The sequence below is a fragment of the Bombina bombina genome, chromosome 3 (assembly GCF_027579735.1).
Source record: "Bombina bombina isolate aBomBom1 chromosome 3, aBomBom1.pri, whole genome shotgun sequence".
In the NCBI taxonomy this organism is placed as follows: Eukaryota; Metazoa; Chordata; class Amphibia; order Anura; family Bombinatoridae; genus Bombina; species Bombina bombina.
In genome coordinates this window covers 289,220,150-289,281,097 of record NC_069501.1, presented here as the reverse complement: position 1 = coordinate 289,281,097, position 60,948 = coordinate 289,220,150, and the positions used below count along the sequence as shown (strand labels likewise).

The 60,948-nt window shown below is 36.8% G+C and overlaps 1 protein-coding gene and 1 long non-coding RNA gene across 2 annotated transcripts; both read right to left on the bottom strand.

The window, feature by feature from the left end:
* Positions 1–228: 228 nt before the first annotated feature.
* Positions 229–9,077, bottom strand: LOC128651603 (uncharacterized). Its single transcript, XR_008401135.1, has 3 exons — positions 9,000–9,077; positions 4,600–4,664; positions 229–549 (listed from the first exon to the last, which is right to left on the bottom strand). It is a non-coding gene; the product is annotated as an uncharacterized LOC128651603 (long non-coding RNA).
* A 2,773-nt stretch (positions 9,078–11,850) lies between these two features.
* SUPT4H1 (SPT4 homolog, DSIF elongation factor subunit) lies at positions 11,851–29,485 on the bottom strand. Its single transcript, XM_053704614.1, has 5 exons — positions 29,343–29,485; positions 25,980–26,086; positions 19,771–19,826; positions 15,651–15,704; positions 11,851–12,166 (listed from the first exon to the last, which is right to left on the bottom strand). The coding sequence occupies exons 1-5, from the start codon at positions 29,409–29,411 to the stop codon at positions 12,099–12,101; spliced, it is 354 nt and encodes a 117-aa protein (XP_053560589.1). The 5' UTR covers positions 29,412–29,485; the 3' UTR covers positions 11,851–12,098.
* Positions 29,486–60,948: the final 31,463 nt, after the last annotated feature.

The following is a 60,948-nucleotide window of genomic DNA, read 5'->3' as shown; positions in this document are numbered from 1 at the left end:
TCTCTAAGGGGTTCCAGCAAGTTAAAATAAAAAAAATTCTAAAATGTTATATATTTGTTGGTAAACTTTATGCCTTCAAGTTTTATAAAGCAATGTTATTAAACCACTGTAAACCATAAATGGCAGACTCATTAGTTCAAAATTATAAGTTTAAGAGTATTTGTTGAGTTGAATTACTTTAAAAAGTTGTTATTTGCCAAACCATACAAATAAAGGAATTCAGGGAGATCAAATGACAATGAAGTTTATTAATTACAGAGCAGAGTAAGAAAATATTCATTTTTGTCAGACATGCAAATTAATTCCTCATACAGGCATCTTCTTGCTGCAGAGCTAGGATTCTTCAGGCGGTGATGTCTTGTAGAGCCCAGTACACTCGTCCATAAAGTAGGAAACACTACAGCGTTCAGGCCTGTCTAGTAGTGCTTTCTACTTTATGGGTGGCTGCACTGTATTTCATATGGCGTCTTCTCATACGGCCGGCCATTTTGTCGCTTTACTTTTTCATTCTTAATGCAAATTAGTATCACTTGCTATTAGAACTAGGAACTAAAGACAAATCCTAATTACATAAAAAATACACAATTAGAGATTAACATTTGCATTAAATACTAAAAGAATAAAAAACTTACAAAGTATAAAAAAAAGTGTGCTTATTACATAGCGATTGCATCATTTTACATAAGAGACAAAACTAAAATGCACTGGGGGTCTTCTTTCATCAAATATAGTTGTAGTCCTGTAGCGCACAGTACAGTCATCCATAAAGTAGGAAACACTACAGCGTTCAGGCCTGTCTAGTAGTGCTTTCTACTTTATGGGTGGCTGCACTGTATTTCAGTTCTTTTCCCAGCAGGCCCTACAACAGTCGACAAGCTACTTCCATCTTTATCATGATGATGAATCAGTAATTTAACCGAATCCCCCCCCCCCAAAAAAAACCCACTATAAATAATAAAACTATATTTGCAATTAAACCTTCAAATGCATGTGGTTTGCAATCAAATACATTTTTAACACAAGATAAAAACAGGATGATATTAAAAAGGGACATAAAACCCAAATTTTTAAATTTTGTGATTTAAATAAATGGACTTCTATTATCTATTTTTTTTCAGTCTCTTGATATCATTTGTTGAAAAGCATATCTAAATAGGCTCAGTAGCTGCTGATTGATGGCTGCACATAGATGCCTTGTGCGATTGGCTCACCCCTGTGCATTGCTATTTCTTCAACAAAAGATATCTGAATAACTAAGCAAATTGGAATGTTGTTTAAAATTGTATTCTTTCTGAATCATGAAGAATATTTTTCGGTTTCATGTACCTTTAAGACTTTAGTTACTAAAGTTCATGTCCCTTTAAGACTTTAGTTACTAAAGTTTAGTAGTTAGTATGTCACTTGGCAACATGTAAAGTCTTATTAACCTTTTTTAATCAGTTTAAAAGCTACATCATGCAATTTTCTCTCTCCTGTATAAGAAAAAGCAATAAAATGTTAAAATACTTTTTGCCATGAAAATGGTTCATTAAAAGCTGTTTAAAATGTAAAATGAATGCATCAGAAGTGCAATACCCAGGTATCTATTGTTCACTGGTTGAAAAGGACTAATGCCATAGAAAAAGTTGGTTTAGTCAGCACATGCATTACAAAAGCACTGGAATATGATGTAAAATACTCTTTTAGATGGTGGAAATCAAATTTAAAGTATTATGTACCTTTAAAGGGACAGTCTATTCTAATTTTTGCTTCCCTTTAAGGTGTGTTAAATTGTTTACAAATAGCTCCTTTACAATTAATTTTCTAAATTTAAAAAACAGCTGATTTTGCCTATTGTATCACCGTCTATACTAAACATGTCTATACTTAGGGACATGAAACCCATATTTTTATTTCTATATTCAGATAGAGCATGCCATTTTAAACAACTTTTAATTTACTTTAAATGTACTACTATTTAATTTGTTTTGTTCTCTTGGCATCCTTTGTTAAAGAGCATACCTAGGTAGGCTCAAGAGCTGCTGATTGGTGGACACATGTATGCTTCATGTTATTGACTCACCCATGTTCATTGCTGTTTCTTCAACAAAGGATACAAAAAGAATGAAGCAAATTAAGTAATTGGAAAGTTGTTTAAAATTATATTAGCTATCTGAAAAATGTTTGAGTTTAATCTCTCTTTAAGCACAGGTTAGAAAAAGCATGTAAACAAGAAAGTTTAGATTAAATAATGCACCCAATGGGGGGCTGTGACAGAGAGGTAGTAAAATGTTAATTTACTATTGTTCTCCCAAGTATTTGAATAAATATTATCAAAAAAATAAAATAAAGGACCTTGTGTAAATAATTAGATAATAAATTAGGTATTATCTCCCTACAAGAACAGCCATTTGCATTGGGTTGTGGTTCAGTTAGCAGAAACAGCTATTTCATACACACAAAAAAAAAAAAAAAAAAAAGCAGCAATATCCCATACATTTTAAATTCGGCAACTGGTATAAAAAGATCTATAAAGTTCCCATGGGAATAGGACCCTCAATTCCCCCTGTATTTGTCTGTACAATTTTGTCTTTTATTGTATTGTTTCTCCGTTGTACTTTTATCCTTGTACCCATTGGCGGCGCTGTGGAATCTGTTGGCGCTTTATAAATAATAATTTGAAACACATTAAGGGGAAAACACTGTCCCTTTAAAGGGTTATGAAACCCAATTTTTTTCTTTCATGATTCAGATAGTGCATGTGATTTTAAACAACTTTCCTTTTTATTTCTATTATCTAATTTGTTTAGTTGTCTTGGTATCCCTTGTTGAAAAGGATACCTAGGTAGGCTCCGGAGCTGCTAATTGATGGCTGCACATATATGCCTCATCTTATTGGCTCACACAATGAGATAACCAACCCCCTTTGCTTTTTCAACAAAGAATACCAAAAGAATGAAGCAAATTAGAAAGTTGTTTAAAATTGTATGGTGTATCTGAATCAAGAAATAAAATTTGGGGTTTCATGTCCCTTTAAGTTTGATTTTTAATAAGCTGTTTTGTGGTGAGAATCGGTAGCAGTTTATTGCAATACAAATAAAATTGTATACTAGGTTAAACTTATCAAATATTGAACTTTTGTACGGAATATTACAATATTGTTACGTTTGTCCAATTCATTTTTTTTCCCCCCTTCATTTTTTTTTTTTTTTTTTAAATGTGGTGCGAATGACCAGTTAGATCAATTATAGGGTAGGGAGATCTTCTTACTAGCCATAGTGAAGCCACTCAATGAGTGATCTCGCTAAGACAGGGAGCCTAAATTTAGTAGTTTAAGAAATGCTTTGCACTCAGATCCTCAGAACCTTAAAGGGATATGAAACCCAATTTTTTTCCTTTCGTTATTCAGATAGATGGGTTTCATATTCCTTTAACAGAACTAATTTGTAGGATATCTATCATTTTCTATCATGATTCAGACATAGGGTGCAATTTTAACAACTTTCCAATTTACTTCTATAATCAAAATTTTTATTTTGTTCTTATGTTATCCATTGCTGAAAAGCAAGAAGGTAAGCTCAGGCACATGCACGTGTCTGCAGCAATTTTGCAAGAGAACTAGATGGCAGCACTTTTTTCCCTGCTATGTAGTGTTCCAGACATGCACAATACCTTACCTAGGTATCTCTTCAACAAAGAATACTGAGCAAATTTGATAATGCAAGCAAATTGGAAACTTTAAAAAGTTGAATACTCTTTCTGAATCACAAAATATTTCTTTTGTGTTTTATGTCCCTTTTAAAGAACCACTAAGTACAGTATAATTTAATAATTGACAAATACAAAATAAAAATACAATAGCACTTACTTTGAAATATAATATTTCCTGGCAAATTTCAAAGTTAGTCCAATTTTCCCTCACGCTGTATCATGTGACAGCCATCAGCCAATCATGAAATTCATATGCAGTAGGAGCTAAAGCCTCAAAAAGTGTGCATATAAAAAGGAATGTGCAACTTTTCATAACGAAAGTCTTTTTAATTTGCTTGATTTATCTGAATCAATACATTTTGTGGTCCTTTAAGTCATACACAGAGATATAATGAAATCCTGGTCTGTTTTTAATTCTTACATTAAGAGATTAGAGCTCATAGTTGCAGAGATCATTTATAGACATGATAAATAATAGGTTGAGTAGCAGGAATAGGTTTGGATGTAGCTTAATGTGACACAGAACTTTATCACTTACCTATGGGTGGATTTCACATTAGCAGAAGCCACTCATTCTTGGCAATACTGAGATATTTGGTTACAACTTCAGTTAATATATGTTTACATTTGTTACAGAACTCTTACAAGAATCTATTATAGTCCAAAAATCCCCAAACAGCTGGGGGGGGGGGGGGGGTTGTCTACACCACTCTTAATTTGCAAATACAGTTCATCTTCTGAAATTAAGTTATTATCAACCTAAACAAACATTTCTAAATGATAATCCTATGTTAGTACCAGTGAGCTCAATATATTCTGAAAAAGAATTAGATGTGGTGAATTGAAACAATGATTGTTGTTAAGCAATATATTAACAGAGCTAATAAAATCAGCATTATTAACACTTACCGTATGACCAAGATTTCCTTATCTTGCAAAAGTGCTGTTGCCAGGCACAGTGTCAGCATATTCTACTACAGAATGAAAATAAAATACTTATAAGCTAAATCTACAAAAAAGTCTCCATGTTTAATCATTTGATCAAATGCATTCACATGAGTTCAGTCACAAAGAGATCAGTAGTAGGAACGAACTAATAAACTAAATAACCCATGTGTTGCACATTTTACTCTAAATTAGGCCTAAGCTGTAAGTCATGGTATGGTCTGCGGGGAATATAAATTATGTGTAACTGAACTAAAGGGGCAGTTTAACTGAAATAAAGGGGCAGTTTGCAGAGGCTTAGATACAAGATAATCACAGAGGTTAAAAGTATATTATTATAACTGTATTGGTTATGCAAAACTGGGGAATGGGTAATAAAGGTATTATCTATCTGTTAAAACAATAAAAAATTCTGGTGTAGACTGTCCCTTTAAATAGAGTTTTAAAAATAAGTAATGCCGGTGAATATACATTTTATGTGCACTCAATGAATTACATGGTGTGTGTATGTATATATATATATATATATATATATATATATATATATATATATAAAAAAATATATATTATTGTCAATATCTTTAGGTAGATTGGTTTTTAGTTCTTGATTGTTACTTATAATTTAAAGGGACAGTCTAGTCCAAAATAAACTTTCATGATTCAGATAGGGCATGTAATTTTAAACAATTTCCAATTTACTTTTATCACCAATTTTGCTTTGTTCTCTTGGTATTCTTAGTTGAAAGCTTAACCTAGGAAGTTCATATGCTAATTTCTTACACTTTGAAGGCCACCTATTTTCAGAATGCATTTTAACAGTTTTTCACCACTAGTGGGTGTTAGTTCATGTTTTTCATATAGATAACACTGTGCTCGTGCACGTGAAGTTACCTGGGAGCCAGCACTGATTGGCTAAACTGCAAGAGGCTTAGATACAAGATAATCACAGAAGTAAAAAGTATATAAATATAACTGTGTTGGTTATGCAAAACTAGGGAATGGGTAATAAAGGGATTATCTATCTTTTAAAACAATAAAAATTCTGGTGTAGACTGTCCCTTTAAGGTTACCCTGATTTGTACACACTGCAAGTGATAACCAGGTGCTGAACCAAAAATGGGCCGGCTCCTAAGCTTTTTCATTCCTGCCTTTTCAAATAAAGAGAACAAAGAAAAATTGATAATAGAAGTAAATTAGAAAGTTGCTTAAAATTGCATGTTCTATCTGAATTGTAAAAGAAAAAAAAATGGGTTTCATATCCCTTTAACCCTTCACAATAGGTATTGCAAATTGACTACATGGATATCTGTGGAAGTTCTTCTGAAAAAAATGACTTATAAGTTCGTATATTACTAAGATGGTACCTTTGTGACAAAGCAAAAAAGGTTGGACATGCCGCTTACTACGTTTACTTATTTTTTTCTACAGATGTTATATGTGCCACATTTTATATTTACCTCTTCAGTCAGTAGTGAGAACATAATTATAGTCTTAGCATTTTTTTCTCAGAATTAACTTGGTAGTAGTGAATGTTTTATAATGCAGCACAACAAAGATTATTTTAATGTTTTTTAACTTTAAAAACAAATTTAAAAATATAAATAAATAATAAAAATTATAACCCAGGAAAAATGAATTAGCTAATCATACATCATTGTTTCTTATTGAGACGCTCTAGGCTGGGCTGCACAATATAAAATACACAGCAGAGTGTGGGGTGGCCTATAACCTAGTTAGCAGTTTTGTCATCAGTCTACCTGGGCTCCAGCTGTGTATTGTATGGCGTAAAGACATAAAATGTCAGTGTAAACTCAGTCAAAATCCTAATATTTGTTAACTAATTACAATGAGCAAAAGTATAATTGTGTGGGAATGCTAATGATTTTATTTACAATTACTTTTTTTATTAATTAGAATATGTATTTATATACTGAGGGGGAACAAAAGTAAAAAAAATAAGCTCCAAAAGAAAAAGGAACTCCTAAGATACCAGAGAATGTAACCCTGTGGCAGACGAGAATTAAACCGTTGAAATCATGTTCCCAGCTGTGCGTGGCATTAATATGGAAGCCTCTGCATGCCAGGTGCCATCCATAACGGTTCTAGACTTCCTGCGCAGCTGAATTCCTCACTGGTTAAGGGCACCCATCGTTACTCTTGTAATGTCTGTTAGTCCCTATATCAGAAGCCTGATCAGCTCCTCCCGCCAAACTGCTTTCACTTCTGCTTTTTTTTTATTTAAGTCTTAACTTTTAAACCATTGCATTTATGGCTGAAAAAAATAATAGTTTCCAAATAAACATACATAATGTGGCATAAAGAAAGTAAAACAAAAAGTTTTTTTTTAACAAAACAATTATGCTCCTTAACAAGTTGTGACTTATTATGTAACTTACTGAGAATGAAAGTGCATCAAATATTTTGAAATTATATTGACCAACATCTGGTTTGGTTGTATCGGCAAATGTGAAAATGAAGCACTATTGATTATAAAATATTGTGTTGATTTAGAGGAATCACTGGATAAAATAATGTTTGCTGCATAGACAGAAATAAAAGGCTGAATTCAAGTTTGTACTAAAACACAGCTTTTTAGTCATGTAGAAAAAAGGCAATATTTTAGATTTTATATCTAGTTAAATCCTTATGCCATAATACACAACTGACAAAAATCCAGAATACTGTTTTATTTTTTTATTCCTGATCAGTATAATGACTTAAGTGTGGATATGCTCTGGTCCTATGCATTACCTATCAAATATGCAGACCTAGTCATAGATATAATACATATAATTCTGTTTATCTATGGAGAAAAAGGTTATGCTAATCCCAGTGTATTTACAATACATATTTTATGTTACAGTTACAAGCACTGACCTAATTGCACACCCCAGAGATAGAACAACAGATTTACATGTGGATAATCTATATTGTATGTGCTTACATAGTGTAAGTGCATAAAGACCCAAGGGCCCGGTCATTTCACAGACGCACCTGAACTAACTCTCTTACTCTACACAGGCAGGTGCATGGGAACTACCTTTATTAGTGCAAATCACTCCCATGTATGTTTTGGTATCAAAACTGGATTGCAACAGAAATTGGAGTTACTGCTTGGTGATTGACTCCCAAAAGTGAAAAAATCCTGTTGCAAAATGGCCTAGGAGCTTTTCAAGTTTTCAGCAAATAATTCCTCCTTTTCAGATAAAATATAGTGAATCAATATATAAAAATAAACTAGGGGTTTTATAATATATTTTTTAGGCTAACAATGCGCATTGAGTCTTTTCCTATTACTTGAATTTCCAGTTTTATATTTATATATATAAAAAAAACAGCAGCAAGCCTGTATATTTGTATTGAAATGCTCCAGTAGTATATATACTATATAGTAGTATAGTTATGTTTATGACTAAGTCAGAGCTGGTGCTGCAGTAAAACTAATAAGTATGGAAGAGAATAGGCCAATAACAGCTTTTGCACAACAGCTATTAGGATTGGAAATAATTTTAAAAGGATGAAGCAGGTCATATTGCTAGCAGGACCAGCTCAATGGACCCAGGCAGTAATATCTTGAGCCAGCCCTGATTACCAGTTTAATATTTTACCAAACTATAAAAAAAAATAGTTGTTTGCTTCTTATGGTTTGCATGAACATCCTTCTAGTTTGGTTTACAAATATATTCTCCTCTAAGGTAGTTCTAAAAATCTGTTCAGTTAGCAGGTGCAGAAGAATGGAGGTAGGAAATTGTGTTCTATGACCTAAAATCAATAAATTTCAAACCTTATTTTAAAAAATAAAAAAAAAAACCCCTATGTTTCAATGCTAAATGTTTTAGATATAAAAAAGCCTTATGGCCTATTATTACATTGAAAAAGTACTTTTGTAAGGCCCCACTGGTGGAAAAGGGGTTTCAAAGGCAGTTAAAAAAAAAATAGAATTCCGCCACAGGAGAATTAATAGCCTGGTCCTAATCGTCAATGCCTAAATATCTTTAGAGATAAACATTTAACATTTTCTACAGATAAATGAGCTACGCAGTGAACTTTTTATTTAATTTATGGTCACTTTTGTATCATGTTCAAATAATTTAAAGCTCGTCCGCTGAAATTTTGAAAGGTAGACAACATCGGCCTAAGCTACTTGAATGTCTACACCATTATTTATTTATTTTGCTGTTACAGCTACTAAAGTGATAGATTTATGAAATGTTTTTTCGTTATTCTGCATATATGTATACTCTTCCATGTAAAATGTTTGTCTGGTTTCTGTGTTAACCCCACTCCCCAATTATTTTATCACAAGACTAATGGTTATGTTGTAGTAAAAATGTTGCCAATTTATGTGCGCACCATTCACTTACTGTACACGTTCCCGACGTTGCCGTTTTTTCCCCTTCCATTTTGCTTTCATTTCTTGGCACATTTTTGCAGTGTCTTCCACTAGAGGCAATGGGTAAAAAGGATCCCAGCCAGGCCAGCCTTCCTTTTTAACCCTCCTAAAGGCTAAACGTCACAAACCACAGAGAGAGGAACTAGAAACAGACCCACCCAGAATTCAGATATCGACATACTGTGTCTACAGAGATCACTATGTGTCGCAAGTCATGTTGCAGAAAAAAAAAAAATGACAGTCAGACATTATGGGGGGAGAAAGAAGTAGAGAGATAGCAGAAGATTCACTGAGATGTAAAAGTAAATGATCAGGAAGTGGCATATAAACCTTCCTTAAATGGTGGATAAACTGCATATTTTTCATCAATACTGCAGATACTATTATATGTTACTAACACTTAAAGAATAGATCAGAGCTAAATAAAATAGACTAACAAGAAAAAGCTTAATGTAAAACTTCCCCAGACATAAGAAAACTGTATCTTACAAGATACAAATAGGGCAAAACAGTATAGACACACAACCTACACAAATGTCTTTGGCATTCATTAGCTATGAATACTACCAACCATTATTGTTCTACATTAAAATATGTATATTGTAACACGACTCCTTGATCCTAATTGATTTAGATAACCATGGCTATCTTCCACCAGACTTGGTTTAAGATCTGATTTCACAACCTTGTCAAGAAAAAACATCTGGTGATCAGGATGCAGGTGGTCTTACTTAATACTTGTATGTGACTGGGAACAATATTGCACAGCAAGTCAGATAGAATAGATAAGAATTTCTTCAGCTTGAACTGGTGTTCTGTCAATTTGTTCATCATTCTTATGTCATGTCTGAAAACATTAGCAATGTTAAAATGAAGTATAGAGGACTTTAGATATATAAAAGTAGTGTTACACAATGTGTTAATACGTTTACTTACAATAAGGTGCATAACAAGGAGAGGTGTATTGTCAGTAAGCAACTTTGTGTGGGAGCTGCTACAGATATTACACACCTTATCTTCACTAGCAGCTTCTTCCCCAACATGCTGTGGTTAGCATTTGCTTGCTATAGCAGACTTGAGGGGGTTGGGTGCTCGACTCACATTTAGGATCCTGCAATATCCAGGGCTTTACTTTTTTTTTTTTTTTTAAATGTGTTTACATTTAAACACACACACATCTATATATATATATATAATTGCATGAAAGAAAAATGTTGGGTTGCATGTCCCTTTAAAGGGACAGGAAACACCATCATTTTCTTTCATTATTCAAATAGAACATATAATTTCAAACAGCTTTCCAATTTACTTCTATTATCAAATTTGCTTCATTCTCTTGTTATCCTTTCCTCACAGAACAGCATCGCACTACTGGCAGCTGGCTGAACACATCTACTTAGCCAACCACAAGAAACAAATGTGTGCAGGCACCAATCAACAGCTAGCTCCCACTAGTGTAGGATATGTGCGTATTCTTTTTCAACAAGGTATACCAAGAGAACAAAGCACATTATAAAAAAGAATTTGAATTTAAGCGTTTTAAAACTACATGCTCTATCTGAATCATGCAAGCTTAATTTTGACTTTCCTATCCCTTTATACTGAATGAACTAGTAACTTTCTTTCCTTGACTGTAAAACTGTGTGTTTGTTTTTTACAAATGTCTCTCTCTCTCTCTCTCTATATATATATATATAGTTTGTGGAAATCTCTCATTTTACCAGCCTAATTTCTTTTTCATCTAATCCCATTTCTTTCTATACCAGGACTAGTGTTATTTTCTAGCCCTGAACAAATATAGATTACCAGTCAGGAGGACAACATTACTAGTCCACTCAATTTTAAATACAAGGGAAAAAAAAATAAAAATACTTTTCTTTACTAATCTGAGACTAGTCTAAAATTTCCAATCCTGTGTATATTTTATAATCAGATTAGAAACACTGTGCACAATCAGAATAGTTAACACTAAAATCTGTAAAATACTGAATACATTTATTTTAAAAAAATGTTGAGTAGATGGTTAGTTGAGGCTTGGTAAAATACGTTTCCTACACCCTTCCCCCACTTCTCTTTCTGACTCTCGCCTGCGTTCACCACACAGGAAGTGACAAAGCTCATTTCAACTCGCCGGTTAAAAGCAACCAGATCAAATGAAGCAGAGTTGTGCCCATATATGGTAATGCACGGCGCATGCGATTTTAACTCTTTCACCCCAACTACCGCCTATTGATTCGTGGCTGGCATGCTGACCTTTTCTAAAGTTTATTGGTATTGACCAGTGTTATATAATAATCTTGAGAAGCATGAACTGTACTAGCTATAAAATCATACATAAGTATTTTTATTTATTTTTTTCGTTTATAAATGTACTTGGAGTCATCAAAATGTGTAGCTATCTAATTATGTTCCTTACAATATGAAATCACTGTTGTGGATACTCTTCTTTAACAAAAACTTAATTCAGTAAAGAACCACCCAGCATGTAATCTACCTGCTATATTATATGACTTGCTAGTATACATGTCAGTCATGCAACATCAGTGAGTATGAGATAATTACAAAATATGCTCTTCATGGCTGAAACGGAAAACAGTGCACGCTTTCTGTAACACCTTTCTTTGTCAGTTGCTTTGAGTTTTGCTCTGTTAACCACTTCCTTTCTACTGTGCTTATAGACTAGGATGACGTCTATGTGGTAGAGAAAAAGTTAACATCCTGAGGTGCATTTTCAGAACTAAACTTGCTTCTTATAGGCACGTAGCCTTGGCCTACTGATCAGTGTATGTGTACCAATAATTCATAAAACAAACACAAGTAGCAGAGGTTTATGGTGTTTATTTTGTACACGAAGAACCCCACACACACACACACACACACTTTTAGTCCCTCCTCTTCAAGTGTCTGTATGATGGGAAGGCAAATAAAAGTCTGTTTTTGGCCGCTCAGTGCCAACACCCTCCCTCATTAGCATGGAAACCACAGCTTTAGCAACAAAACAGGAAAATAAAACCAACGGAAGAGAAGACGTAGATATAGACCCAATCTCGGCTACACCCCCCTCCGACATTCACGTCTTGATGGCAGTATCTCTAGATTTATACACCACTCCACGACTCTTCAGCTCACGTACAATGCCTGCAATAGTAAAATACATGAGTTCATTTGCAATGTTACAGGGAATTAGATACAGGAAGCTCAAATATACTTTTCTACTTAAGGGGACACAGTTTAAAATCTGATCTTATTTTATTAAAAGGGACATGAAACCTAAAAATGTACAGTACTTTCAATATTCAGATAGAACATACAATTTTAACAAACTTTCCAATTTACTTCTATCTCATTTGCTTAGTTCTCTTGGCACCCTTTGTTAAAAAGCACACCTAGGTATTCTCATGAGCTGGGAGATAGTTCCTGATTGGTGGTTGCACATATATGTCTCTTCATTGGCTTACCAATGTGTTCAGCTAGCCCCCAGTAGTGCATTGCTGCTCCTTCAACAAAGAATACCAATAGAATGAAGTAAAATGGATAGAAGAAAATTGGAAAGTTATTTAAAAGTATATCCTCTCAGTTTTCAAACCTGACATCAGACCTCCCAAACAGGCCAGAATTTCTGAATATCTGAACTGGAGCACAGGTAAAATAATCAGCTGATTAGTACAGATTATCATAAACCTGCTCTCACCCAAGAAAATCTGGCATGTTAGGGAGGCCTGAGGACAGGTTTGAACGCCAGTGCTCTATCCGAATCATGGGTTTCATGTCCCTTTAAGTAAATTTGCACTACAGATTAGAAAAAAACCCAAAATACCAAATGTTGGATTTTATACCAACTCCATTTCGTGTATACAACTGCTGGCTGATGTGTATACACCATGATTATCAGACAAGTGTGTGCACTGTATGCATTTGCCCTATTAGGTGTTCCATACAGTTTTTTTCAAACCCTTTAAAACACCTCCAAGCACAAGGAGAGAAAAGCAGGAGTATTAGCTCATATGACAAAGCAGACATGGTGCTAGGACCAACATATCAGGAGGTTTAAAGCTTTATCATAGTTTGGCCATATGATGTAACAAAAATACCATTTTTAAATTTAAAGTATATTGCAGTAATGTTTAAAAGGGACACTCAAGTTAAAATTAAACTTTCATTATTCAGATAGAGCAGCAATTTTAAACAACTTCCATTAACAAAAATGTGCACAGTATTTTTATATTTACACACTGAGTCACCAGCTGCTACTGAGCATGTGCAAGAATTCACAGAATAAATGTATATGCATTTGTGATTGGATGATGGCCGTCACATGATGCAGTGGGAGTGAAAATAGACAATACTTTGTATTTGTCAGAAAAAAATAAATCTAATTTGAAGTTCAGACTAAGTTATATTGCATTGTCTTTTCATCATGCAAATCTACTGTATTTACTGATCCTTTAACATTTTGCATATAAGTTCTGGGCAAAATGATTTTGGAGATCTCCATGTCTGCTCTGAAATCAACATCAGTAGCCTTTATATGGTGCAAATCACAGAATTACGTAGATACAATTCTGTAGTTTTAAAATAGATTTGTACCTATGAAGTTGGTTAAAACTGTATGATGTGACTATACAGCATCAGAATATTTTGATATGTCCATTTAAGCAATCATAAGCTTAGATTACAGGAACATTATAGTCATATAGTATCAGTAATTAAGCACTGCAAAAGATCTGCATAGAAAACATGTTTTAGAAAGCTTTGACGTAATAAAAACCCCTTAATATAAAAGATTAATTTATGTGTATTAAAACAACTTTTTGCAGTATACTTTCATTATTCATTTTGCCTCCTATTCCTGTTATATCTCTCTGAAAATTGTGAGTTCCAATTCTGGGACATTGAAGTGCACATTACAGAGCTTGTAAAGGAGTTACTTTTAGTACAAACAGAGTACCGCGAGCACACAAGCGAAGGGGGAATCTATAGAACTGACAGTCACCAGTGTAAGTATGCCTGTTACACCTATATTTGGTACTTTGTCAATCTGTTCTTTCAAAAGAGCTTTTTTTGACCCTGCCATGGATGTTTGATGTTCCAGAGTTAATATCAGTTTGGGGCATTTTTTGGTGTCTATTGATTTTAAAATTGCCTTTTTTTAGGTATTTTTTTTATTAGATTTGATGTATCTTTGTGCACATATACAGGTTTTCATTTTGATAAATATTTGCATAATAAAGGTGTTTTATTAACTATACATGCTTGTTAATTTTAGCTATCACATTTAGTTAAATCCTAGGTCTTTTGTTTTTCGTGTGTTAAGATTTCTTGAGAGTATAGAGGACTCCTAATCTTTCCTAGGTTATCCATTTGCTTAAATCTCAGTGCAAAGCATCTTTCTGTTTTTGTACATTGCAGAGTTTACAAGCCTAACTTTACCTCAACTTTGTCCCTAATTGGCCTCACCAGAGATGATCAGTTAAGGAACTGCAAAACAATGGATATTTTTCTCACACAATTATTGACAAGCTTTGTCTACTCTGGTAACAAGATTAGTTTGGCAAGTCGTGTTGGAGTTTGGCTCTTGAAAAAACAACTGCAGCAAACAAGGTGTTGATGCATTACAAAAAAACAACATTTGCCTACTATATTAAATGTATTGTGAGACTGCATAAAAATCTGTTATGTCCCTTTAAACTATATTTTTATTTTGCGGTCAATGAATAACAACCTTGAAACATCCCATTTACCTGGCATTGATAATGAAATCACTGTGTAGAATGTAGCAGGCTCAATGAGTCCTGCAGAGTCAACGACTGCCTCTTGGGTAGCAGTGAAAGAACCACAATTTACTTAAAGGGACAGTCAAGTAAAAAAAAAACAAAAAACCCTTTCATGATTCAAATAGGGCATGTAATTTTAAACAACTTTCCAATTTACTTTTATCACCAATTTTGCTTTGTTCTTTTGCTATTCTTAGTTGAAAGCTAAACCTAGGTTTATATGCTAATTTCTTAGACCTTGAAGGCCACCTCTAATCTAAATGCATTTTGATAGTGTTTCACCGCTAGAGGGCATTAGTTCATGCGTTTCATATAGATAACATTGAGTTCATGCACGTGAATTTACCATGGAGTCAGCTCCGATTGGCTAAAATGCAAGTCTGTCAAAAGAACTGAAATAAGGGGGCAGTCTGCTGAGGCTTAGATACAAGGTAATTGCAGAGATAAAATGTGTATTATTATAACTGTGTTGGTTATGCAAAACTGAGGAATCAGTAATTAAGGGATTATATCTTTTAAAACAACAAAAATTCTGGTGTTGACTGTCCCTTTAACTAAATTACAGGTAATCGTACACAGAAAGACACTGGACATTTTTTTGCAAAATTAAACATTTTATGTTTATTATCCCTTTAAAAGTCTATTAATGCTGCTCTATAGGACGGAGCTGCAAATGGTTTTACACACTAGAGTTATAACTTTAACCCTTTAAGGACACAGCTTTCTGTTTGCTCAATTATTTTATGACGGAAAAATTCCGTCATATGTCCTTAAGAGGTTAAAAAGACATCAGTTCAGATAAAAAATAACCAATTGCAAAAGAATGTTTGCAAGCAGTTTCCTATTACCTTGTGGCAGTCGCCCTGTGACAGAAACTGCATACACGCCAGGTTTGAAGTTAGCTGATTGGGAAAAACAGAGTAATATTAGCCATGGAAACACAAGTAATATGCAGAAACAGAACAATAGCTCATGAAATAAAAGTTAAGTCTATTTAAATGATTTGTATACACTATAAAAAAGGCAAAGAAAAAAAAATATATATAAAAAGTCAAGTACATTATAAAAATGTGTATTTATTTCAATTTTATATACATAAAGGGAAAAAAAGTGCAGATATGAATGTGCTGTACGGTGAACAAATATTTAAAAACATGAATAACATGATATATTCACTTGTTAATAGAGAAAACTGTAAAAATGTATATCGTGCATAGAAAACAAAATGTTTTAAATATGTTTAACTATTTCTTGCTTGAAACATAGCTGGTTATTTGTATTTTTAAAGTGACAGTGAATTGTGTGGATACAATGTGAGCTTAAAGGGACATGAACCCCAAACTATTTCTTTCATGATTCAGATAAAACATACCATGTTAAACACCTTTCTATTTTACTTCTATTATCAAATGTTCTTTGTTCTCTTGGTTTCAATGATTGAAAAGCAGGAAGGGAAGCTCAGTAGCGTGCGTGTGTCTGGAGCACTCAATGGCAGAACTATTTCTTTTTGATAATAGAAGTGAATTGTAAACTTTTTAAAATTATAGGCTATGACTGAATCACAAAAGAAAATGTTGGGGTTTCATATCCCTTTAAGGACTCGCTAGTTGATAAGTAGAACTTCCACTGCTTTATTGGTAGATGTGATTTACAATCATAAATAGAAAACAATATTTTCTCTTTTCAGTACAGAAACATCCATTTTACAAAACACTACTACTTAGTACTTTTAAATGGAATAAAGAAAAAAAATTGTCTTAAAGTCCTTTTTAAGAGTCACTATTTACAACAGATTAATAAGATGCAGTTCTGACAGCATGCACATCTGGTGACTACTGGACATATTAAAAATGGTTTGTTTTATTTAACCCTTTCACTGCTAAATCAATTTTGAGCCTGCTACTTACATTTAAACCCTATTGTAAGTAATTTCAGTGAGTGACTCACACAAATTATATATTGTTTTTTTCAGCAGGTCTAGCAGATTCACAATCTATTCTTATATTAAAGGGACACTGAACCCAAATTTTTCTTTCGTGATTCAGATAGAGCATGCAATTTTAAGCAACTTTCTCATTTACTCCTGTTATCAATTTTTCTTCGTTCTCTTCCTATCTTTATTTGAAAAAGAAGGCATCTAAGTTTTTTTGGGGTTTCAGAACTCTGGACAGCACTTTTTTATTGGTGGATGAATTCATCCACCAATCAGCAAGGACAACCTAGGTTGTTCACCAAAAATGGGCCGGCATCTAAACTATCTTTATTTGAAAAATCAGGAATGTAAAGCTTAGGAGCCGGATCATTTTTGGTTCAGCACCCTGGGTAGAGCTTGCCGATTGGTGTGTTTAAAGAGACATGAAACGTAAAAATTCTTTCATGATTCAGATAGCACATACAATTTTAAAACAACTTTCTAATTTACTTCTATTATATCATTTGCTTTGCTATCGTAATATCCTTTGTTGAAAAGCATACCTAGTAAGGCTCAGGAGCTAGCTGACGATTGGTGGCTGCAAATATATGCCTTTTCATTGGCTTAATGATTGTGGTCATCTAGCTTCCAGTAGTACATTACTGCTCCTTCAATAAAGGATACCAAGAGAATGAGGCAAAACTAACAATAAAAAAATAAAATCGGAAGCTTGCTTAAAAAAAAAAAAAAAAAAAAAAAAAAAAAAAAAAAGTATGCTCTATCTGAATCATGAAAGGGAAAAAAAATTGGTTTCATATCCCTTTAATAACACAGTCTTGAAGGGTTTGATAGTCTTAAAATGATATGGCCCTTTAACACATACATACAAAACAAACAGAAAAGGGAAAGGGCGCACAGAAAACTGGATCTTGGTGTAGTACGGTCAAATTCCACATAGAACGGCGTGCACCTCTGGAAGACAGCAGGGTTTACTCGTTCGAATTAGGGGAGTCAGACATAGGGATACATCAAAGTCAATTAGATCCAAGAAAGGTGCCTATATAAGGAGGATCAGCTGGGCGGGAGATATATATTCCTCTCTGGATACGATACAAGTGAGATCAAAAACACTGGGACCAATTTTGGAAGACTTCTTTTCCTGGGCTGTGATTAGTCTCCCTGCTATAACTATACCTCATATTGTTTAAAGGGACACTGAACCCATTTTTTTTTCTTTCGTGATTCAGATAGAGCATGCAATTTTAAGCAACTTTCTAATTAACTCCTATTATCAAATTTTCTTTGTTCTCTTGCTATCTTTATTTGAAAAAGAATGCATCAGGTTTTTTTGGTTCAGTACTCTGGACAGCACTTTTTTTATTGGTGGATGAATTTATCCACCAATCAGCAAGAACAACCCAGGTTGTTCACCAAAAATGGGCAGGCATCTTAACTTACATTCTTGCATTTCAAATAAAGATACCAAGAGAAAGAAGAAAAATTGATAATAGGAGTAAATTAGAAAGTTGCTTAAAATTTCATGCTCTATCTGAATCATGAAAGAAATTTTGGGTTTTGTGTCCCTTTAAGGATATAGATAGATATATATATATATATATATATATATATACACACTCTTATTATACATTGTTCTTTGTTCCCTTGGTATCTTTATTTGTGGGCCGGCTTGTAAGCTTACAGTCCTGTTTTTTTTTTTTTCCGAATAAAAATACCAAGAGAAAGAAGAAAAATTGAGAATAGGAGTAAATTAGAAGGTTGCTTAAAATTGCATGCTCTTAATCGTGAAAGAAAAAATTTGGGTTCAGTATCCCATTAACAGTAATAGCAAACTGAAATATATTTGTGCGATTTCTCTCCATCTTGTCTAGATTCAATACATAAGCTTCTGGGCATGGTGCATATGATGGTTTGTGATACACAGGTTCTTAAATAACCACATTTGTATGAGCAGGGGTCGGAAATCTGTTTAAAATTTAGGAGCCAGTATAAATATTTAGGAGTCAGACAGCAGTATTTGTATATAGATATAAGGAGGATAACCCACAAAGTTAGGAGCCAGGGGTAAAATTCTAGGCGCTCGTGGCTCCATAGGTTTGTCGAGCCCTGAAATCCGTTTATATAAATTGGTTTTGTTCCAATGAAAAGATCTAGTCACTGGCTGTGAAAGTGTATAGTTGTACTGGAAAAGGACAACCTTACTCTAAATCTTCTGGTGTTGGGAAGTCATAACTTCTCTCCTTCATGTAACCACAGAGCTACAATATGCCCAATGTAAACCTCTGATGAAGCGCAGGTGTGCCTGTGCCAAACACGTTAGGTTTATCTGTTTGTGACCTACATTCATTTGTTGTCATGTACCAATACATTTTTGACTGTTTGAGCACTTTTTCATTTTTGGAGCAGCCTTTCATTTTTCGCAATAAGAATCTCAAAGCATTTTATCAGAAAACACTGGTACTCAAAGATATTTTTTCCAAGTAGAACCTATAATATGACAAGATTAACATGATCAAGTCACTTTGTAGTCAAGAACTATGTACTTTAACAAGCATAAAGCCACCATCTTCCCAATGCACATGCCTAATTATTATATATGTTCCAAGGAAGTGCGCTCTCACCTAAAGTATCAACTACCAGGGTACAAGCTGAGATTTACAAACCAGATACAGTGACGTTTTCAGGGATCTCAACCTTTCTTAGTCTTAATAAAGGGTGAGATCCCGGAGTTGTCACTGTATCTGTTTTGTGCACAATAAAAGCACTTGAAAAACCCAATGTCTGCCAGCTTTATCTGAAAAAATAAATAAAAAAACATACATGGAAATATCTGGCTCCTTAGAAGGAATTTGTCAAGCCCTGGATTAGAACGATTCATTTCTTGAGTATAATGGCCCTTTAACTTCTTTAAACTGCCCGGGTTTTCATCATCACTATAAAAATTGTTGTACATTGTATTTATAACTAACAAACTCCAGTAGATACACATACTGTTCCTGAGTGACACCTTACTGTATGTACTTAAGAAAGTTACTCACTTATGCGTTGCCACTTGGACACCCAGCTGTCATCAGGGCTCATCATAGACACAATTCTGCAGGAACAATGTACATGTTAGTTAAATACTCTCCACTGAACATGGAAATTTGTGAAAATGACTTGTAAGCAGATCCACACACCAAAAAAAAAAAAAAATTTAACGTGAGGTAATTTTTTTTTCTTTATTATAGAGCACCAACATTGTTTACTGGGTTATAACAAACATTTAGTTATACAAGGGTTTGCTTAGTTATACCATTTAATGATTTATCATGTGATATCACAAAGTGTCTTATAATATACTATATATGGGGGGGGGGGGGAATTAAAAAAAATGTATAAACCATTTTAACCCCTTAACAGCCAGCGATATACCTTACATCGCTGGTCTATCTATGGGGCTTGTTCGAGACTGTGCAATTTCAGGAGGCCTGCAGGAGGGAGGGTATTATAGCTTGGTCTTGATGCTGGTGGCAAGACCCATGCTATTATACGTAAGAAAACTATTTTTGACCAGTGACGTATGGGGGCACCACCATGCTGGAACCTTGATTTCTAATTATCTATCTCTTCTGTTGTAGGAGATATATATATATATATATATATATTTTCATATTCCACAGTAGAGCGCACTCCGATTTTCAAAGACAACTAGCAGGGTGCAAGCAAGCAAAATTAATACCATTCCAAAAAGGCATGCACTCGTTGGATTTGTGCAAAAAGTGCTTTATTGGCACAATAGAAAATCAGTGACGTTTCGGGGATCAATTACCCCTTCATCAGACTAAGTCTGATGAAGGGATGATTGATCCCACGAAACATCACTGATTCTCTCTCTAATATATATATATATATATATATATATATATATATATATATATATATATATATATATATATATATATATATATATATATATATATATATATATATATATATATATATATATATATATATATATATATATATATATATATTTTTTTTTTTTTTATATCAAATGGGCTGATTCTGCAGGGAGAGATCTCATTACTGTATATTTACTCAAAATTTCCCTTATCCCTCTCACTTTACACGCTATAAGACCAATACTCGGGGCCCGATGCTAAAAGGATGGTCACAATAATGCAACGTTATAAAAAGGGGATCCACATCTCAATTCAGAATGCAGGCAAAATGTTCTAAAGGATTACTGTTAGAAGGTAGTCTCACCAAAATGCATTTTGTTACACTTCACTGAGGGGGGTGGGGGTGATGGTTCTCTGCCACTGGGGAAATGTTAATCTGCAGCAAAATGATCCCTTTAGACAGTATTGAACAACAATACCCCTTTTTTACTGTACATGTGTGACCTAAAGAGAATCTTTTGTTACAGTACAATCGGGAAACTTGCACATGAATAAAAAAATCTATATATGTTGGGGTATTGTGGATATATTGCACATGTGTATATAGTGTGTTATATGCACGTATTATAATGTAAAAAAAATATTTTAAGTTTTTTAAGTCAGTTCATTATTTAAATAGACAGTTTAGTTAAAATTTTACTTTTATGATTCAGATAGGGCATGACATTTTAAACAACTTTCCAATTTACTTTTATCATCAAATTTGCTTTGTTCTCTTTGTATTCTTTATTAAAAGCTAAGCCTAGTGAGGCTCATATGCTAATGTCTAAGCTCTTGAAGACCGCCTCTTATCTTAGTGCATTTTGTCAGGTTTTTTTTTTTTTTTTTTTACAGCTAGACAGCGCTAGTTCATGTGTTCCATATAGATAAGTGTGCTCACTCAAGTGGAGTTACCTAGGAGTCAACACTAATTGGCTAAATGCAAGTCTGTCAAAAGAAATTAAATAAGGGGCAGTCTGCAGAGGAGTAAATACAAGGTAATCACAGAGGTAAAAAGAATATTATTGCAAAACTGGGGAATGGGTAATAAAGGGATTATCTATATTTTAAAAACAATAAAAATTCTGGAGTAGACTAACTTTTTGATTTTAACTTTTGTGTTCTTTTCATTTTTACAAACAAGATTTTATGTACGAGATATTAATATACCATTGATGATAGTAGTTGGGCCTTTTTTGTTTTACAATAGTGCTTTTTTTTTAAAAAATAAAAAAAATATTGCACTATGTAAAATGAAGAAGGCGGCTATTTTATCATTTGTATAGAGGCTACAAGTTCACACTGTAATGAACGTGTTTGGTTCTAACACTGCATTCACAATGTACCAAAAGCGTTATAAAAACAGAATTAAAAAGGTATTTGTGAATAAAATGCATCATTAGAAACACAGTAAAGAGGAGAAACATGTACAGTACACTGTCCCTTTAAAGGGACAGTCAAGTCCCCAAAAAAAAAAAAAAACCTCTCATGTTTCAAATAGGGCATGTTATTATAAACAACTTTCCAATTTACTTTTATCACCAATTTTGCTTTGTTCTCTTGGTATTCTTAGTTGAAAGCTAAACCTAGGAATGCTCATATGATCATTTCTAAGCACTTGAAAGTCGCCTCTTATCACATGCTTTTTTATTTGCTTTTCACAACAGGGGAGAGCTAGTTCATGTAAACCATATAAATAACATTGTGATCACGCCCGTGGATTGTGGCAGACACTGCACTAATTGGCTAAAATGAAAATCAATAGATAATAAATAAAATGTCATGTGATCAGGAGGCTGTCAGAAGATGCTTAGATACAAGTTAATTACAGAGGTAAAAAGTATATTAATATAACAGTGTTGGTTATGCAAAACTGGGGAATGGGTAATAAAGGGATTATCTATCTTTTAAGCAATAACAATTATATTGTAGACTGTCCCTTTAATGTAGCTAGTGACAAAGGTGATTAAGTAGTACTGAAAAAAGAAACCTTGATGGATCAGTTGAGATATGACAGGGCAGTGCTTGCACAGGATATGAAGACCAATAGTAATAAAACACAGCAAAAAGATAAAGCAGTGATAACCAGGCCATTTAGAACTTTGATGAGGGTGGTTTAATTTGAGTGATTTAGTCAAAACCCAGATAGTAGAGGGTTAAACAGAAAGCTGATGGAAAGGGGAAGGAGGCTTTTTGGGTGATAGAGTAGGAAGCTGGGTCAAGGAAGTGCATTTTCAAGATAGAGCTTATGAGTGCACATCTGTATGGGTCTAGTACATGTTTATTTCTCATGTTGCAATCCTTGCAAGAGGACAAGCAATAAGAGCTCTCTTTATTGTCCCTGTATAGAGCTAAAATGATTACTTACAAAGAGCTGAGAGAAACTCATGGTTATGTCCGTCTGTAAAGCACCACAGAAATACGTTGCAAAAAGCTCAAGACACCTGGAGAGAAGGCATTCTAATTCTGACTACATTTTGGTGTCAGATAAAATGAGGGAAGTGACTATAAATACACAGTGATACAAAAATGGAGATGACTATACTACCCCTTGAAATATGATATACACTCACTTTCTTCAAAATTCTATAAAACAAAAACAAAAAAAGGAGTTGTAGACCTTAAAGGGCCATAATAATTAAGAAAAAAAAAAAGATCTAATTTGTTAGAGCATGCAATTTTAGAGGGACATGAAAAAAAGATTTTCTTACATGGCTCAGATAGAGCATGTGATTTTAAACAACTTTCCAATTTACTTCTATTATCAAATGTGCTTAATTTTCTTGGCATCCTTTGTTGAAGGAGCAGTATTGCACTACTGGGAGCGAGCTGAACACATCTGGTGAACCAATGACAAAAGCCATTTGTGTGCAGCCACCAATCAGCAGTTAGCTTCCAGTAATGATCAAGTGCCCCAGGGGCCTGAAATGCGCCTGATGCAGAGGGTCTAGGTTCTCTCACTCTGCCTTTTTATTTTTGCTTTTATGGTGCAATGTGTGTCCTCTTTGTTTTTAATCATGTTCTAATAAAGCTGGATGAAGTTTTACCTGCGTCTAAGGGTTTTTGAGTGCCGGGACTTTTTGAAAAGTAGCTCCCAGTAATGCACTGCTGCTCCTGAAATTTTGGGTTTCATGCCCCTTTAACACTAGGGATGCCAAAACTCTTTGTGTTTAACCATCACAAAGGGGTTAATCAAAAGTACTGCTGGGGGCCACAGAGCACTGCTGGTCCCAAGCAGAAACTATTAGTCACCCAATCAGCAGCACGTCAGTTTCTGGAGTTAGAGTTGCAGAGTTGCTAATAATAAAATTACATACATTAGGGTATGTCATTTTTTCATTATTTAAAAAGGACCACTTAATATAGTACAGTTGCTTAATCAACAAATGCTTAAAAGGGACATGAAACCCAATTTATTTATTTTTATAATTAAGGGCATGCAATTGTAAACAACTTTCCAAGTTACTTCAATTATATAATACGCTTAATTCTCTTGAAATCTTTTGTTGAGAACATATCTAAATAGGCTCAGTAGCTGCACATAGATTCCTTGTTTGATTGGCTCACCCATGTACATTGATATTTATTCAACAAAGGATATCAAACGAATGAGGCCATTTAGATAATAGAAGTACATTGGAATGTTGTTTAAAATTGTATGTTTTATCTGAATCATGAAAGAAATATTTTGGGTTTCATGTCCCTTTAATAAAAAGACAATGCAAAAGAACTACTCAATGAACTGGCAATGAAGAGATAAACTACAGAAGACAATAAGAACTGTTACATTTTAATATTTATTTAAAATGTAATTTTAAGGGTTTAACAAAAGTTCTATAAATATGAGGTCTCTTTAAGACGTAAAGAAAAGCTCCCAGAGATATACTTTGTCCTGGAAACTATGGCAGAGTTCTAGAACTCATGTAGCTATAAATTCACTTTTAATGGATGAATAAGTGCTTAATGAGAAGTATTATAGAAAGGACATGTTGGGGGAGGAAGTGAATGATTCTCAAGAAACAATATGAATGCTTCACTATAAAATTCTGCATCCCTTGAGCTATGTACATTATGTTGAAATAGATTTCTCTAATTTCTGTTTCTCTACACAGAATATGAGCTAAACTCATAATGCGCATATTTCACTTGAAACTGCTCACCCTTGAGAATATATAGTTTATATGGCCTTGAAATTACATACGATTCAACATTTTTAAAAAGGGTCAACAAACACTAAGGCTCGATTTATCAAAGGCTTCGCCCCATTACAACTGCAGGTTCTCACAAGAGAACCTGCAGGTTCTCACAAGAGAACCTGCAGTCTGTATTTATCAAGCAGCGGTCATCATACCGCTACTTCACTAACCTCTCCAATCTCCCCGGTCTTGTCCAACCGGGGAGATTGACAGCTCCTGTTCGCGGGTGGCGTAGGACAAGAGGGCAGAATAGCGCTCTTGTGAAATGCTGAATTCTGGCAGAGGCGAGCTGCAGCGAACAGGGGTGCATATATACGCCCCCGATCCACGACTGCTTGATAAATAGAACCCTAAATAGATTTCATGCACCTCCTTTCAATCACATGTGCCACCATTTTGGAACCTAGGTTTAAAGGGACATAAAACCCAAAACTTTTCTTTCATGATTTAGATAGAGCATGCAATTTTAAACAACTTTCCAATTTACTTCTATTTTCTTTGTTTTTGTTGCTATCCTTTATTGAAAAGCAGGAAGGTACGTTCAGGAGTGTGCACGTGTTTGCAGTACTATATGGCAGCAGTTTTGCACCTATGTTAGACATTAGCAAGAACACTAGAAAGCAGCACTATTTCCTGTCATGCTACCTTATCTAGATATCTCTTCAACAAAGAATAACAAAGAGTGAAGCAAATATAACAACAGAAGCAAATCTTAAACTGCATTCTCTATCTGAATCATGAAAAAAATGTGCAGGTTTAATGTCCCTTTGGCTTCAGGTATCTGAGTTGCTGTGCAAATTCATCAGCACTAGAAAGATTTCAATATGGAGGCTCTCATAACTAGAGAGAGGCAGGAAACCTTTTGTTTAATCTCCTTTAGTGTCTATTCTGCTAACAGAGAAATCAATCTTTCTAAACAGCAGACAGTTACTATGTTCTATCTAGAAAGCAATTCTCACAGTAAGGAGGCTATTAGGTTACAAAAAAAAAACTTCAAGAAAAGAGGTTTCATTTTATTTACACTCATTTGCATATCTTGTTATGCCACATTACAGTGCACGTTTGTATTTTTACACATTGAATGTAGTAATGAGGAATAATGAGTATAAGCAGGGTGCGGAAACATACCCATCAAAGGACGAGCTGGTACAGTCATAAACCATTTCACGGTTTCCTTTCATTTGTACGTATGCTTCACAGTTATCGCAGCCATCATACTCAAACTGATCAATGGTCTGTAGGAAGTAAGCAACATAATATTATACATTTTTTAGGTTCAATCCCACTTGCAGACCCCAAAATAGCTAAATAAGCAACATCTAACTACAAAAATACAAAATCACTAACGTGTTTTCCCACTATATTATTGTAATCCTTAGGATCTAAAAAGTCAGATCTTATAAACATCCATGCAGTTATTGTTTAAAGGAAAATATGTTATGGAAAGAATTCAAATCTAATCAATCTGAATCTGATTGTTTTAAATCTGTCTTCTATGAATGTCAGGACATGAATTTATGAGGTATAATTATACTTATAGCGTTGCGGAATGTGTTGGCGCTCTACAAATAACCTATAATACACTTTTAGAGTACCACCTTTAGCATTTTCTTTTCTAAAATGTGATACTTGTTAACAAATTGACACAGCTCTTAAAAAAAAAAAAAAATGTACCTGTAGCTTCTGTTTTTTTTTTTTTTTTTTTATAATGATACATGTATTTATTAGCAAGTCTTCTCTAGCTTTTCAAAATGCATATCTGCCCCCTAAATTTGCTTTATGATAGTTTAACATATTAAATAGGTTTTCTTCTCAACCTTAAAGAGGGACACTAAACCCAAATTTTGCATTTCATGATTCAGATAGAGCATGCAATTTTAAGCAACTTTCTAATTTACTCCTATTATCAATTTTTCTTTGTTCTCTTGCTATCTTTATTTAAAAAGCAGGAATATGATGCATAGGAGCCATCCCATTTTTGGTTGAGAACCTGGGTTATGCTTGCTTATTGGTGGGTAAATGCAAGCCTCCAATAAGCGATATCCATGGTGCTGAACCTAAAATGGGCTGGCTGCTAAGATTTACATTCCTGCTTTTAAAATAAAGATAGCAAGAGAACAAAGAAAAATTGATAATAGGAGTAAATTAGAAAGTTGATTAAAATGTCATGCTCTATCTGAATCATGAAAGAAAAAAAAATTGTGTTCAGTGTCCCTTTAACTGTCACCTTTCTGGTAAGCTTCTCCACTTTCATAAACAGTGGAGCTTTGCTTCATTGTAAAAAAACAAAAAAACAAAACAGTACCAGACAACCAAAGTTTAACCCTTTCATGACTGGGCTAATTCCGATGTAGACAAATTGAAATCACATGATTGTGCAAAAGATTGCGAGATTTCAATTATGGGATCGGGTCGGGGGGGCGTCCCTAAGACGCTAGGAACGCCCTCCAGACCGCGATCAAATCCTGCAAGCCTAGTAGGCTTCAAGACAGCCGTTTGCGATGACGTCGTATTCCGTCATAACGGCTTTAAAGCCCAGTGCCGTTGTGACGGAATACAACGGCATTAAAAAGTGAAAATCAACAAACTTTACTTATAACACATTTTAAAAAAATATATAGTATTTTTTTCTGTAAACTGTCAACAGTTTCCCCAATGATGTATCAATAGAAGCAGTGACATGATAACTTGGATGGCTAGAAACCTTGTACTCGTTCCCTGAGAACTTCCCATAACTGCCTAAAGGCATAGGGTGTAGATCATCTTAGAAGTGAGAACACAAAAGGTAAAATGATAAGGAATGTTTATATAAAAATAGACAAACAGCAAACAACAAAAATATTGTAGATTATAAAGAAGATATCACTCATAAATGTTTCCCTCTGTGTATATTCCCTCAAAGTTACCTTGTCGAAATCTGACCTGTCCTGGAAACTTTGAGACCATTGATTATATTCTTCAAATGCAGATGATTTAGCCAAAAATGGAAACGAGAATACAATATAAAGAACCTCCAACTGCAGTGGAGACACCACATAATGACTGATTATGTGAGGACTTTTTTATATAGGCCTATACATTTAAAATATTGTTTTTTTTCTCTTGTTTTTGAATATGGTTCTGCTTAAAATTGTCCAAAACAAATGGAAATCTGTGAGGTGCATAACTAATCCTTCCAAATAAGTGCTTAGTTAAAAAGAAAAAAAAAAAAAGTGTCAAGAATTAGAACTAAACGGTGAACAGGGAAGATTAGGGGGATCAGACTGTAGTAAATATAAAGGAGGATCTGGATAACCTGAAAAGTGTGAAGTTCTACTAGTGGATCCTTTACACATCACTGTTCTTGGAACATTTATTTCCACTGTTCTTACAAATTTGTATATGATTCAGATTTTTAGAGCATAAATTATCGTGGTGTTTAAATAGTAACAAATGCAACAATTATTTTTTTCACTTAGTTTTGCAAAGTAAAACTAGTTTTGTGCTTACTACGTAGATTTTTTTTAAATTTATTTTTTTACTAGTGAATACCTTGGTGTCATACAAGATTCAATTACATCTACTGAATGAATATGTACTGCGCTATAATATGAATCCAAATGTCTCAACCTATACACGTATTTTGTTACTTGTTTATAAAAAAGCAACACGACAAATTATTGACAAATACTGTAGACAAAAAAATAATGATACATTTGAAAACAATGTAAAGTATTGAATATTTGGTTGAAATTCACACAAAAGTTTGTCATTGCATGGAAACTATACCAAATCTTTATATTTGAAAGAAAAAAAAAAAAGTTGTATGTCCTTAAATATTTTAAATGAATTCCCTGTAATGCTATAGTTATGTTGTAAATATTGCTGGGTGCTCTGATGACAAATTAGTGCCATAAATATAAGCGCATGTGTGTGTCCAAAGCTTACAATGTAGTAACACATATGTAAAACTTGTGTATATTATTAGGTAAGAATCTGCGTGGCTGATAACTTAGATTAAAGGATTGCCAAACTACAAGATCCGTCCATCTGATTTCAGACATCACCTGGTATAATGGTGGCTGCAACAGTATGTATGAGATCACTTGGACATAAATTTAGCATAACGTGGTCTACAGGTGCCAGACAGCCTCAAATGAACATATAGCAGCTAATTGCTTCTATACAGAACTAAAACAGCATGTCGCATAGGCTAAACATACTGCACTTAAAGTTAACCACAATTAGATCACGATCGTTTATTGTATAAATGTTGTTTAAAGCGTATTTATAATGTGGTGTGTGTATATATATTATCACATCGTTATGAAAATTCCATAAGCAACTTGAGGTATCTTCGTTAAATGACTCAAACTATACATTAAACCGGCCAATGGGGACTCCAAAGCATCACACATTATCCCTGAAAGCAACCATTTAATTAAACTACTAAACGCTCCTAATCCCCACATATATTTTGCACAGAGATTTATGTTACGGTACTTCCCTCACCTTCACTAAGGAACATAACAAACATGCTCGTAAGTGCCTCAAATCTTTCGGTACCGTCTCCAAAGCCATTTTTTTTACCGATCAGGAAGTGCGTCACATCAAACAGGAAGTGGTTGTTACGTTGTTTGTAGACTCGTGCTAAAATCGTGCCTATTATGAACGTTCCACTGAATTACTGGTGCGCTTGCGCGACCAAAAGACAGATGGCAGACTGAGAAAATAAAAAAGACAAGTAGTATTATTGTTACCAGACACGCTGATATCATAGATGTGTATGTCTTGTGTAAACAAAATCGTAAAATAACGGCTAGCGCTCTGGTTTACCCTAACGTAGCAAGACTATACTTGTTTATCATCACGCACGGCAAGGGTATTTCTATTTTAGTGTATTTTATTCCATATGGCAGAATCTACCAGCCATTTTGTATATCACTGTTTATTATTAACCGATAAGTCCCTATAAGATAGGGACTTATCATAGCTTCCCACTAAAGTCACATTAAAAAAGTAGCTTTATTGCACAACCACATACAACAAACCTATTTTCCACTGATCGTACGCTTGTTGAATGCGTAAATATTTTAGAATACAAAGTTTAATTACGTGCAGTAAATAAGGTAGTATTTGTGTTTTATTTTATTTTAGTAGAATAAGTGGGGGCTTTTTTGTAACTGATGCATGCTTTGAGGGTTCTATAATGTCCCAGCAACTAAGGGCATTCCTTAAAGAAACACTTTTCCGTTGTGTTCTGGTAAGAGGGCGAACTTTGGAAAACAGCGAACCATGTCACTTCCTGTGACGTTACATCAGCTGTTTAACAAATTTTGTACCTAATGCGCATGCATGCCAGCGTCATCACATACCTGGCCGCATACGTCACTGGTAAAATATTTAGAGCTGTGAAATTCCGGAACTCTTTCTAGAGCGCATGTGTGGGATTTTCTATCACAAATGGTGCGCTCATGGAAAGCTGTTTATTCGGCTCCTCTGCAATATTCGGAACTCTGCCCCCCACTGTAACTACTCCCATTACTACTACTACTACTCTAAAGCTGAGTCTCCGTGCTCGTGCATGACAAAAAGCCTCTCAGTGTTTGTTTAAACATTTGTTGCAGCAGTAAATCTATTGGTTGATTAAAGGGACACTGTACCCAAATTTTTTCTTTTGTGATTCAGATAGAGCATGCCATTTTAAGCAACTTTCTAATTTATTCCTATTATCAAATGTTCTTTATTCTCTTGGTATCTTTATTTGAAATGTAAGAATGTAAGTTTAGATGCCGGCCCATTTTTGGTGAACAACCTAGGTTGTCCTTGCTGATTGTTGGATACATTCATCCACCAATCAAAAACTGCTGTCCAGAGTTCTGAACCAAGAAAAAAAGCTTAGATGCCTTCTTTTTCATATAAAGATAGCAAGAGAAAGAAGAAACATTGATAATAGGAGTAAATTAGAAAGTTGCTTAAAATTGCATGCTCTATCTGAATCACGAAATAAAAATTTTGGGTTCAGTGTCCCTTTAACAAAGAGAACAATGAATTGGCGGAGTTCCGAATATTGCCAAGGAGCCGAATAAACAGCTTTCCATGAACGCACCATTTGTGATACAAAATCCCACACATGCGCTCTAGAAAGGGTTCCGGAATTTCACAGCTCTAAATATTTTAGCAGTGACGTATGGGGCCAGGTATGTGATGACGCTGGCATGCATGCGCATTAGGTCCAAAATTTGTGAAACAGCTGATGTAACGTCACAGGAAGTGACATGGTTCGCTGTTTTCCAAAGTTCCCCCTCTTACCAGAACACCGGATTTGGCCCACATTGGATCATGGTACTTGGAGTTTCAGGGAGATTGCATTCCATTTCCTGGCATCAGGGAGCCGCTATTACAATCATGGAGACTCCCTGAACTTCAGGGAGAGTTGGGATGTCTGCATTAACCCCTTAGTGACCAGGCCATTTTTCAGTGTTCTTACCGTTTGGGATCAGGACTATTTTTACATTTCTGAAGTGTTTGTGTTTAGCTGTAATTATCCTCTTACTAATTTACTGTACCCACACATATATACCATTTTTCTCGCCATTAAATGAACTTTCTAAAGATACCATTATTTCTTTCATGTAATTGGCAAGAGTCAATGAGCTAGTGACGTATGGTATATACAATCCGACCAGGAGGGGCAAAGTTTCCCAAACCTCAAAATGCCTATAAATACACCCCTCAACACACCCACAATTCAGTTTTACAAACTTTGCCTCCTATGGAGGTGGTGAAGTAAGTTTGTGCTAAGATTTCTACGTTGATATGCGCTTCTCAGCATTGTTGAAGCCCGATTCCTCTCAGAGTACAGCAAATGTCAGAGGGACGTGAAGGGAGTATCACTTATTGAATATGATGATTTCCCTAACGGGGGTCTATTTCATAGGTTCTCTGTTATCGGTTGTAGAGATTCATCTCCTACCTCCCTTTTCAGATCGACGATATACTCTCAATTTACCATTACCTCTACTGATAACTGTTTCAGTACTGGTTTGGCTATCTGCTATATGTGGATGGGTGTCTTTTGGTAAGTATGTTTTTTATTACTTAAGGCACCCCAGCTGTGGTTTGGCACTTTATGCATTTATATAAAGTTTTAAATATATGTATTGTACTTATATTTGCCATGAGTCATGTTCATGTATTTCCTTCTGCAGACAGTCAGTTTCATATTTGGGGAAAATAACATTTCTAAGAAAAAAAAATTCTTACCTGGGGTTTAGTCTTTTTTTCAATTAACTACTTTCTTGCAAATTGCGGGCGGTATTAGGCCCGCGGGTGCGCCAAATGCTAGACTTTATTGCGTCATTCTTGGCGCAATAATTTTTTTGGCGCGAAAAATAAGTCTATGACGCAACTTTGTCATTTCAGGCCTTACACACGGTTGCATCATTAGTGACGCAAGTGTGTCATTTCCGGTTATTATTGGCGCCAAAAAAGTTTTCAGTTACGTTGTGCGTCATACTTGGCGCCAAACTTTTTTCATTATTTTAATACCCCATTGATGTTTGCCTCTTGATTTTTTCTCTATCAGAGGGCTACGCTATTTGCATTTTTTCCCATTCCTGAAACTGTCATATAAGGAAATTGATCATTTTGCTTTATATGTTGTATTTTCTTTTACAGTTTTCAAGATGTCTCAATCTGATCCTGCCTTAGAAGTATATGCTTTAACTTTGCTGCCTGACATCGGTTCTACCAAAGCTAAGTGCATTTGTTGTAAGATTGTGGAAATTATTTCTCCGAATGTCATTTGTAATAGTTGTCATGATACACTTTTACATGCAGATAGTGTATCCATCAGTAATAGTACATTGCCAGTTGCAGTTCCTTCAACTTCTAATCTACATGATATACCTATGAATTTTAAAGATTTTGTTTCTGATTCTATCCAGAAGGCTTTGTCTGCATTTCCACCTTCTAATAAACGTAAAAGGTCTTTTAAAACTTCTCATTCAGTTGATGAAATTTCAAATGACCAACAACAAAATAATTTATCCTCCTCTGATGAGGATCTATCTGATACAGAAGATCCTTCCTCAGACATTGACACTGACAAATCTACTTATTTATTTAAAATAGAGTATATGCGTTCTTTATTAAAAGAAGTGTTAATTACTTTGGATATTGAGGTAACCAGCCCTCTTGATGTTAAGTCTAATAAACGTTTAAATGCTGTTTTTAAACCTCCTGTGGTTTCTCCAGGGGTTTTCCTATTTCTGATATGATTTCTAAAGAATGGAATAAGCCAGGTACTTCTTTTATTCCTTCTTCAAGGTTTAAAAAATTGTATCCTTTACCAGCAAATTCTATAGAGTTTTGGGAAAAAATCCCCAAAGTTGATGGGGCTATTTCTACTCTTGCTAAACGTACCACTATTCCTATGGAAGATAGTACTTCCTTTAAGGATCCTTTAGATAGGAAGCTTGAATCTTATCTAAGGAAAGCCTATTTATATTCAGGTCATCTTCTCAGACCTGCAATTTCTTTGGCTGATGTTGCGGCTGCATCAACTTTCTGGTTGGAGAATTTAGCGCAACATGAATTGGATTCTGACATATATAGCATTGTTTGTTTACTACAACATGCTAATCATTTTTATTTGTGAGGCCATTTTTGATATTATCAAAATTGATGTTAGATCCATGTCTTTAGCTATTTTAGCTAGAAGAGCTTTGTGGCTTAAATCTTGGAATGCTGATATGACATCTAAATCTAGATTACTATCTCTTTCTTTCCAAGGTAATAATTTATTTGGTTCTCAGTTGGACTCAATTATTTCAACTGTTACTGGGGGAAAGGGAGTTTTTCTGCCTCAGGATAAAAAACCTAAGGGTAAATCTAAGGCTTCTAACCATTTTCGTTCCTTTCGTCAAAATAAGGAACAAAAACCCAATCCTTCCCCCAAGGAATCTGTTTCCATTGGAAGCCTTCCTCAAATTGGAATAAATCCAAGCCATTTAAGAAACCAAAGTCAGCCCCTAAGTCCGCATGAAGGTGCGGCCCTCATTTCAGCTCAGCTGGTAGGGGGCAGATTAAGGTTTTTCAAGGATATTTGGATAAATTCTGTCCAAAATCAATGGATTCAGAGCATTGTCTCTCAAGGGTATCGAATAGGATTCAGAGTAAGACCTCCTGTGAGAAGATTCTTTCTCTCATGTATCCCACCAAATCCAGTAAAAGCTCAGGCTTTCCTGAATTGTGTTTCAGACCTGGAGTCTTCAGGGGTAATCATGCCATTTCCTTTTCAGGAACAAGGTTTGGGGTTTTATTCAAATCTATTCATTGTCCCAAAGAAGGAAAATTTATTCAGACCAGTTCTGGATCTGAAAATTTTGAATCGTTATGTAAGAGTACCAACTTTTAAGATGGTGACTATAAGGACTATTCTGCCTTTTGTTCAGCGAGGACATTATATGTCCACAATAGACTTGCAGGATGCATACCTTCATATTCTGATTCATCCAGAACATTATCAGTTCCTGAGATTCTCTTTTCTAGACAAGCATTACCAATTTGTTGCTCTTCCATTTGGCCTAGCAACAGCTCCAAGAATCTTTTCAAAGGTTCTAGGTGCCCTACGCTCTAATCAGAGAACAGGGTATTGCGTTGTTTCCTTATTTGGACGATATCTTGGTACTAGCTCAGTCTTTACGTTCTGCAGAATCTCACACAAATCAACTGGTGTTTCTTCGGAAACATGGTTGGAGGATCAATTTACCAAAGAGTTTCTTGATTCCTCAGACAAGGCTCACCATTTTAGGCTTCAAGATAGATTCAGTGTCCATGACTCTGTCTCTAACAGACAAAAGACGTTTAAAGTTGGTTGCAGCCTGCCGGCACCTTCAGTCTCAGTCATTCCCTTCAGTGGCTATGTGCATGGAAGTTTTAGGTCTCATGACTGCAGCATTGGACGCGATCCCCTTTGCTCGTTTTCACATGAGACCTCTACAGCTTTGTATGCTGAACCAATGGTGCAGGTATTATACAAAGATATCACAATTAATATCCTTAAATCCCAATGTTCGACACTCTCTGAAGTGGTGGATAGATCACCACCGTTTAGTTCAAGGGGCTTCTTTTGTTCGGCCAACCTGGACTGTGATCACAACAGATGCGAGTCTTTCAGGTTGGGGAGCTGTTTGGGGATCCCTGACAGCACAAGGGGTTTGGAAATCTCAAGAGGCGAGATTACCAATAAATATTTTAGAACGCCGTGCAATTCTCAGAGCTTTTCAGTTTTGGCCTCTGTTAAAGAGAGAACCGTTCATTTGTTTTCAGACAGACAATATCACAATAGTGGCATATGTCAATCATCAGGGTGGGATTCACAGTCCCCAAGCTATGAAAGAAGTATCTGGGATACTTGCTTGGGCGGAATCCAGCTCCTGTCTAATCTCTGCGGTGCATATCCCAGGTGTAGACAATTGGGAGGCAGATTATCTCAGCCGTCAGACTTTACATCCAGGGGAGTGGTCTCTCCATCCAGATGTATTTTCTCAGATTGTTCAGATGTTGGGTCTTCCAGATATAGATCTCATGGCCTCTCATCTAAACAAGAAACTTCCCAGATACCTGTCCAGGGATGTTCAGGCGGAAGCAGTGGATGCGCTGACTCTTCCTTGATGTTATCCTGCTTATATTTTCCCGCCTCTAGTTCTTCTTCCAAGAGTGATCTCCAAAATCATCATGGAACAATCGTTTGTGTTGCTGGTGGCTCCAGCATGGCCACACAGGTTTTGGTATGTGGATCTGGTTCGGATGTCCAGTTGCCAACCTTGGCCACTTCCGTTAAGGCCGTACCTATTGTCTCAAGGTCCGTTTTTCCATCAGGATCTCAAATCATTAAATTTGAAGGTATGGAAATTGAACGCTTAGTACTAAGTCATAGAGGTTTCTCTGACTCAGTGATTAATACTATGTTACAAGCTCGTAAATCTGTCTCTATAAAGATTTATTATCGAGTTTGGAAGACTTACATTTCATGGTGTTCTTCTCATAAATTCTCCTCCATTTGAGCCTATGCATTCTTTGGACATTAAACTACTTTCTTGGAAAGTGTTGTTCCTTTTGGCTATCTCTTCTGCTAGAGTTTCTGAGCTATCTGCTTTTTCTTGTGAGTCTCCTTTTCTGATTTTTCATCAGGATAAGGCAGTTTTGCGGACTTCTTTTCAATTTTTACCTAAGGTTGTGAATTCTAACAACATTAGTAGAGAAATTGTTGTCCCTTCCTTGTGTCCTAATACTAAGAATTCTTTGGAAAGATTCTTACATTCTTTGGATGTGGTAAGAACTTTGAAATATTATGTGGAAGCTACTAAAGATTTCAGGAAGACTTCCAGTCTATTTGTTTTATTTTCTGGTCCTAGGAAAGGTCAGGAGGCTTCTGCTATTTCCTTGGCTTCTTGGTTAAAACTTTTGATTCATCAAGCTTATTTGGAGTCAGGTCAGGCCCCGCCTCAGAGAATTACAGCTCATTCTACTAGATCAGCCTCTACTTCATGGGCCTTTAAGAATGAAGCTTCAGTTGATCAGATTTGCAAAGCGGCAACTTGGTCCTCTTTGCATACATTTACAAAATTCTACCGTTTTGATGTATTTGCTTCTTCGGAAGCAGTTTTTGGTAGAAAAGTTCTTCAGGCAGCTGTTTCAGTTTGATTCTTCTGCTTTTGATTTAAGTTTTTTTGGATTAATTTTTCAGCGAAAATGGCTGTTTTTATTTTTATCCCTCCCTCTCTAGTGACTCTTGCGTGGAGCTCCACATCTTGGGTATTGCTATCCCATACGTCACTAGCTCATGGACTCTTGCCAATTACATGAAAGAAAACATAATTTATGTAAGAACTTACCTGATAAATTAATTTCTTTCATATTGGCAAGAGTCCATGAGGCCCACCCTTTTTATGGTGGTTATGATTTTTTTGTATAAAGCACAATTATTTCCAAATTTCTTTTGTTGATGCTTTCTACTCCTTTCTTTATCACCCCACTGCTTGGCTATTCGTTAAACTGAATTGTGGGTGTGGTGAGGGGTGTATTTATAGGCATTTTGAGGTTTGGGAAACTTTGCCCCTCCTGGTAGGATTGTATATCCCATACGTCACTAGTTCATGGACTCTTGCCAATATGAAAGAAATGAATTTAACAGGTAAGTTCTTACATAAATTATGCTTTTCATCATATTTTTTAATTTACTACTTTTTTTTTTAATAAAATATGCAAAAATAGAAAAAACACACTTTCTAACTTTGACCCCCAAAATCTGTTACACATCTACAACCACCAAAAAAGCACCCATGCTAAATAGTTTCAAAATTTTGTCCTGCGTTTAGAAATACCCAATGTTTACATGTTCTTTGCTTTTTTGCAAGTTATTATAGGGCAATAAGTACAAGTAGCACTTTGCTATTTCCAAACCATTTTTCTTTCATATAGGTGGCGAGAGTCCACAATTTGTTACATATGGGATATACATTCCTACCAGGAGGAGGCAAAGTTTCCCAAACCTCAAAGACTATAAATACCCCACCCACCTCACTCATATCTAAGTTTAAACTTTGCCTCCTTTGGAGGTGATTAAAGTATGATGTGCTTAAGAAAAGTGCTTCATTGTATATTGTAGTCCGTTTTTTCCTCAGAGTACAATGTTTGTCAGAGGGAAGTAAGGGGAGTATTGCTTAAGGTCAACGTTCTTACCTCTGTCGCAGTGATTCATCTTCTGCCTCCCTTTATAGTTCTCTACACACTCCTATATATGTTCCTCTGCTGATATGTTTCAGCACTGGTTTGCCTGTCTGCTTGCAGTGGACGACTGTCTATCAGCATTATTACGGTAAGTATTTTTTCTTTTACAGACACTACTAGCTAATTTGGGCTCTTTTCTGTTTCAAAAGTTTATGCGCTATATATACTGTTATATTGCAGCCCAAGGATAGAACTGTTAAAGTTTTTAAGGAACGGTATTTAAATCGCAACTATCTTACAGCTAGATTACGTGTTTTGCGTTATGAAAAAAAAAGCAGCGTTATGGGTTATAACGCTGCTTTTTCACTACCGCTGCTATTACGAGTCTTGTAGGTACAGCTGTCCCGCACACTTTTTTGGCCGTACTGCAAATTAACTTACGCGATTTTCGTAAAGTCTTTTTTCAATGGGACTTCCATAGCGCCTATATTACAAGCTTTTTTTTGGAGGCCAAAAAGTGAGCACTACAGCCTATCCCGCAAGATTCGTAACGCATTCTAAAGTCAGTAGTTGTGAGTTTTACGCTACAAAGCTGTAGTATAAAACTCATAAGTAAAGTGTTAAAAAGTACACTAACACCCATAAACGACCTATTAACCCCTAAACCGTGGCCCTCCAGCTTTGCAAACATTGAAATAAAATTATTAACCCCTAATCTGCCGCTCCCGACATTGCCGCCACTATAATAAACATATTAACCCCTAAACCGCCACACTCCCGCATCGTAAACACTAGTTAAATATTATTAACCCCTAATCTGCCGCCCCTAACATCGCTGCCACCTACCTACATTTATTAACCCCTAATCTGTTGTCCCCAACATCGCCGCCACTGTACTAAACCTAACCCTAACACCCCTAACTTAAATATAATTAAAATAAATCTAAATAAAACCTACTATCATTACCTAAATAATTCCTATTTTACCTAAATTCCTATTTAAAACTAAATACTTACCTATAAAATAAACCCTAAGCTAACTACAATATAACTAATAGTTACATTGTAGCTAGCTTAGGATTTATTTTTATTTTAGAGGCAAGTTTGTATTTATTTTAACTAGGTAGAATAGTTATGAAATAGTTATTAACTATTTACTAATTACCTAGCTAAAATAAATACAAATTTACCTGTAAAATAAAACCTAACCTGAATTACACTAACACCTAACCTTACACAACAATAAAATAAATTAAATACAATTACCTAAATTACAAAAAAACAAACACTAAATTACACAAAATAAAAAACAAATGATCAAATATTTAAACTAATTACACCTAATCTAATAGCCCTATCAAAATAAAAAAGCCGCCCAAAATAAAAAAAAACCTAGCCTAAACTAAACTACCAATAGCCCTTAAAAGGGTCTTTTACCTGTAAAAAAAAAAAATACAAACAACCCCCCCAACAGTAAAACCCACCACCCACACAACCAAACCCCCCAAATAAAATCCTAACTAAAAAAGCTTAAGCTCCCCATTGCCCTGAAAAGGGCATTTGGATGGGCATTGCCCTTAAAAGGGCATTTAGCTCTATTGCTGCCAAAAAACCCTAACCTAAAACAAAAACCCACCTAATAAAACCTTAAAAAAACCTAACACTAACCCCTGAAGATCCACTTACAGTTCTGAAGAGCTGACATCCATCCTCAACGAAGCCGGGAGAAGTCTTCTTCCAAGCCGGCAGAAGTGGTCTTCATCCATCCGGTGCGGAGCGGGTCCATCTTCAAGACATCCGGCGCAGAGCATCCTCTTCAAACGAAGACTTCTTCCCGAATGAATCCAAGATGGCGTCTCTTGAATTCCGATTGGCTGGTAGAATTCTATCAGCCAATCGGAATTAAAGGTGAAAAAATCCTATTGGCTGATGCAATCAGCCAATAGGATTGAGCTTCAATCCTATTGGCTGATCCAATCAGCCAATAAGATTGAGCTTGCATTATAGTGGCTGTTCCAATCAGTAGGTGGCGGCGATGTTAGGGGCGGCAGATTAAGGGTTAATAAGTGTAGGTAGGTTACGACGACATTGGGGGCGGGAGATTAGGGGTTAATAAATATAATGTAGGTGTCGGCGATGTTGCGTGCAGCAGATTAGGGGTTAATAAGTATAATGTAGGTGTCACCGATGTGCGGAGCGGCAGATTAGGGGTTAATAAGTATAATGTAGGTGTCGGCGATGTCGGGGACGGCAGATTAGGGGTTAATAAGTGTAAGATTAGGGGTGTTTATACTCGGGTTCATGTTAGGGTGTTAGGTGTAAACATAAATTTTGTTTCCCCATAGGAATCAATGGGGCTGCGTTACGGAGCTTTACGCTGCTTTATTGCAGGTATTAGGCTTTTTTTTAGCCGACTCTCCCCATTGATGTCTATGGGGAAATCGTGCACGAGCACGTACAACCAGCTCACCACTGACTTAAGCAGTGCTGGTATTGGAGTGCAGTATGGAGCTCAAATTTGCTCTACGCTCACTTCTTGCCTAATAACGCCGGGTTTCTGAAAACCTGTAATACCAACGCTGTAGGGAAGTGAGTGGTGACAATAATGTGCAAGTTGGCACCGCACCCCTCAGAACGCAAAACTCGTAATCTAGCCGTTAGTTTATTTGCCACAGTATATTATATTAGATCTTTGTTGCCTGACATCGGTTCTACCAAAGCTAAGTGCATTTGTTGCAAGATTGTGGAAATTATTTCTCCGAATGTCATTTGTAATAGTTGTCATGATAAACTTTTACATGCAGATAGTGTATCCATCAGTAATAGTACATCTACATGATATACCTATGAATTTTAAAGATTTTGTTTCTGATTCTATCCAGAAGGCTTTGTCTGCATTTCCACCTTCTAATAAACGTAAAAGGTCTATTTCTGATATGATTTCTAAGGAATGGAATAAGCCAGGTACTTCTTTTATTCCTTCTTCAAGGTTAAAAAATTGTATCCTTTACCAGCAAATTCTATAGAGTTTTGGGAAAAAATCCCCAAAGTTGATGGGGCTATTTCTACTCTTGCTAAACGTACCACTATTCCTATGGAAGATAGTACTTCCTTTAAGGATCCTTTAGATAGGAAGCTTGAATCTTATCTAAAGAAAGCCTATTTATATTCAGGTCATCTTCTCAGACCTGAAATTTCTTTGGCTGATGTTGCGGCTGCATCAACTTTCTGGTTGGAGAATTTAGCGCAACATGAATTGGATTCTGACATATATAGCATTGTTTGTTTACTACAACATGCTAATCATTTTTATTTGTGATGCCATTTTTGATATTATCAAAATTGATGTTAGATCCATGTCTTTAGCTATTTTAGCTAGAAGAGCTTTGTGGCTTAAATCTTGGAATGCTGATATGACATCTAAATCTAGATTACTATCTCTTTCTTTCCAAGGTAATAATTTATTTGGTTCTCAGTTGGACTCTATTATTTCAACTGTTACTGGGGGAAAGGGAGTTTTTCTGCCTCAGGATAAAAAACCTAAGGGTAAATCTAAGGCTTCTAACCGTTTTCGTTCCTTTCGTCAAAATAAGGAACAAAAACCCAATCCTTCCCCCAAGGAATCTGTTTCCAATTGTAAGCCTTCCTCAAATTGGAATAAATCCAAGCCATTTAAGAAACCAAAGTCAGCCCCTAAGTCCGCATGAAGGTGCGGCCCTCATTCCAGCTCAGCTGGTAGGGGGCAGATTAATGTTTTTCAAGGATATTTGGATAAATTCTGTCCAAAATCAATGGATTCAGAGCATTGTCTCTCAAGGGTATCGAATAGGATTCAGAGTAAGACCCCCTGTGAGAAGATTCTTTCTCTCACGTATCACAGCAAATCCAGTAAAAGCTCAGGCTTTCCTGAAGTGTGTTTCAGACCTGGAGTCTTCAGGGGTAATCATGCCAGTTCCTTTTCAGGAACAAGGTTTGGGGTTTTATTTAAATCTATTCATTGTCCCAAAGAAGGAAAATTTATTCAGACCAGTTCTGGATCTGAAAATTTTGAATCGTTATGTAAGAGTACCAACTTTCAAGATGCTGACTATAAGGACTATTCTGCCTTTTTTTAAAAATAGTTTTTATTGAGGTAACAGAAATATACAAAAGCAGCTTCATATGTTTTCATGGCAACATACCTACATACATACATCATGTCATGCGTATTTGAAACAAAGGCATGTACTAGAACAATAATCAATATATGATCCTAAACAACAGGAAGTTTCATAACCATGAGCGGCACCTCATTTTGTATTTAAATATGGTAACATGGACCTAGAATAACATAAAATTAATATTCATAAGACCTAGCTTGCTAAACAAATTTCTAAAAGGAAAACATAGGTCATCCTGTGTCCACAGACCTCAGCTAGATGTTACACTCTAGATCTTCCTAACATAATACATAGGCATACAACAAGAATAGGGTTAGTTCATAAAATTGGGTGAGCCTATTGTCATGAGAAGCGGGCCCCAACTTAGACCCCAGATTTATTTGTAGGTATTATTAAGTTAATAGCAATGAATATAGCAATTACTCTTACACCAATTCTTATTAGGCTTCTAGGGGTAATGAGCCAGCACCGCAGGCGCTTCTACATAAGAAGACACATGTTGGCAGCAATCAAATATCTAACTTAACCCATTTCTCCCCCAAATAGGGACTATACTAAGACACTAAAAAGAATAGGGAGTTTGTGGATCACACTATCATCTGTTAGACTCCATGGGTGATAATTAGCAATTTTATATATGCCAACTAGACATTGCTTAACCGAATATACCTCAGGATTTAAATTACCTATTGAAAGCCTATCATTTCTATACTAATAAGACTTTCTTGTGTATAAATCCCACCAATGAGTAACCCACCTAGAGCGTTTAATTCGCTAATGAACTCAACAATTAAACATTTAGTCCCCAGAAATTTAAGATCACTAATGAACAGAGGAGACTACTTATGATCAAAACTCAGCCACTAAGCTAATATACAATTATATGCCAGAGTAAAACATAGCCAACTTCCTCTAGACTCAGAAAATCACCCACACAGAACACCTTGAATTCTAGGGTAGAGATTTACACTATCCCAGAGGGGAAAAAAAAAAAAAAAATATTGGTCCTGTCGCACTATGCTAGCTGCACCTGCACCCAAAATAGTGAATGAGCTTAGGATATAACTAGGCCCCATGCACAAACAAAGTTTACCTAAGATCTCTATGTATCTCCAAATTACCAGAGCCCTGAGGAAAAATATGTGCCACACATGCTGCCCCGGCCGCAGACAGCACGCTAAGGCTACTAAGAATGGTACTGAGGCAAGGAGACCCATCTAGATTACTTAATTAAATCTCGTGTCAGGTTAGCTATAGTGAGGTGTAAATCCCCTACCAACCCCTACCAATGGAGGCACATATATAGCAAGTTCAGCTAAAGTCAAACAGTGTACTGAGTGGGTTAAATTAACATCAAGGTGCTATTGTATCCAAGGAAATATACTTATGGGGTTGCAGTATGGTTCAACATGAATAAACATCTGAAATAATGCAATGTACATTAATAATATAAGTCAGCATATAATTCCACAGTTAACACCGAAAGTTGCTGGCAATATCTAGAGGATATACTGGGCATTAACAACTAATCGTGGCTATCACAGTAGTAACTAAAAGAAGTCACATAGACCCCATTCCCTGATCACAAAAATACCCCCAGGTTTTATAATGCGGTACACTTCGCACTGCGGTGCAGGTTTCAATGCGGTACAGTTCACACAATCCGGCAGGCTAGAGGGATCCTGCCGGGTCCCGGTCTTTCAGTTCGCAGTTTAACCAACCCCAGATCTTACCGCCTTCAAGGTATAGGAGGCCTCAGGGCCCTGGGACCGCCATCGCACAAGGCCGACCTTGACATATAGCTGGGCCAAAGCGTCCCCATCTAGATCTTGGCATTGGAAGTCAGGAGGGTAAGTAAGTAATCTGCAAGCCTTGTGACAGCCCTCCGTGTTATGTATAGTTGTCATAGCGTGGTCTTTCGCTAGTCCAGCTCTCCCGGTACCTACATCCCTCCTGGTGGACTCGGCAGAACAAACAGGAGCTGGTCGTCCGGCCACAGAGTCCGCAAAGCATTTCCTTATATTTTGCACTGGGCGCTCCGTTACACATACACCCAGATCTAGGTCAGGGGAACCAGCCTGGGTTATTTCTTCCACATCCGAGTGCTTAGGGGCGAATGCTTGGGCCTCACTCTGCCGTACATCTTCCATTTGCGTAGTAGGTGGGGTAACAATACGGTCGATCCTTTCGCATATCCTCCTTCCATGACTATTCTGCCTTTTGTTCAGCAAGGACATTATATGTCCACAATAGGTGTGTGTAGGTGTGTTAAAGTGTGCGCAAGAGGCACCAAGCTGCTCCAACCCTAAAGTCCCTCGAAATAGGGAAAAAAGATAGGCAAAAGAATGAAAAAACAGGAGAAGCGCTAGTAAAGCTAAAGGTGCTACAATGAAAATTGAGTAAAATAATTTGCTATGCAAATAAATTGAGATAGGATAAAAATGACTTGCTTGTAAATAAAATTTAATTAAACAATCAAAGAGGTATAAATCCTGCAAAGATAAAATGAAAAAACATGGAGGTATTAAAATCGGACGTCTCCGATATATAAAAACACAAATTAAAACTAAAACAAATTACTACTGTTGCCAATATAAACCTTGTTTCAATGTTGTGTAGAAGAAGTCGACATAATAACTAAAGTCCTCAGATGAAACAAAGAGAGGATCAAAACCGGGTAGAAATAAACCCGTTGTTACCTTCAGGCGTACCGTCCGTGTATTAGAATCACCTCCGTGAGGCGTATGTATATCCCGTGACGTCACTGATCGGGAGGCGTCGTCTCTGTAGGGAAATCCTATTGGTCAGGATAACTTGACAGATGAACTATAGCGGCCGCTATATTGTAGATGTTGAACCCCGCTCTTAGTGCAGAATCGCACACAGGCTCATAGTATATCCAGATTTCTCTTGTAGACCTTGTAGTAAAAGGTTTTTGATGTGCAACTTGAAACCAGTTTAGCTTAGGCGCATAGCCCTTCACAATGCAGTCCTTTTGCTCTCCGTGGGTAGCTGAAATAACTTGTCACTTCAACAGAGTATTAAAGTTCTGATAGACAATAAATTAAGTGTAAGGTAGCTGTAACTTTCATCAACGCGTTTTTCCCTCTTACAGGGCTTTCTCAAGATGAATTAGCTCCAGTTACAGCCTCCTTTTAAACAGTCCAGACTCATACCTATTGCTGATGATCTGGAGAGGTTCTGAAGATTATGGCTGGTAGTCCCAACATGCAAATCAAGATAGGCATTGCTGATTTAAAACTAAAAATGAAGTAAATACTGTTATATCAACTAACAAAAAAATACTTTAACCAAACAACTCCATGAACAAACACCATCCATTGGATGGTGTTTGTTCATGGAGTTGTTTGGTTAAAGTATTTTAACCAAAGTCATTTTTATCCTATCTCAATTTATTTGCATAGCAAATTATTTTACTCAATTTTCATTGTAGCACCTTTAGCTTTACTAGCGCTTCTCCTGTTTTTTCATTCATATGTCCACAATAGACTTGCAGGATGCATACCTTCATATTCCGATTAATCCAGAACATTATCAGTTCCTGAGATTCTCTTTTCTAGACAAGCATTACCAATCTGTTGCTCTTCCATTTGGCCTAGCAACAGCTCCAAGAATCTTTTCAAAGGTTCTAGGTGCCCTACTCTCTAATCAGAGAACAGGGTATTGCGTTGTTTCCTTATTTGGATGATATCTTGGTACTAGCTTAGTCTTTACGTTCTGCAGAATCTCACACAAATCAAATGGTGTTGTTTCTTCTGAAACATGGTTGGAGGATCAATTTACCAAAGAGTTTCTCGATTCCTCAGACAAGGATCACCTTTTTAGGCTTCAAGATAGATTCAGTGTCCATGACTCTGTCTCTAGCAGACAAAAGACGTTTAAAGTTGGTTGCAGCCTGCCGGCACCTTCAGTCTCAGTCATTCCCTTCAGTGGCTATGTGCATGGAAGTTTTAGGTCTCATGACTGCAGCATTGGATGCGATCCCCTTTGCTCGTTTTCACATGAGACCTCTACAGCTTTGTATGCTGAACCAATGGTGCAGGGATTATACAAAGATATCACAATTAATATCCTTAAATCCCAATGTTCGACACTCTCTAACGTGGTGGATAGATCACCACCGTTTAGTTCAAGGGGCTTCTTTTGTTCGGCCAACCTGGACTGTGATCACAACAGATGCGAGTCTTTCAGGTTGGGGAGCTGTTTGGGGATCCCTGACAGCACAAGGGGTTTGGAAATCTCAAGAGGCGAGATTACCAATAAATATTTTAGAACTCCGTGCAATTCTCAGAGTTCTTCAGTTTTGGCCTCTGTAAAAGAGAGAACCGTTCATTTGTTTTCAGACAGACAATATCACAACAGTGGCATATGTCAATCATCAGGGTGGGATTCACAGTCCCCAAGCTATGAAAGAAGTATCTCGTATACTTGCTTGGGCGGAATCCAGCTCCTGTCTAATCTCTGCGGTGCATATCCCAGGTGTAGACAATTGGGAGGCAGATTATCTCAGCCGTCAGACTTTACATCCAGGGGAGTGGTCTCTCCATCCAGATGTATTTTCTCAGATTGTTCAGATGTGGGGTCTTCCAGAGATAGATCTCATGGCCTCTCATCTAAACAAGAAACTTCCCAGATACCTGTCCAGGTCCAGGGATGTTCAGGCGGAAGCAGTGGATGCGCTGACTCTTCCTTGGTGTTATCCTGCTTATATTTTCCCGCCTCTAGTTCTTCTTCCAAGAGTGATCTCCAAAATCATCATGGAACAATCATTTGTGTTGCTGGTGGCTCCAGCATGGCCACACAGGTTTTGGTATGTGGATCTGGTTCGGATGTCCAGTTGCCAACCTTGGCCACTTCCGTTAAGGCCGGACCTATTGTCTCAAGGTCCGTTTTTCCATCAGGATCTCAAATCATTAAATTTGAAGGTATGGAAATTGAACGCTTAGTACTAAGTCATAGAGGTTTCTCTGACTCAGTGATTAATACTATGTTACAAGCTCGTAAATCTGTCTCTAGAAAGATTTATTATAGAGTTTGGAAGACTTACATTTCATGGTGTTCTTCTCATAAATTCTCTTGGCATTCTTTTAGAATTCCTAGAATTTTACATTTTGTTCAGCATGGTTTGGATAAGGTTTTGTCTGCAAGTTCCTTGAAGGGACAAATCTCTGCTCTTTTTGTTTTATTTCACAGAAAGATTGCTATACTTCCTGATATTCACTGTTTTGTACAGGCTTTAGTTCGTATTAAGCCTGTCATTAAATCAATTTCTCCTCCTTGGAGTCCTAATTTGGTTTTGAAGGCTTTACAGGCTCCTCCATTTGAGCCTATGCATTCTTTGGACATTAAACTACTTTCTTGGAAAGTGTTGTTCCTTTTGGCTATCTCTTCTGCTAGAAGAGTTTCTGAGCTATCTGCTCTTTCTTGTGAGTCTCCTTTTCTGATTTTTCATCAGGATAAGGCAGTTTTGCGGACTTCTTTTCAAATTTTACCTAAGGTTGTGAATTCTAACAACATTAGTAGAGAAATTGTTGTCCCTTCCTTGTGTCCTAATCCTAAAAATTCTTTGGAAAGATCCTTACATTCTTTGGATGTGGTAAGAGCTTTGAAATATGTGGAAGCTACTAAAGATTTCAGGAAGACTTCCAGTCTATCTGTTTTATTTTCTGGTTCTAGGAAAGGTCAGAAGGCTTCTGCTATTTCTTTGGCTTCTTGGTTAAAACTTTTGATTCATCAAGCTTATTTGGAGTCGGGTCAGGCCCCACCTCAGAGAATTACAGCTCATTCTACTAGATCAGCCTCCACTTCATGGGCCTTTAAGAATGAAGCTTCAGTTGATCAGATTTGCAAAGCGGCAACTTGGTCCTCTTTGCATACATTTACTAAATTCTACCGTTTTGATGTATTTGCTTCTTCGGAAGCAGTTTTTGGTAGAAAAGTTCTTCAGGCAGCTGTTTCAGTTTGATTCTTCTGCTTTTGATTTAAGTTTTTTTCTTTCATTTATGAGAATAAACTTATTTTTTTTTCGGTTGTGGATTAATTTTTCAGCGAAAATGGCTGTTTTTATTTTTATCCCTCTCTAGTGACTCTTGCGTGGAGCTCCACATCTTGAGTATTGCTATCCCATACGTCACTAGCTCATGGACTCTTGCCAATTACATGAAAGAAAACATAATTTATGTAAGAACTTACCTGATAAATTCATTTCTTTCATATTGTCTAGAGTCCATGAGGCCCACCCTTTTTATGGTGGTTATGATGTTTTTGTATAAAGCACAATTATTTCCAAATTTCTTTTGTTGATGCTTTCTACTCCTTTCTTTATCACCCCACTGCTTGGCTATTCGTTAAACTGAATTGTGGGTGTGGTGAGGGGTGTATTTATAGGCATTTTGAGGTTTGGGAAACTTTGCCCCTCCTGGTAGGATTGTATATCCCATACGTTACTAGCTCATGGACTCTTGCCAATATGAAAGAAATTAATTTTTCAGGTAAGTTCTTACATAAATTAAGTTTTTCATCATTTTTTAATTTACTATATTTTCTCCAACATAGGTGTGTCCGGTCCACGGCGTCATCCTTACTTGTGGGATATTCTCTTCCCCAACAGGAAATGGCAAAGAGCCCAGCAAAGCTGGTCACATGATCCCTCCTAGGCTCCGCCTTCCCCAGTCATTCTCTTTGCCGTTGTACAGGCAACATCTCCACGGAGATGGCTTAGAGTTTTTTGGTGTTTAAATGTAGTTTTTATTCTTCAATCAAGAGTTTGTTATTTTAAAATAGTGCTGGTATGTACTATTTACTCTGAAACAGGAAAGAGATGAAGATTTCTGTTTGTAAGAGGAAAATGATTTTAGCAACCGTTACTAAAATCGATGGCTGTTTCCACACAGGACTGTTGAGAGGAATTAACTTCAGTTGGGGGAAACAGTGAGCAGACTTTTGCTGCTTGAGGTATGACACATTTTCAGGTAAGTTCTTACATAAATTAAGTTTTTCATCATTTTTTAATTTACTATATTTTCTCCAACATAGGTGTGTCCGGTCCACGGCGTCATCCTTACTTGTGGGATATTCTCTTCCCCAACAGGAAATGGCAAAGAGCCCAGCAAAGCTGGTCACATGATCCCTCCTAGGCTCCGCCTTCCCCAGTCATTCTCTTTGCCGTTGTACAGGCAACATCTCCACGGAGATGGCTTATAGTTTTTTGGTGTTTAAATGTAGTTTTTATTCTTCAATCAAGAGTTTGTTATTTTAAAATAGTGCTGGTATGTACTATTTACTCTGAAACAGGAAAGAGATGAAGATTTCTGTTTGTAAGAGGAAAATGATTTTAGCAACCGTTACTAAAATCGATGGCTGTTTCCACACAGGACTGTTGAGAGGAATTAACTTCAGTTGGGGGAAACAGTGAGCAGACTTTTGCTGCTTGAGGTATGACACATTTCTAACAAGACTCGGTAATGCTGGAAGCTGTCATTTTCCCTATGGGAACCGGTAAGCCATTTTCTTAGCTTAAGTAAAAGAATAAAGGGCTTCATTAGGGCTTAAAAAACTGGTAGACATTTTTCTGGGCTAAAACGATTACTTTACTAAGTATATTTGGCAGATTATTACTTTTAATAGTTGTTAAATCTTGGGGATTGTTTTAATAAAAACGGCAGGCACTGTATTGGACACCTTTTTCACTGGGGGCCTTTTCTAGTCATAGACAGAGCCTCATTTTCGCGCCTCTAATGCGCAGTTGTTTTTGGAAAGCATGGCATGCAGATGCATGTGTGAGGAGCTAAGAACCACTGAAAAAGCTTATAGAAGGCATCATTTGGTATCGTATTCCCCTCTGGGCTTGGTTGGGTCTCAGCAAAGCAGATACCTGGGACTGTGTAGGGGTTAAATGTAAAAACGGCTCCGGTTCCGTTATTTTAAGGGTTAAAGCTCTCAAATTTGGTGTGCAATACTTTTAAGGCTTTAAGTTACTGTGGTGAAATTTTGGTGAAATTTGAACAATTCCTTCATACTTTTTCACATATTCAGTAATAAAGTGTGTTCAGTTTGAAATTTAAAGGGACAGTAACGGTTTTATTGTAAAACGTTTTTTGTGCTTTGTTGACAAGTTTAAGCCTGTTTAACATGTCTGAACCATCAGATAACGATGTTCTATATGTATGAAAGCCAATGTGTCTCCCCATTTAAATATATGTGATATATTTGTGTCATAATGTCCAAACAAAGTAGGGATAATAATGCCATAGATATGATATTGCCCAAGATGATTCCTCTAATGAGGGGAGTAAGCATGGTACTGCATCATCCCCTTCTGTGTCTACACCAGTTTTGCCCACACAAGAGGCCCCTAGTACATCTAGTGCGCCAATACTTATTACCATACAACAATTAATGGCTGTAATGGATAATTCTATTGCATGCATTTTTTCCAAAATGCCTACTTATCAGAGAAAGCGTGATTGCTCTGTTTTAAACACTGAAGAGCAAGAGGACGCTGATGATATCTGTTCTGATATACCCTCACACCTATCTGAAGGGGCCAGGAGGGAGGTTTTGTCTGAGGGAGAAATTTCAGATTCAGGGAAAATTTCTCAACAAGCAGAACCTTATATTGTAACTTTTAAATTTAAATTTCAACATCTCCACGCACTACTTAAGGAGGTATTATCTACTCTGGATGATTGTGACAATTTGGTCATTCCAGAGAAATTAGGTAAGATGGACAAGTTCCTAGAGGTTCCGGTGCCCCCCGATGTTTTTCCTATACCCAAGCGGGTGGCGGACATAGTAAATAAGGAGTGGGAAAGGCCCGGCATACCTTTTGTCCTCCCCCTATATTTAAGAAATTAGTTCCTATAGTCGACCCCAGAAAGGACTTATAGCATACAGTCCCCAAGGTCGAGGGGGCGGTTTCTACTCTAAACAAACGCACTTCTATTCCTATAGAAGATAGTTGTGCTTTCAAGATCCTATGGATTAAAGGTTAGAGGGTTTGCTTAAAAAGATGTTTGTTCAGCAAGGTTACCTTCTACAACCAATTTCATGCATTGTTCCTGTCACTACAGCTGCGTGTTTCTGGTTTGAAGAACTAGAAAAGTCGCTCAATAAAGAATCTTCGTACGAGGAGGTTTTGGACAGAGTTCAAGCTCTTAAATTGGCTAACTCTTTTTTATTTTAGATGCCAATTTGCAATTAGCTAGATTAGCGGCAAATAATTCAGGGTTTGCTATCGTGGCGCGCAGAGCGCTTTTGCTTAACATCCCTTTCAAGGGTAAAACACTGTTTGGCCCTGACTTGAAAGAGATTATTTCAGACATCACTGGGGGAAAGGGCCACGCCCTTCCTCTGGATAGGTCTTTTAAGGCTAAAAAGAAGCCAAATTTTCGTCCCTTTCGCAGAAACGGACCAGCCTCAAATTCTACACCCTCTAAGCAAGAGGGTAATACTTCTCAAACCAAGCCAGCCTGGAGGCCGATGCAAGGCTGGAACAAGGGTAAGCAGGCCAAGTCACCTGCCACTGCTACCAAAACAGCATGAAGTGTTGGCCCCCGATCTGGGAAGGATCTGGTGGGGGGCAGACTTTCTCTCTTTGCTCAGGCTGGGGCAAGAGATGTTCAGGATCCTTGGGCGCTAGAAATAGTTTCTCAAGGTTATCTCCTGGAATTCAGGGAACTACCCCCAAGGGGAAGGTTCCACGGGTCTCAATTATCTTCGAACAGGCATTCTTACACTGTGTAGAAGACCTGTTAAGCATGGGAGTGATTCATCCTGTTCCATTAGGAGAACAAGGGATGGGTTTTTACTCCAACCTGTTCATAATTCCCAAAAAAGAGGGAACATTCAGACCTATTTTAGATCTCAAGATTCTAAACAAGTTTCTAAGGGTTTCATCATTCAAAATGGAAACCATTCGAACGATTCTTCCTACCATCCAGGAAGGTCAATTCATGACCACGGTGGACTTAAAGGATGCGTACCTACGTATTCCTATCCACAAGGAACATTTTCGGGTCCTAAGGTTCGCCTTTCTGGACAAGCATTACCTGTGGCACTTCCATTCGGATTAGCCACTGCTCCAAGGATTTTCACAAGGGTACTAGGGTCCCTTCTAGCGGTGCTAAGACCAAGGGGCATTGCAGTAGTACCTTACTTGGACGACATCCTGATTCAAGTGTCGTCTCTGTCAAAAGCAAGGGCTCATACGGACATTGTCCTAGCCTTTCTCAGATCTCACAGGTGGAAAGTGAACATAGAAAAAAAGTTCTCTGTCCCCGTCAACAAGAGTTCCCTTCTTGGGAACAATGATAGTTTCCTTAGAAATGAAGGTTTTTCTGACAGAGGCCAGAAAATCAAAACTTCTAAGCTCTTGTCAGGTACTTCATTCTGTTCTTCTTCCTTCCATAGCGCAGTCCATGGAAGTAATAGGTTTGATGGTTGCGGCAATGGACATAGTTCCTTTTGCACAAATTCATCTAAGACCATTGCACCTGTGCATGCTCAGACAGTGGAATGGGGATTATACAGACTTGTCTCCGACGATACAAGTAGATCAAATAACCACAGATTCACTCCGTTGGTGGCTGACCCTGGACAACCTGTCACAGGGAATGAGCTTCCGCAGACCAGAATGGGTCAATGTCACGACCGACGCCAGTCTGGTGGGCTGGGGCGCGGTCTGGGAACCCCTGAAAACTCAGGGTCTATGGTTTCGGGAAGACTCACTTCTCCCGATAAACATAATGGAACTGAGAGCGATATTCAATGCTCTCAAGGCTTGGCCTCGACTAGCAAAGGCCAAATTCATAAGGTTTCAATCAGACATCATGACGACTGTTACATATATCAACCATCAGGGGGTAACAAGGAGTTCCCTGGCGATGGAGGAGCATCCGGGGGAGTGGGAACTCCATCTGGAAATCTTTGCCCAAATAACTCAATTATGGGGCATTCCTGACATGGTTCTGATGGCCTCTCGTCAGAACTTCATGGTCCCTTGTTACGGGTCCAAATCCAGGGATCCCAAGGCGACTCTATTGGATACAATAGTAGCACCTTGGATCTTCAACCTAGCTTATGTATTCCCACCGTTTCCTCTCATTCCCAGGCTGGTAGCCAGGATCAATCTGGAGAGGGCTTCGGTGACCTTGATAGTTCCTGTGTGGCCACGCAGGACTTGGTATGCAGACCTGGTGAATGTGTCATCGGCTCCACCATGGAAGCTACCTTTGAGACAGGACCTTCTTATTCAGGGTCCATTCGAACATCCGAATCTGGTTTTCCTCCAACTGACTGCTTGGAGTTTGAACGCTTGATTTTATCAAAGCGTGGGTTTTCAGATTCTGTAATGGATACTCTTATTCAGGCTAGAAAGCCTGTAACTAGAAAATTTTACCATAATATAAAGGATTCCCATGGAACAAGATAAAAATTCCTAAGATTCTTTCCTTTCTACAAGAAGGTTTGTAGAAAGGATTTTCTGCGAGTTCTCTGAAGGGACAGATCTCTGCTTTATCTGTTTTACTTCACAAAAGGCTGGCAGCTGTGCCAGACGTTTAAGCGTTTGTTCAGGCTCTGGTTAGAATCAAGCCTGTTTACAGACCTTTGACTCTTCCCTGGAGTCTTAATCTAGTTCTTTCAGTTCTTCAAGGGGTTCCGTTTGAACCCTTACATTCCGTAGATATTAAGTTATTATCTTGGAAAGTTTTGTTTTAGGTTGCAATTTCTTCCGCTAGAAGAGTTTCTGAGTTATCTGCTCTGCAGTGTTCTCCGCCCTATCTGGTCCATGCAGATAAGGTGGTTTTACGTACTGAGCCTGGTTTTCTTCCGAAGGTTGTTTCCAACAAAAATATTAACCAGGAGATAGTTGTACCTTCTTTGTGTCCGAATCCAGTTTCATAGAAGGAACGTTTGTTACACAATTTGGACGTTGTCCGTGCTCTAAAATTCTATTTAGATGCTACAAAGGATTTCAGACAAACATCTTCCTTGTTTGTTGTTTATTCTGGTAAAAGGAGAGGTCAAAAAGCAACTTCTACCTCTCTATCTTTTTGGCTTAAAAGCATCATCAGAATGGCTTATGAGACTGCCGGACGGCAGCCTCCTGAAAGAATCACAGCTCATTCCACTAGGGCCGTGGCTTCCACATGGGCCTTTAAGAACGAGGCTTCTGTTGATCAGATATGTAAGGCAGCGACTTGGTCTTCACTGCACACTTTTACCAAATTTTACAAATTTGATACTTTTGCTTCTTCTGAGGCTATTTTTGGGAGAAAGGTTTTGCAAACCGTGGTGCCTTCCATCTAGGTGACCTGATTTGCTCCCTCCCATCATCCGTGTCCTAAAGCTTTGGTATTGGTTCCCACAAGTAAGGATGACGCCGTGGACCGGACACACCTATGTTGGAGAAAACAGAATTTATGTTTACCTGATAAATTACTTTCTCCAACGGTGTGTCGGGCCCACGGCCCGCCCTGGTTTTTTAATCAGGTCTGATGATTTATTTTCTTTAACTACAGTCACCACGGTATCATATGATTTCTCCTATGCAAATATTCCTCCTTTACGTCGGTCGAATGACTGGGGAAGGCGGAGCCTAGGAGGGATCATGTGACCAGCTTTGCTGGGCTCTTTGCCATTTCCTGTTGGGGAAGAGAATATCCCACAAGTAAGGATGACGCCGTGGACCGGACACACCGTTGGAGAAAGTAATTTATCAGGTAAACATAAATTTTTTTAATAAAATATACAAAAATTGAAAAAACACACTTTCTAACTTTGACCCCCAAAATCTGTTACACATCTACAACCACCAAAAAAGCACCCATGCTAAATAGTTTAAAAATTTTGTCCTGAGTTTAGAAATACCCAATATTTACATGTTCTTTGCTTTTTTTGCAAGTTATTATAGGGCAATAAGTACAAGTAGCACTTTGCTATTTCCAAACCATTTTTCTTTCATATAGGTGGCGAGAGTCCACAATTTGTTACATATGGGATATAAGTTCCTACCAGGAGGAGGCAAAGTTTCCAAAACCTCAAAAACTATAAATATCCCACCCACCTCACTCATATCTAAGTTTAAACTTTGCCTCCTTTGGAGGTGATTAAAGTATGATGTGCTTATGAAAAGTGCTTCATTGTATATTGTAGTCCGTTTTTTTCCTCAGAGTACAATGTTTATCAGAGGGAAGTAAGGGGAGTATTACTTAAGGTTAACGTTTTTACCTCTGTCGCAGTGATTCATCTTCTGCCTCCCTTTATAGTTCTCTACACACTCCTATATATGTTCCTCTGCTGATATGTTTCAGCACTGGTTTGCCTGTCTGCTTGCAGTGGACGACTGTCTATCAGCATTATTACGGTAAGTATTTTTTCTTTTACAGACACTACTAGCTAATTTGGGCACTTTTCTGTTTCAAAAGTTTATGCTCTATATATACTGTTATATTGCAGCCCAAGGATAGAACTGTTAAATTTTTTGAGGAACGGTATTTAAACCGCAACTATCTTACAGCTAGATTACGTGTTTTGCGTTATGAGAAAAAAAGCAGCGTTATGGGTTATAACGCTGCTTTTTCACTACCGCTGCTATTACGAGTCTTGTAGGTACAGCTGTCCCGCACACTTTTTTGGCCGTACTGCAAATTAACTTACGCAATTTTCGTAAAGTCTTTTTTCAATGGGACTTCCATAGCGCCTATATTACAAGCTTTTTTTTGGAGGCCAAAAAGTGAGCAGTACAGCCTATTCCGCAAGATTCGTAACGCATTCTAAAGTCAGTAGTTATGAGTTTTACGCTACAAAGCTGTAGCATAAAACTCATAACTTAAGTGTTAAAAAGTACACTAACACCCATAAACTACCTATTAACCCCTAAACCGAGGCCCTCCAGCTTTGCAAACATTGAAATAAAATTATTAACCCCTAATCTGCCGCTCCCGACATTGCCGCCACTATAATAAACATATTAACCCCTAAACCGCCACACTCCCGCATCGTAAACACTAGTTAAATATTATTAACCCCTAATCTGCCGCCCCTAACATCGCTGCCACCTACCTACATTTATTAACCCCTAATCTGCCATCCCCAACGTCGCCGCCACTGTACTAAATTTATTAAGCCCTAAACCTAACCCTAACACCCCTAACTTGAATATAATTAAAATAAATCTAAATAAAACCTACTATCATTACCTAAATAATTCCTATTTAAAACTAAATACTTACCTATAAAATAAACCCTAAGCTAACTACAATATAACTAATAGTTACATTGTAGCTAGCTTATGATTTATTTTTATTTTAGTGGCAAGTTTGTATTTATTTTAACTAGGTAGAATAGTTATTAAATAGTTATTAACTATTTACTAACTACCTAGCTAAAATAAATACAAATTTACCTGTAAAATAAAACCTAACCTGAATTACACTAACACCTAACCTTACACAACAATAAAATAAATTAAATACAAACACTAAATTACACAAAATAAAAAACAAATGATCAGATATTTAAAATAATTACACCTAATCTAATAGCCCTATCAAAATAAAAAAGCCGCCCAAAATAAAAAAAACCCTAGCCTAAACTAAACTACCAATAGCCCTTAAAAGGGCCTTTTGCGGGGCATTGCCCCAAAGAAATCAACTCTTTTACCTGTAAAAAAAAATACAAACAACCCCCCCAACAGTAAAACCCACCACCCACACAGCCAAACCCCCCAAATAAAATCCTAACTAAAAAAACCTAAGCTCCCCATTGCCCTGAAAAGGGCATTTGGATGGGCATTGCCCTTAAAAGGGCATTTAGCTCTATTGCTGCCCAAAACCCTAACCTAAAACAAAAATCCACCCAATAAACCCTTAAAAAAACACTAAGCCCTGAAGATCCACTTACAGTTCTGAAGAGCCGACATCCATCCTCAACGAAGCCTGGAGAAGTCTTCTTCCAAGCCGGCAGAAGTGGTCCTCCAGACGGGCAGAAGCCTTCATCCAGACGGCATCTTCTATCTTTATCAATCCGGAGCGGGTCCATCTTCAAGACATCTGGCGCAGAGCATCCTCTTCAAACGAAGTCTTCTTCCCGAATGAATCCAAAATGGTGTCTCTTGAATTCTGATTGGCTGATAGAATTCTATCAGCCAATTGGAATTACAGGTGAAAAAATCCTATTGGCTGATGCAATCAGCCAATAGGATTGAGCTTCAATCCTATTGGCTGATCCAATCAGCCAATAGGATTGAGCTCGCATTCTATTGGCTGTTCCAATCAGTAGGTGGCGGTGATGTTAGGGGCGGCAGATTAAGGGTTAATAAGTAGGTAGGTTGCGGCGACATTGGGGGCGGGAGATTAGGGGTTAATAAATATAATGTAGGTGTCGGCGATGTTGCAGGCAGCAGATTAGGGGTTAATAAGTATAATGTAGGTGTCGGCGATGTCCGGAGTGGCAGATTAGGGGTTAATAAGTATAATGTAGGTATCGGCGATGTCGGGGACGGCAGATTAGGGGTTAATAAGTGTAAGATTAGGGGTGTTTATACTCGGGTTCATGTTAGGGTGTTAGGTGTAAACATAAATTTTGTTTCCACATAGGAATCAATGGGGCTGCGTTACGGAGCTTTACGCTTCTTTATTGCAGGTGTTAGGCTTTTTTTCAGCCGACTCTCCCCATTGATGTCTATGGGGAAATTGTGCACGAGCACGTACAACCAGCTCACCGCTGACTTAAGCAGCGCTGGTATTGGAGTGCGGTATGGAGCTCAATTTTGCTCTACGCTCACTTCTTGCCTAATAACGCTGGGTTTCTGAAAACCTGTAATACCAGCGCTGTAGGGAGCGGTGACAATAACGTGCAAGTTGGCACCGCACCCCTCATAACGCAAAACTCGTAATCTAGCCGTTAGTTTCTTTGCCACAGTATATTATATTAGATCTCACGAATCTAAGATGCTTACCTTGCCGCATGTTTTTTTTCTATGAGCGCGCTGCCGTGTAGCGTCTCCTTTAAACCCGCCCCTTATGACATCATATTTTTTTAAAGGTAATTTTGCACGTTTTTTTGCCGCAATTTTTGCGCCTTTTTTACTTTAAATAGTAGTTCATTGCAACGCTTAGACACCCTCATTTGAGTATAGGGGTTTTATATACTACATAAGTTTATATTCTTAAAGCACTCTATACAGTGTTTTTTATAACCTTATATTTATTGACAAAGACTTTTCCAATCCTCAAAGTCCTTTTTTAAGCTAGGATTTTTTTTAAATTCTTTTATTTTTTTTTGCTTTTTTTCAGACATGATTTTCTATGCCATAATGGAACATCCTGCTTCTGTCCCTGAAATCACCATAGGAGTCTGCTGAACACATTTCTACCAAAGCTAAGTGTGTATTTTTGCAAAAATTCTGAAGTGCCATCTTCAGCAAATTTATGTGACTCATGTATATTATTTTCATCTTGCCCTAATGATGTACCTATGGTTTCAAATGCTCCTTTCAATTTCACCGATGGATGTAGATGGCGTACCCCCAATAATGAAGAAATTTATTGCTGCTTCTATTGAGAAGGCCCTGACTGAAATTCCGCCTTCAAATAAACGAAAGAGATCAGCTAATGTTTTACCTTCATCTAGTAAAGTATGTACTGATCAGACTAATACTGACGTATCTTCTCATGATGATAATTCATCTGATACTGAGGCTCCCTCATCTGATACTGAACCAGATAAATCTTCTTTTTTATTTAAAATTTGAGCATATTTGTTTTCTTTTAAAAGAAGTTTTAGTCACTTCAGGAATAGAAGAAGCTAAACCTTCTGAGGATATTCTTTGTAACAAGTTACATTTTTTTTTAAAGTATAACATTGTTATTCCAGAGATATTTTCTGTTCCTAACGCATTCTCTAATATTATCTCTAAAGAATGGTCTAAACCTGGTACTTCTTTTAACCCTTCTTATAGGTTTAAAAATGGTATCCTTTACCTGTTGCCAATTTGGAGATATGGGAAACTATCCCTAAAGTAGATGGGGCTATTTCTTCTCTAGCTAAACATACTACGATTCCCTTAGAGCAGGGGTATCAAACTCATGGTATCTGGGGCCACTGGCCAAGTGTTATTCTCCCATGGGGGCCACTTGAGCAGAGTGAGTGCTTGTGAACGGGATATACTAGAAACTTAAAGTGACATTTACCCAAGTAGTAGTGCATGGTAGGAGCTCTAGTCCACAATAGACATACACAGTATATATTTCTTTCATGTAATTAGCAAGAGTCCATGAGCTAGTGACGTATGGGATATACATTCCTACCAGGAGGGGCAAAGTTTCCCAAACCTTAAAATGCCTATAAATACACCCCTCACCACACCCACAATTCAGTTTTACAAACTTTGCCTCCGATGGAGGTGGTGAAGTAAGTTTGTGCTAGATTCTACGTTGATATGCGCTCCGCAGCAAGTTGGAGCCCGGTTTTCCTCTCAGCGTGCAGTGAATGTCAGAGGGATGTGAGGAGAGTATTGCCTATTTGAATGCAGTGATCTTCTACGGGGTCTATTTCATAGGTTCTCTGTTATCGGTCGTAGAGATTCATCTCTTACCTCCCTTTTCAGATCGACGATATACTCTTATATATACCATTACCTCTGCTGATTCTCGTTTCAGTACTGGTTTGGCTTTCTACAAACATGTAGATGAGTGTCCTGGGGTAAGTAAATCTTATTTTCTGTGACACTCTAAGCTATGGTTGGGCACTTTGTTTATAAAGTTCTAAATATATGTATTCAAACATTTATTTGCCTTGACTCAGAATGTTCAACATTCCTTATTTTTCAGACAGTCAGTTTCATATTTGGGATAAATGCATTTGTTTCAATCATTTTTTCTTACCTTAAAAAATTTGACTTTTTCCCTGTGGGCTGTTAGGCTCGCGGGGGCAGAAAATGCTTCATTTTATTGCGTCATTCTTGGCGCGGACTTTTTTGGCGCAAAATTTTTTTTCTGTTTCCGGCGTCATACGTGTCGCCGGAAGTTGCATCATTTTTTGACGTTTTTTTGCGTCAAAGATGTCGGCGTTCCGGATGTGGCGTCATTTTTGGCGCCAAAAGCATTTAAGCGCCAAATAATGTGGGCGTCTTTTTTGGCGCTAAAAAATATGGGCGTCATTTTTGTCTCCACATTATTTAAGTCTCATTATTTATTGCTTCTGGTTGCTAGAAGCTTGTTCACTGGCATTTTTTTCCCATTCCTGAAACTGTCATTTAAGGAATTTGATCAATTTTGCTTTATATGTTGTTTTTTTCTTTTACATATTGCAAGATGTTCCACGTTGCAACTGAGTCAAAAGATACTTCAGGAAAATCACTGCACAGTGCTGGAGCTACCAAGCTAAGTGTATCTGCTATAAACTTTTGGTATCTGTTTTCTCCAGCTGTTGTTTGTATTGCATGTCATGTCAAACTTATTAATGCAGATAAAATTTCCTTTTGTACTGTTACATTACCTGTTGCTTTTCCGTCAACATCTAATTTTCAGAGTGTTCCTGATAACATAAGAGATTTTATTTTTTTAAATCCATTAAGAAGGCTATGTCTGTTATTTCTCCTTCTAGTATACATAAAAGTCTTTTAAAACTTCTCTTTTTTCAGATGAATTTTTAAATGAACATCATCATTCTGATACTGATAATGGTTCTTCTGGTTCAGAGGTTTCTGTCTCAGAGGTTGATGCTGATAAATCTTTGTATTTGTTCAAGATGGAATTTATTCGTTCTTTACTTAAAGAAGTATTATTTGCGTTAGAAATAGAGGATTCTGGTCCTCTTGATACTAAATGTAAACGTTTAAATAAGGTTTTTGAATCTCCTGTAGTTATTCCAGAAGTGTTTTATCTCCCTGATGCTATTTCTGAAGTAATTTCCAGGGAATGGAATAATTTGGGTAATTTATTTACTCCTTCTAGACGTTTAAGCAAATTATATCCTGTGCCATCTGACAGATTAGAGTTTTTTGGGACAAAAATCCCTAAGGTTATGGGGCTGTCTCTACTCCTGCTAATGTACTACTATTCCTACGGCAGATAGTACTTCATTTAAGGATCCTTTAGATAGGAAAATTGAATCCTTTCTAAGAAAAGCTTACTTATGTTCAGGTAATCTTCTTAGACCTGCTATATTTTTAGCGGATGTTGCTGCAGCTTCAA

Bases quoted from the DNA above. Each gene is read 5' to 3' on its own strand.
- SUPT4H1 (XM_053704614.1), bottom strand. From the start codon at position 29,411: ATGGCTTTGGAGACGGTACCGAAAGATTTGAGGCACTTACGAGCATGT. The intron at 19,827-25,979 runs GTATGTTTCCGC...TTGTTCCTGCAG, and splicing joins ACCAGCTCGTCCTTTGATGG to AATTGTGTCTATGATGAGCC. The intron at 15,705-19,770 runs GTGAGTAACTTT...TTTCCCAATCAG, and splicing joins GTCCAAGTGGCAACGCATAA to CTAACTTCAAACCTGGCGTG.